Source organism: Neovison vison, chromosome 9 (assembly GCF_020171115.1).
Source record: "Neovison vison isolate M4711 chromosome 9, ASM_NN_V1, whole genome shotgun sequence".
In the NCBI taxonomy this organism is placed as follows: domain Eukaryota; kingdom Metazoa; phylum Chordata; class Mammalia; order Carnivora; family Mustelidae; genus Neogale; species Neogale vison.
In genome coordinates, this window is record NC_058099.1 from 12166885 (window position 1) to 12231508 (window position 64624).

The following is a 64624-nucleotide window of genomic DNA, read 5'->3' on the forward strand; positions in this document are numbered from 1 at the left end:
AACTAAACATAGAGGCTCTGGGATGTAGAGTTATCCAGTGCTACAGGCTAGTACTTGATTCTGTATACTGTTGTTTTCATTCTTTATTCTCCATTACTATCTCAGGGATTTTAGTCTTTACTGTATTTTCTATTTTAATATTTTTGCCACTTACTACTATGTATCATTTCCAAATATATTACTCAGCAGGTCTCACATGGGGCCTGTGAACCTGAATTTTAATAAGCATCTCCCCCTAAAGAAAACTAACATGGCCTTATGTGAGAAGCAGAATATTTGAAAATTTCTGAGCATTCCTTATCTCTGTTTTATTTCTAGGACTCATGTCCGAAAGTAATAGTACATCAGATTATAAAAATGCATGTACATAGACACTTTTTGATTACAACATTGTCTGTAATAGTGAAAAATTAAAAACAATCTAAATGTCCATCAATAGAATAGATAAATGATGGTTCAATTTTTCCATAGAAATAAATAATATGTGGTCATTTAAAATAATGATGCATATTTCTTTCACTGCCCTCAAAAGCAATTATGAATGAAGAGCAAGTTGCAAAATAAAATGCTTAAGAATAAGCCTGGGAAAAATAAAGGGGAGGGGGGGATCAGATGGGAAGATGAACTGTGAGAGACTATGGACTTCAGGAAATGAACTGAGGTTTTTAGAGGGGAGGGGAGTGGGGGGGGCGATGGGTTAGACCAGTAATGGGTATTAAGAAGGGCATGTATTGCATGGAGCACTTGGCGTTATACACAATCAGTGAATCATGAAACACTACATCAAAAACTAATGATATACTGTATGGTGACTAACATAACATAAAAAGAAAAGAATAAACCTGGGTGTTATATGCAATTAATGAATCATGGAATACTACATCAAAAACTAACGATGTATGTATGGTGCCTAACATCTCATAATAAATAAAAAAAGAAGAAACCTCTTTTGAAAAAGAATAAACCTATTAATAAATGATGATAAAATACTTAATAATAAATCTGCATTTTAAAAGTGTATGTATATATAATGATTAAGTAATAGTATATATTCAGTAAAGAAATCTCCTATTGAATATGGTTAATTCTAGGAGATGACATGGAATAGAAAAGGAGATGATGTTTGTTTTTAGCTTCTACATATCTGGAATATTTGAATTTATTAAAATGGGACATATATTTTTTGTAGACTAATCACTAACTAAAGTGTAATATAAGATATTGCTCTGTTGTTCATATCATTGACTTTCATTTCAACAGAAATATATCATGTTAGAGCTCCTGAGTGGTGCAGTCAGTTAATTGTCTGACTCTTCATTTTGGTTCAGGTCATGATCTCAGGGTCCTGAATCGAGCCCCATGTCTGGCTCCATGGTCAGCATGGGGTCTGCTAGGGATTCTCTCACCCTCTGCTCTTCCCCCTGCTCGCTCTCTCTCTCTCTCTCTGTCTCTCCCTTTCTCTCTTTCTAAAATCAATAAATTAAATCTTTTTTTTTTAAAGAATATCACCAGCTCTCCTTTTTTTTTTTAAAGATTTTATTTATTTATTTGACAGACAGAGATTACAAGTGGACAGAGAGAGGAAGGGAAGCAGGCTCTTCGCTGAGCAGAGAGCCTGAAGTGGGGCTTGATCCCAGGACCCTGGGACCAGAGCCGAAGGCAGAGGCTTTAACCCACGGAGCCACCCAGATGTCCCAAATTAAATCTTTTTTTTAAAGTAATAATATTTTGTCATGGTAAGAAAGGGTTGATATAAAGGAGGTCAGATCACCAAATAGACCCTCCATTCAGTGTCCTAACTCTTATTTTGGAGAAGCAGATAAAGAGGAAACACTCTATGTTTGAAGCACTCACCTCCAATCTATAGTTGCCTTTTATTACTATTAACCCTTTGGCCTTGGAAGAGAAAATTTGGTAATTTTTTTTCCAAAAATGGGTATAGCCATAGACCTATGACCGTGTCCCCTGAATATATCACTGGTGAGGTCCAGTGATTTGCATTTCTGACAAGTCCCCAGGTAATGCTTATATGCTGATTTAGAAACAGTATTTTGAGAATCACTAGCAACCAGTTATCAAGACCTCCTGTGGACCTATGGTAAATAAAACTATATGGATATTGCTGAAGCACTAGACAAAAAAGACAAATGCCATGGGTAGAAAGCCTGAAAACATACCCAAAGTCTGGTATACACTTGATTTATGAATGAGGCAATGGAGAGTATCTTTTCATAAATGGAGCTAAGATATTTGAGAAGTCACACAGAAAAATGATTTGGATCCCTACCAACACCATATGGAAAAACTAACCCCTGATGAATTCTAAACTTGCATATGAAAACCAAAAACTATACCTTTATATAAAAGAATTAGAAGAATATCTTTGTCTCCTTGAAATAGAAAATTAATTCTTAAATAAGAAATAGAGAGAACTCACCTTACACCAGTTAGAATGGCCAAAATTAACAAAACAGGAAACAACACGTGTTGGAGAGGATGTGGAGAAAGGGGAACCCTCTTCCACTGTTGGTGGGAATGCAAGTTGGTGCAGCCTCTTTGGAGAACAGTGTGGAGATTCCTCAAGAAATTAAAAATAGAGCTTCCCTATGACCCTGCAATTGCACTCCTGGGTATTTACCCCAAAGACACAGATGTCGTGAAAAGACGGGCCATCTGTACCTCAATGTTTATAGCGGCAATGGCTATAGTCACCAAACTGTGGAAAGAACCAAGATGCCCTTCAACAGATGAATGGATAAGGAAGATGTGGTCCATATACACTATGGAGTATTATGCCTCCATCAGAAAGGATGAATACCCAACTTTTGTAGCAACATGGATGGGACTGGAAGAGATTATGCTGAGTGAAATAAGTCAAGCACTGGGTGTGGTGAAAAAATAATGAATACTGTTTTTCTGAAAATAAATAAATTGGGAAAAAAAATAAGTCAAGCAGAGAGAGTCAATTATATTGTTTCACTTATTTGTGGAGCATAATAAATAGCATGGAGGACAAGGGACGTTAGAGAGGAGAAGGGAATTTGGGTAAATTGGAAGGGGAGGTGAACCATGAGAGACTATGGACTCTGAAAAACAATCTGGGGGGTTTGAAGTGGTGGGGGGGTGGGAGGTTGGGGTACCAGGTGGTGGGTATTACAGAGGGCACGGCTTGCATGGAGCACTGGGTGTGGTGAAAAAATAATGAATACTGTTTTTCTGAAAATAAATAAATTGGGGAAAAAAATGAATGAATGAATAAATAAATAAATATAAATAAAATTCATGGTTTAAAAATGTACATATGCTCCACTTATTTGTGGAGCATAACAAATAGCATGGAGGACAAGGGGCGTTAGAGAGGAGTAGGGAATTTGGGTAAATTAGAAGGGGAGGTGAACCATGAGAGACTATGGACTCTGAAAAACAATCTGAGGGGTTTGAAGTGGCGGGGGGGTGGGAGGTTGGGGTACCAGGTGGTGGGTATTATAGAGGGCACAGATTGCATGGAGCACTGGGTGTGGTGAAAAAATAATGAATAATGTTTTTCTGAAAATAAATAAATTGAAAAAAAATGTAAAAAAATAAATAAATAAATAAAAATAAAAAAAATGAAAATAAATAAATTGAAAAAAAAGAAATAGAACTGACATAAAATAAAAGAATAGAAAATTGACTGTGTTAAAATTAAATACTGGGGGGCACGTGGGTGGCTCAGTTTTTAAGCATCTGCTTTCAGCTTAGGTCATGATCCTGGGGTCCTGAGATCAAACCATGCATCAGGCTCCCTGCTCTGCAGGAAGCCTGATTCTCCCTCTCCCACTCCCTCTGCTTGTGTTCCCTCTCCCAGTGTGTGTGTGTGTCTCTCTCTCTGTCAAATAAATAAATAAATAATATCTTGGAAAAAAATTAAATACTGATGTCTGTTTATCAAAAGATATTATAGAGTAAAAAGACAAAAGATCATTGAAATTCATAAAACATACAAAATGCTCAAATTAAGAATATATAAAGACCCCTGAAAGTCAATAAGGAAAAAGAAATGAGGGGGTAAATTATGAAAAGGAAATAAATAAGCTTTTCACACACATACACATTTATACACACACACCCACAGAAATCCAGATGACCAAATGTGATTACATTAAAAGATACTGAGTTTCATTCATGTTAAATCATAATGAGAACCCATTGAGTACCCACCAGATAGACAAAAATTACAATTCAGAAGTTAAATAAGAGAGGAGGGCAAATGGCAGTAGAGTAGGTACCCTTGTTTCATCTGGTCCCTTGAATCCAGCTAGATATCTGTCAAATCATTCAGAACATCTGAGATCCAAGAAAAGAATTGCTGCAGTTCCAGCAAAGGAAATAGTCAAGAAAACAAAGAGGCAACCCACAGAATGGGGGAAGATATTTGCAAATGACAGTACATACAAAAGGTTGATGAACCTTTTGATGAACTCCTCAAACTCAACACACACAAAACAGACAATCATATCAAAAAATGGGCAGAAGATATGAACAGACACTTCTCCAATCAAGACATACAAATGGCTATCAGACACATGAAAAAATGTTCATCATCACTAGCCATCAGGGAGATTCAAATTAAAAGCACATTGAGATATCACCTTACACCAGTTAGAATGGCCAAAATTATGTCATCTGCGAAGAGAGAGAGTTTGACTTCTTCATTACCAATTTGGATACCTTTTATTTCTCTCTGTTGTCTGATTGCTGTTGCTAGGACTTCTAATACTATGTTGAACAAGAGTGGTGAAAGTGGGCATCCTTGTCTTGTTCCTGATCTCAATGGGAAGGCTGCAAGCTTTTTCCCATTGAGGATGATATTTGCTGTGGGTCTTTCATAGATAGATTTGATGAGGTTCAGGAATGTTCCCTCTATCCCTATACTTTGAAGCGTTTTAATCAGGAACGGAAGCTGGATTTTGTCAAATGCTTTTTCTGCATCAATTGAGAGGACCATGTGGTTCTTCTCTCTTCTCATATTAATTTGTTGTATCACATTGATTGATTTGCGAATGTTGAACCATCCTTATAGCCCAGGGATGAATCCCACCTGATCATGGTGGATAATCTTTTTAATGTGCTGTTGGATCCTGTTTGCTAGGATCTTGTTGAGAATCTTAGCATCCATATTCATCAGTGATATTGGTCTGAAATTCTCCTTTTTGGTAGGGTCCTTGCCTGGTTTGGGGATCAGGGTAATGCTGGCTTCATAGAAAGAGTCTGGAAGTTTTCCTTCTGCTTCAATTTTTTGAAACAGCTTCAGGAGAATAGGTGTTATTTCTTCTTGGAAGGTTTGGTAGAATTCCCCAGGGAATCCGTCAGGTCCTGGGCTCTTGTTTTTTGGGAGGTTTTTGATCACTGATTCAATCTCGTTATTAGATATCAGTCTATTCAGGTTGTCAATTTCTTCCTGGTTCAATTTTGGGAGTTTATATTTTTCCAGGAATGCATCCATTTCATCTAGGTTGCTAAGCTTATTGGCATATAACTGTTCGTAATAACTTCTGATGATTGTTTCTACTTCCTTGGTGTGAGTTGTGATCTCTCCCTTTTCATTCATAATTTTATGAATTTGGGCTTTCTCTCTTTTCTTTTGGATTAGTGTAGCCAGTGGCTTATCGATCTTATTGATTCTTTCAAAAAACCAGCTTCTAGTTTCATTGATACGTTCTACTGTATCTCTGGTTTCTCCCTCATTGATCTCAGCTCTAATCTTGATGATTTCCCTTCTTATGTGTGGAGTTGGTTTGATTTGTTGTTGATCCTCCAGTTCTTTAAGGTGTAGAGACAGCTGGTGTGTTCTGGATTTTTCAATTTTTTTGAGCAAGGCTTGGATGGCTATATATTTTCCCCTTAGGACCGCCTTTGCTGTATCCCATAGGTTTTGGACCGAAGTGTCTTCAAACCACATTGAGATATCACCTTACACCAGTTAGAATGGCCAAAATTAACAAAACGGGAAACATGTGTTGGAGAGGATGTGGAGAAAGGGGAACCCTCTTACACTGTTGGTGGGAATGCAAGTTGGTGCAGCCTCTTTGGAGAACAGTGTGGAGATTCCTCAAGAAATTAAAAATAGAGCTTCCCTATGACCCTGCAATTGCACTCCTGGGTATTTACCCCAAAGATACAGATGTCATGAAAAGAAGGGCCATCTGTACCCCAATGTTTATAGCAGCAATGGCCACAGTCGCCAAACTATGGAAAGAACCAAGATGCCCTTCAACGGATGAATGAATAAGGAAGATGTGGTCCATATACACTATGGACCATATGGTGTATATGGTCCATGTGTATATGGTCCATATACACTATTACTCTATAATACCCACCACCTGGTACCCCAACCTCCCACCCTTTCCGCCAATTCAAATCCCTCAGAATGTTTTTCAGAGTCCATAGTCTTTCATGGTTCACCTCCCCTTCCAATTTACCCCAACTCCCTTCTCCTCTCTATCTCCTCATGTCCTCCATGCTATTTGTTATGCTCCACAAATAAGTGAAACCATATGATAATTGACTCTCTCTGCTTGACTTATTTCACTCAGCATAATCTCTTCCAGTCCCGTTCATGCTGCTACAAAAGTTGGGTATCCGTCCTTTCTGATGGAGGCATAATACTCCATAGTGTATATGGACCACATCTTCCTTATCCATTCATCCATTGAAAGGCATCTTGGTTCTTTCCACAGTTTGGTGACCGTGGCCATTGCTGCTATAAACATTGGGGTACAGATGGCCCTTCTTTTCACGACATCTGTGTCTTTGGGGTAAATACCCAGGAGTGCAATTGCAGGGTCATAGGGAAGTTCTATTTTTAATTTCTTGAGGAATCTCCACACTGTTCTCCAAAGAGGCTGCACCAACTTGCATTCCCACCAACAGTGGAAGAGGGTTCCCCTTTCTCCACATCCCCTCCAACATATGTTGTTTCCTGTCTTGCTAATTTTGGCCATTCTAACTGGTGTAAGGTGATATCTCAATGTGCTTTTAATTTGAATCTCCCTGATGGCTAGTGATGATGAATATTTTTTCATGTGTCTGATAGCCATTTGTACGTCTTGATTGGAGAAGTGTCTGTCCATATCTTCTGCCCATTTTTTGATATGATTGTCTGTTTTGTGTGTGTTGAGTTTGAGGAGTTCATTATAGATTCTGGATATCAACCTTTTGTCTGTACTGTCATTTGCAAATATCTTCTCCCATTCCATGGGTTGCCTTTTTGTTTTGTTGACTGTTTCCTTTGCTGTGCAGAAGCTTTTGATTTTGATGAAGTCCCAAAAGTTTATTTTCACTTGTTTCCTTTGTCTTTGGAGACATATCTTGAAAGAAGTTGCTGTGGCTGATATCGAAGAGATTACTGCCTATGTTCTCCTCTAGGATTCTGATGGATTCCTGTCTCACATTGAGGTCTTTTATCCATTTTAGTTTATCTTTGTGTATGGTGTAAGAGAATGGTCAAGAGCGCAGATATGGATCCTCAACTCTATGGTCAATTAATTTTTGACAAAATAGGAAAAAATATACAGTGGGAAAAAGACAGTCTCTTCAATAAATGGTGCTGGGAAAACTGGACAGCTATATGTAGAAGAATGAGCATCCATTCTTTAGTAGGATGGGTCTACCAGGAAATACAGAATTAAATAATTAAAAAAAAAAAACTCATGGGAGCAAATGAAAATGGGAACATAACTATTCAAAACCTAAGAGTCCTAAGAGGGAACTACATAGCAATATAAGACTTCACCCACCCCCTCCCCCCCGCAAAATAAAACCTAGAAAGGTCTCAAATACACAAGCTAACCTTACACCTAAACATGGTTGCACTGAGGTTAAGAAGCTCTGGAATGAGTCCCAACACTGAAACAGGAAGCCTTGGGGCTCCTATATCACCTGGAGTCAGCCCTGCTAGGTGTGATTCCCAGTCTACTTACTCCACTTAGTGTAAGAGCCTGGTTGGCCAGAGGGAGTCATTTTGTGTTTATGTAGTGAACTTAGATTGACCCTACGCAGTAAACTTAGATTGACCCTGCCCCTCCCAGAGGAACTTACTTGCAAAGCCTAGATACAAGGGCAGGTCAGGCCAGGTGAAGAAATCCAATCAGTTGGGCATGCATATATCTACTAGGGTAAACTGAAATTCAATTGGCCACCCGTGTGTTACCTAGCAGTTTATTTTTCTGTGTGTGGCAGACTTAGCATGACTGTGCAGTTTTCTCTGTGTATTGCAATCTCATTGGCCACCTGTGTATAGACCGGCTAAACTACCTCTATAAAAGTTAGTCTGTGAGTCTGGGAGGGGTTGCCTCTTTGCAAGAGACAGCCCTGACCAATCAGTTTGATTCTCGATGCTTGTAAAGCTTTGCTTGACGTTTGCTTTGTATCAGTCTTGCTCCTTTGATTATGGACCATAACACTTAGAATGATTACAGGACCAGCTCCCTGGAGAGATCATCAAACCACAACTTCTTCAGCTTGACAAGGACCCCTGAGGCCAACAGAGCAGAGCGTGGACTCAGGAGATGCTGCCTAGGCTTTCACAATCAAGAGGGTCCTTGTCCCTTGAGTCAGGATTTCTCTGCTTTCTGAGATGGGGAGCTGGGAAAGCAGTAGCATGCTGGGGACCAGACATGATGTGTTGGAGGCCAGTGAAGGGAAACATGTTATCTTTCCCAAGTAACATATCCGTTTGCCTGCCTTTCCTATTCCTCTCCTTGTTCACCAGCTCAGAATGTCATGGGAGACACATGAGGTGGCTGTGCTTGGCTGAGAAGCAGACTGGCAGCTGACTAGCTGGTGTGGTGCAGACCAGCTTCTGGAAACACTGGGAAGGAAAGAACAGCATCTGGATATAGAGGTGAGCTTCAGTAAACTAACCACCTGCTTGGCTCCTCCAACCTCTGGCACCTACACTTTCCTCCCTGATAGCTCCAAATATTTCATGGATTAAGAAGTCATAGGGTCCAACTAAAACCTCCATCTTGCTTTTAGTTTTCAGTCCATCCAGTTTGACCTCTAGGCAGTATACACTGTGGCCTTTGGTGGAAGGAAAACACCATCAGGAAAGAAGGAAGGAAGGAAGGAAGGAAAAGAAAGAAAGAAAGATAGGGAGAGAGAGAGTAAGAGGGAGGGAGGGAGGGAGGAAGGAAGAGAGAGGGAGAGAAAGAAACAAAATAAGAAAAACAGAAAGGGAGAGAGGGAGGGAGGAAGGAAAAAAGGGAGTGAGAAAGAGGGAGGGAAGAAGGAAGGAAGAGAGAGAGGGAGAGAATGAAGGAGGAAGATATAAAGAAAGAAAGAAAGTAGGAAGGAAGGAAGGGAAGAAAGAGAGAGAGAGAAGGAAAGGGAAGGAAAGGAAGAAAGGAAAAAAGAAAGAAAAGAAAGGGAGAGAGGGAGGGAGGAAGGAAAGAGAGAAGAAAGAAAGAAAAGAAGAGAGAGAAAGAAAGATAGAAACGGAGGGAGGGAAGGAAGGAAAGAAAGAAAGAAGGGAGATGAGAGAGAAAGAGAGAAAGGAAGGGAGAAAGAAAGAGGGAAAGGGAAAGAAAAACAAACAAACAAACCCATTATATTCCCAGCCTCACCCACTCACCTTATGCTTTAAGAATTCTTATTCCTGATTCTTATATTCAAAAACCTTCCTTTTTCCTAGTCATCAGAATAGGTGATCACCTAATCTCATTAATTAACCCAAATTTCCACTAATTTCTGGTTTCCTCAAGCAACCCTTTCACAAATGGCTCCTTGTTTAATACTGATCTGTGTTTGACAAATTGTTTTGCAGACATGGTGTCTCACTTGCTATTCATAAAACACCAGGAATCAGCTTATGAACAAGTGACAGAGGACAAATCAAACCCCATCCAAGAACACTACCCAGCACTGACCACAACTCCACATGGACATGTCCCAGCCGTGCATGGCCAATTTTTTTCCACCTGGTTTGGGCCAGTTAGTCATGGATGTTCAAAACTTCAAGTCCTCCATCTGTGTAACTCAGAAAGATTGGCACCTCCCTAGCCACTGCAAGGATAGATTCTGAATATGGGAGAGGAAAACTTGTCAGGTAAGGGATAGAAGGGGTGGTCATGTTGGAAATGACCACTGTGAGGCAAACACGTGTATGATTGTGACCCAATATGTAGACACACAGACATGAGGAGGTGTAGGCTAAGGGTTAAGAGCATGTGCCTCAGAGTGATTCAGCTTGGAGTTCAAATCCTGATTGCTATTCACTTCTTTGGTGACCCTGAGCAAACCACTGCACCTCTAAGCCTCAGGCTCCTGTTAAGAACACATGCTTCATGGTCCCTCATCGTGGCATTTGTGAGGTCTTTAGCACAAACTTGACATGTAGAAAATTCTCAATGATACTGGTTATTGTTATTAACTTTAACTACTGGTTCACTCAAATCATGCAGTGAATCAACTAACATTTCTTCTGTAAGCTCTTGCAAAAACCATGAGATTAGTCTGATAACTTGGCAGTGAGAAGGATATTTTAAGCATGTGAGCTAATTGATTTTGAGGACAACCAGCCATAGCAGATAAGGGAAGGTAACACTGAGACTTACGATGATCAAGAGTTTCTCTTGAGTCAGGGCACCTGGGCAGCTCAGCTGTTTAAGCATCTGACTCTTGATTTTGTCTCTGGCCATGATCTCAAGGTCATGGGATTGAGCACTCTTCAGGCTCCACACTGGGCATAGAGCCTGCTTTAGATTCTCTCTCTCCCTCTGCTTCTGCCCCTTCCCTGCTCTCCTTCTCACTCTTGAATGCTCTTTCTCTCAAAAGAAAAATAAAATAAAATAAAATGTAAGCATTCTTTTGCAATTTGCTTTCTTAGCAACCTCCAAATATGCAATAAACTGTTATTAACCATAATCACTGTTATGCACATGAATCATTTAATTATTAACGTAATTACTGCATTTTAATTGTTAAATTAATCAATTATTAATATTTCAATGTTAAATGAATTAACATATTAGTTAAAATAACAGTATTTAACCCATGAAAGTTCCAATGTAAAAAGATCATTGAAAAGGTGTGAAAGAATATGGTGCTTTTAAAATTATTTCAAACACACTGGGGATTTAAGTATGTTCATTAGAGAGATTTTTATGGCAAGTAGGAATATATAAATAACCAATACCTCAAACCATTTGAAAATGTCTATGTAATATGTCCATTAATGAGGTATGGATGGATATGCTGACTCTAAAAAGTTGATTTACAACATTTTGCTTATATAAGATCTCTTTTCACAGAGTTATTTTTAGTAGCAAGAAAATGAGGTCACTCTGATGTCAATCACAAGGTAACTGCATAAGACTGATATGTATATCAACACTTAATATATAAAAAAATACTGTGTTCTCATAAGTATTTTTGCATACATATATGACTGGTGAATTATAAAGCATAAGTTGAATACTCAACAATGGATGCCCATCCTGTACAAATGTGATTTAGGACAAAATACTAAAGAAAGGAAAAAATAGTTTACCAGAAAAGGAAGATTGCACAGACTCCTCAGAGGAGAAAAAGCCTACTTTGTTGAAATGGGTTCACATTCCCCTTAAATTTTCCCTTTCGGTTATTTTGGCAAATGCATCCCTCAACCATCTCCATCCTTTATGTACTAGTTAATGCCCTTTGTTGATGATCTGTCTCCCCACCTAGAACATGAGCTACACAGTGGAACTGCCTGTTTTTAGTTGCTAACTCTCCAGCAAGGGAACAGTGCTTTCACAGAATAGAACTACTGAACTGGAATCAGTGAGGTCCATCTCTAATGGTTTCTAAAGGAAAATTCTTCTGTCCCTCCAGCCTCTCTATACGGCTTTGTGATGCCATGAATTTGGGAACAGAGGACCACATCAAGGGAGATGGACAAGGGCCCCTGCATAGCAGCTAATTGTGACCAGAGAAAACAAAGTCTTGCTGGGTTGTGGACTTGGAGTAAGGTAAATAACAAAACATCGTGTATAGAACTAGACCCAAGCCAGTGGCAAGAGTTAACCAAACCAGCAGTGTTTCTGAGTTCATTCTCCTGGGACTCTCCTCCCGGCCTGAAGACCAGACATCTCTCTTTATCCTCTTCCTCACCATGTTCCTGGTCACCATAATCAGGAGCCTACTCATCATCCTGGCCATCCACTCTGACCCCCAGCTCCAGACCCCCATGTATTTCTCCTTGAGTTTCCTGTCCTTCACTGACATTTGCTTTACAACAACCATTGTCCACAGGATGTTAGTAAACTTTCTGTCAGAGAAGACCATTTCCTATGCTGGGTGTCTTACACAGATGTATTTCATTTATGCTCTGGCCAACACTGACAGCTGCCTTCTGGCAGTCATGGCCTTTGACCGCTATGTGGCCATCTGTGACCCCTTCCACTATATCACCACCATGAACCACCACTGCTGTGTCCTGCTGGTGGCCTTTTCCTTCTCACTTCCTCACCTCCACTCACTCCTACACACACTGCTACTGAATCGCCTCATCTTCTGTCACTCCAATGTCATCCATCACTTCCTCTGTGACCTCAGTCCCCTGATGAAGTTGTCATGCTCCCCCACTTTTGTCAATGAAATTGTGATGTCAGAAGGTTCTGTTGTTTTGGTGACCCCCCTTTCTATGCATTATTTTCTCTTATCTACGAATCCGCATCGCAGTTCTCAAGATCCCCTCAGCCGCTGGGAAACGCAAAGCCTTCTCCACCTGTGGCTCTCACCTCACCGTGGTAGCTCTCTTTTATGGAAGCATCTTCTATGTCTATTTACAGCCCCTGTCCACCTACACTGCCAGGGACCACATAGCAACACTTGTCTACACAGTTCTGCCCTCCATGCTAAACCCTTTTATCTACAGTCTGAGAAACAGAGACCTGAAGGAGGGCCTGAAGAAGCTGGTGGGCAGGAGGAAGTCTCAGCAGCACCCTCTTGACAAACCCACACATGTAATCTGCTCCACGCAAATCTGGTCTCTACTAGATCTTCATGAAAACTGAACTGTTGCAAGTTAACTTGTGCTCACATGCATTGATGACAGCTGACCTATGGTCCCTGCCTCTGCTGAAATCATGATAATTTTCCTCACTATTCCTCCATTTTCCCACAAAGATTCATCATGTTCTCATCCTCCAAATGCTGCTTTAAACTAATCATTTTCCAACATATATATCCTGAACAAATTGCTCTCCTTTTATAAGACTTACCCCTCTGGGAGGGGCAGGGTCAATCTAAGTTCATTGCATAGGGTCAATCTAAGTTCACTGCAACAAAATGGCTCCCTCGGGCCAACCAGGCCCTTACAGTAAGAATATGCAGCAAGTAGGAAGAATCAAATGGATGTTTATCCCCTGAAAGCCATTAGGTGGAAAAATGAAGATATGTAACAAGTATAAAACTGAATTAATTGTTCTTAAAGATTGTATAAATATATATGTGAGCAAAGTCAGTGCAGTAGGTGAGAGAGAGGGAGAGAATTTCCAATTAACATATTTATAATCTCTGATTTGTTTAAAATATCACATGGAATATAAACCTCTTAATAAATCAGATGACTAATGTAACGGTGAGAGACTTTCTTTGTAAGGTCAAAAGAGGTGAAATTTTCTATATGTATGCCTATCTGAAACATGTCATTATTGGGTCTTTCACTTGAGTTATAATTTGATAGTATATAGCATTCTAGGTACCAAAACTTGTGAAAGTTTAAAGATATATCTGCATCATCCTACTGCATTAAGTGTTTTTGTTGAAAAACAGGAGGTCATTGTGATTTGTGTTCCTTTGTGACCTCCTCCCCTACCCACAGTCAACAGATACCCTACACCAAACCAGGTTGCCACTGTGGGCTGTGGGAGAGCAAATGCTGTTTCTACCCACTTTACTCCAAGCCTGAGCCCTGGAACCTGGTCATTTTCCTTGGAAATTGACAAGCCCATTTTAAAATTTAAATGAAAATGAAAACACCCTGGAATAACCAAGACAATCTTGAAGAAAAACCACACAGTTGGAGGAAACACATTACCAAATTTCAAGACTTCAACAAAGCTGAAATAATTAATATAATAAAATATTTTTATAAGAATAATAGGGGAGAAGATAAAACAAGAAAAAATCAGAGAGGGAGACAAACCACAAGAGACTCTCAACCATAGGAAACATACTGAGGGTTGCTGGAGGGGAAGGGGGTGGGGAATGGGGTAACTGGATGTTCCCATTAAGGAGGATTTGCATAAGGAGGATCATTAAGGATGTAATGATCACTGGGCATTAAATACAACTGATGAATCACTTAACTCTACCTTTGAAGCTAATAATACACTACATGTGAATTAATATAATTTAAATTTTAAAAAAGTGAACAAAAAATTTGAGCAGACACTTTACCAAAGAAGATATTCAAACGGCCAATACCACATATGAAAGACACTCAACATCATTACTTATCAGGGAAACATAAGTTCAAGTCACAACGTGATACCATTGAACACTCAACAGATTGACTACAATTGAGAAGACAATACAAAATTTTTGTAGGATTTGGAGCAACTGAAACTCTCATATATTGATGGTGGGAATGTGAAATTATGGAATCACTTTGGAAAACAGTTTGGCAATTCTTAATTACACATACAACAACCATTTGTCTATAAAAAAATCTTGTATAAAATATTCACAGCAGCTTTATTCGTAGTAGAACAAACTAAAAACAACTCCAGTGTTCATCAGCAGGAATTAGATAAACAAATCATCAGTAAAAGGCTGTACATTTACAATTTGCATTATTTTACTATATGTAAACTGTACTTCAATTTTAAAAGAAGTTGGATGACCTAGAGATAATGAACAAAGGCCTTGGGACTATTAGCACTGGTACACAGTATAGATTAATATCGTGCAAATATGTGCTTCATCTGAAATTAAGGGACAGTATAACATCTGCAGTCCAGACAGAAAGAAACATTGCTGCTCAGAATTCTACCTCATTCCTCTAAATTTTCCTGTGCATATTCCTAAAGGAAAAATGGACTGAATAGAAATTTCACTCAGTGATGCTAAGTTAAGACTGACCATAGGTGATGCCTCTCTCTTTCCTGGTAGAGACTGGCCCATCATCCTTTGCTATTTTACTCCTTCCTAAAAATGAAAAGCAGCAGCTCTGGAGAGCCTAATCCTGTCACATGCCTCTAGAGGGCAGTATAGCTGAACCAGTGAAGCCCAATCTGGGGTAAGACAGGTAGAAACTGGAAAAATCAGGAGACCTGTGGCTGTTGAAGAGGTCACATAATGGGAAATAATGGCAGGAAAGGGAGTTATCATTCTTTCCTTAAAAACCACCTCAGCACAACTAATAGTCTCAGTTGTTCCTCTCATATGTGGTGTTGGGTCATGGCCATATAAGAAGTTACTCTTGGACTAATTATCCCTTAAGAAGGAAAACTAGAAAGCAAAAAAAAAAAAAAAAAAAAAAGAACTGGTAGAGGGCGCCTGGGTGGCTCAGATGGTTAAGTAACTGCCTTCAGCTCACATCATGATTTCAGGTTACTGGGATTGATTCCCACATCGGGCTCCCCCTTCTGTGTGGGGAGCCTGCTTCTCCTTCTCCCTCTGCTTGTCACTCTGCCTGCTTGTGCTCTCTCTCTCTCTTCCTCTCCATCAAATAAGTAAGTAAATAAATAAATAAATATTTATTTATTTATTTTTTTAAAAGAACGACAACTGAACCAAAGCCACACCTCAACAGTTTTCTGAGACCTTATATACACTGTCTGAAGAGAAGACATCACTCAGAGTTCCTTGATGAACTGCCTAGATCATCATAGGTTGGAAATATCATTTTAGTTACATGTTACATTTATTATTTTGATTCCTACCTTTGAACCTCACTGGGCATATTGTGACTGTCAGCTAACAACCACTACATTATGTTTCTGTAAACCAGGATGACACCCTGGTTAAAGCAAGTACCTGGGTATGAGAGATACATGTTGTTGTCATCTGCTGATATGTTGGAATATAATTTACTCTTTTAACTACATCAGATATGAATGTGGATGGAAAACTATACCAACAGGCACTTAAGGAATTATAATGATGGCCAAGAGGAGGTTTTTAAAATGATTTTGTTTGTTTATTTATTTATTTATGTTCAATTTCCTTTTTTTTATTGGTTTAAGAGGTAGAATTTAGTGATTTACCAGTTGCATATAATACCCAGTTTACATAAAGTAATGTCCCTCCTTAATGCCCATCACTCAATTATCCCTTCCTCCCTCTTCTCCCCCAGCAATCCTCATTTCGTTTCCTAGAGTTTAGTGTCTCTTATGGTTTGCCTCCCTCTCAATTTTCATCTTATTTTTCCTTCCCTTCCCCTATGTTCAGCAGATATTTTTTATTCCACATATGAGTGAAATCATGTAGTATTTGTCTTTCTCTGACTGACTTATCTCACTTAGCATAATATTCCCTAGTTCCATCCACATTGTTGCAAATGGCAAGATTTCATTTTTTTTAAAGATTTTATTTATTTATTTGACAGGGAGAGATCACAGGCAGGCAGAGAGGCAGGCAGAGAGCGAGGAGGAAGCAGGCTCCCTTCTGAGCAGAGAGCCCGATGCGGGGCTCGATCCCAGGATCTGAGATCATGACCTGAGCCGAAGGCAGCGGCTTAACCCACTGAGCCACCCAGGTGCCCCGATTTCATTCTTTTTGATGACTAATATTCCATTATATATATATATACAGTATACACACACACACATATCACATCTTCTTTATCCATTCATCTGTTGATGGACATCTGGGCTCTTTTCGTATTTTGGCTATTGTGGACATTGCTGCTATAAACATTGGGGTGCATCTACCTGTTTGAATTACTGTGTATCTTTTGGATAAATACCTAGTAGTGCAATTGCTGGGTCATAGGGTAGGTCTATTTTTAACTTTTTGAGGAATCTCCATACTGTTTTCCAGATAGGCTGCACCAATTTGCATTCCCACCAACAGTCTAAGAGGGTTCCCCTTTCTCTGCACCCTTGACAACATCTGTTGTTTCCTGGGTTATTCATTTTAACCATTCTGACCAGAATGAGGTGGCATCTTACTGTGGTTTTGATTTGCATTTTCCTGATGCTGAGTGATGTTTTGAGCCTTTTCTCGTGTATCTGTTGGCCATTTATACATCTTCTTTGGAGAACTATCTGTTCATATCTTCTGCCTATTTCTTTTTAAAATTTTATTTATTAACTTGAAAGGAAGAAAGCACAAGTAGGGGAAGGGGCAGAGGGAGAGAGAGAAAGGAGCCCAACTTGGGGCTCAATCCCAGGACTCTGGGATCATGACCTCAGCTGAAGGCAGATGGTTAACAGACTGAGCCATCCAGGTGTCCCTCCTGCTCTTTTCTTTCTTTCTTTCTTTCTTTTTTTTTTTTTTTTAAGCTTTATTTCGAGCCAGTACAGAGAATCATACCTACCGGTCGGGCTGCCTCTTATAGAGAGAGCAACCCCTCCCAGCCTTACAGACTAATTTTTTTTTTAAGATTTTATTTATTTGTCAGAGAGAGAGAGGGAGAGAGAGCGAGCACAGACAGACAGAGTGGCAGGCAGAGGCAGTGGGAGAAGCAGGCTCCCTGCCGAGCAAGGAGCCCGATGCGGGACTCCATCCCAGGACGCTGGGATCATGACCTGAGCCGAAGGCAGCTGCTTAACCAACTAAGCCACCCAGGCGTCCCCCTCTTGCTCATTTCTTGACTGGATTTTTTGTTTTGGGGGTATTGAGTTTGATAAGTTCTTTATAGATTTTGGATACTAGCCCTTTATCTGATAAGACATTTGCAAATATCTTCTCCCATTCCATAGGTTACTTTTTAGTTTTGTTGGCTGTTTCTTTTGCTATGCAAAAGTTTTTTATCTTGATGAAGTCCCAATAGCTCATTTTTGCTTTTGTTTCTCTTGCCTCTGAGATGTGTCTAGCAAGAAGTTGCTGCAGCTGAGATCAAGGAGGTTGCTGCCTGTGTTCTCCACTAAAAATATTTTTTAAAATATTTTAATCCCATATTAAGGCTAAGTTTTAAGGGTATGAAAAGGAATGGAAAGAAAAACAAGAGAAGACCTAAGAACAAGAAGGGAATGTAGACATGACAGAGTTTGTCACATACCAATGATGACTTCACTCTGGAACTTCTAAAAAAATGAAAAAGGATTGTGAAAATGCTTTAGATATTTGAACTGAATTGTACCGGCTGCGTGAATACGATCACCTGGCAATCCCTTGAGGAACACAAAGGTTTTTGGTGAACATAGTATACTTGAATTAGTCTTGTGCCACAAATACACATGGCAACAACACTTGTGATCATGCAACATTGGCTCTGAGGACTAAAAAGGATTTAAAGGGTCAGGAGCTTGGCTAAGTGTGTGGACTCAAGGAAATTACTTTTTTGAAGACTCATTCTAGTCACTAGAGGGAAGTCTTCTTCTAGAAAACTGGATGAACTTGACATTTGATCCAGAAATATGATGGGGCAGTATTTTAATGGACTATGCATTTACTAAGCTGACTCAACATCTTGCTGATTGATAACTGGGAAAGAACACAAACCCTCCTCACCCAGGAAGGAGCAATTGCCATGTTGACAGCAATGCTATCTGATATAAACAGCAATGGCAAGGCTCAGACATGGGAGATTCACTTGTGGGAACAGTACAGCCAGCCTAAACCATGACAAGATTTAACTCCTAAGCATGGTGTTTACTGACACCCCTAAAAAGGAACTTTGGCTCTCTATGATACATTTGGTAATGTTAAACAAGTGAAGGATCAATCTTGGATCATCCCCATAGGAGATAAATGTGTGGTGCTCCACAAGGATACCTAAGTCCTAAATCAATATAAAACTTGTTCTTTGGTGAATGAAATATATTTATGCCCCAGAATTTACTTCTAGAAAAATGACTTATGTAACTGAATGTCTCTGATGAAGCCTGTAAAAAATACAACTTGTTGCGGGGGGAGGGGGAAGGGAAAGAAATAGTCCAGCTGGAAAAGGTATATCAGAAATTGTGTGAAGTAATGTACTCCTGGTTCAATGTGATTACTGGGAAGGAATACCACCTCTTCATTGGATAATACAGGTCCTAGTGTTGCAGAGTTTTAAAACATCTATTTTTATACATCAGATATATGGAAATTACTGGGGTTTTTTTGTTTTTTTTAAGATTTTATTTATTTATTTGACAGAGAGAGAGATCACAAGTAGGCAGAGGCAGGCAGAGAGGGATGTAGGCTCCCCGCTGAGCAGAGAGCCTGACGTGGGGCTCAATCCCAGGACCCTGAGATCATGACCCAAGCTGAAGGCAGAGGCTTGAACCCACTGAGCCACCCAGGTGCCCCGGAAATTACTGTTTTGAGAATATTTTAATACCTAAGAAATATATAGCAAGTAAGTATTGATAATTGCCAGCAGTTAATTGGAAGGAAAGAATTAATGGGTAGACTATAACGATTACTTCATCCTCCAGAAAACCTGAGGATTTAGCTCTTATATCCCCATCTTACAGCAGTAATTCAAAGAATGTGTATCTAAAATAAATTAGGATCCTGCTATGTAGTAAACCAGTGTGCTGTGACTCTTGTCAAGATCGCCTATTGGGTGACCAGTAATGGACAAGAACAGTTCCACAGAACAATAGGGGTTAGAAACACATCCCACCTTTTGCCTCGTTTTCTCTGAGAGAGAAAGATGGGTCACCAAGAACTCTCCAGGAGCCCTCTAAGGGAATTTGGCCAGGGTTCTTGTTCTTTCTGCATCTGCTCAAACCGACATGGACTGATCCACACATGTAGCCTCAATATGTGCCACCAATGTTTCCATCAGTACGTGATAGATATAGGCTTCATTATGTTGGATTAAGTGAACTTCCTTGAATGGGTCATCCAAGATAACCACCTTAACAGCAGATATCTAAGATACCTACCTTAATGCCAACTCATTGCACATAAAATAAAAATGCTCCCATTTAAAAATGACAGAAACATATCCCAGAGAGGACTATATGATCATCAAGATATAAGACCCCAAGAGACCCCAGATCTGATGCAATTCTTAATCTGAGATGGTCTGACTCATCTCTTTACATTGCCCATCTCTTTACATGACCATTCACATTCTAGTGTGAAATTACTGTGGATATAGAGAGATGCATAGAGGATAAACAAGACTTCTACAGTGCTTCTGAATGCCTGATGTACTTTCCAGCATTTATCCTATTGTGAAGCTATGTCAGTTTGAAGCTGGGTGTAGCTTGTTGTGGCTCACAGATTTTTTTTTCCAATTTATTTATTTTCAGAAAAACAGTATTCATTATTTTTTCACCACACCCAGTGCTCCATGCAAGCCATGCTCTCTATAATACCCACCACCTGGTACCCCAACCTCCCACCCCCCTGCCACTTCAAACCCCTCAGATTGTTTTTCAGAGTCCATAGTCTCTCATGGTTCACCTCCCCTTCGAATTTATCCAAAAGCACATACCCTCCCCAATGTCCATAACCCTACCACCCTTCTCCCAACCCCCTTCCCCCCAGCAACCCACAGTTTGTTTCGTGAGATTAAGAGTCACTTATGGTTTGTCTCCCTCCCTATCCCATCTTGTTTCATGGATTCTTCTCCTATCCACTTAAGCCCCCATGTGGCTCACAGATTTGATTGTCAGACCCTACCCAAGGCCCAGCCTTAGTGATCATGCAGAATAGGCACTGCAATACTTAAGAGGTTGTTACAAGAAAAGAAAAATTAGAGCCCAATATCACTCCTGAACATCTTAAACAAAGCATTTAGTAAAAGAAATTCAATATACTATATAAAATTAAAATGACATATCTGATAAAGGGTTAGTATCCAAAATCTATAAAGAACTTACCAAACTCAACACCCAAAAAACAAACAGTTAAGTAATGGGCAGAAGATAGGTATAGACATGAAGACATACAGATGGCTAACAGACACATGAACAGATGCTCAACATCACTCAGCATCAGGGAAATACAAATCAAAACCACAGTGAGATACCACCTCACACCTATCAGAATGGCTAAAATTAACAACACAGGAAACAACAGGTGTTGGCAAGGATATGGAGAAAGGGGAACCGTCTTACACTCCTAGTGGGAATGGAAGCTGATGCACTCACTCCAAAAAACAGTATGAAGTTTCCTCAAAAAGTTAAAAATAGAACTCCCCTATGGCCCAGTAGTTGCACTATGAGGTATTTACCCAAAGGATACAAAAATACATCAGCACTTCTATGTTTATAGCATCATTATCAACAATAGCCAAACTATGGAGAGAGCCCAAATGTCCAACAACTGATGAGTGGATAAAGAAGAGGTAGTATATATATACAATGGACTATTACTCAGCCACCAAAAAGAATGAAATCTTGCCATTTGCACAGTGTGGATGGAGCTAGAGGGTATTACACTAAGCAAAAGTCAGCCAGAGAAAGACAAACACCATATGATTTCACTTGTATGTAGAATTTAAGGAACAAAACAGATGAACTTATGGGAAGGGAAGAAAGAGAGAGGGAAGCAACTCATAAGAGACTCTTAACAATACAGAACAAACTGAGGGTTGATGAAGGGAGGTAGGCAGGGGGTGGGGTAAATGGACGTTGTATTAAGGGGGTCACTTGTTATGATGAGCATTAGGTGTTATATGTAAGTGATGAATCCCTAAATTCTATACCTGAAACCAATTATTAATTTTGCCATATACTTAACTAACTAGAATTTAAATAAATACATAAAATTTAAAAATGATTATATTTCCATAAAGTGACCAAAACGAATTTTTAAAAAGAGCTTATTTAAATAAACATTAAAGATCAAATACATAGAGATAAATCAAATGAAGATGTGGAGAACCTCTACACTGAAAATTATAAAGCATGATTGGGTAAAATTTAATAAGATGTAGGTGAATGGCAAGACATACACAAGTTCACAGATTAAAACATGGACTGTTTCAATTATGCCATTCTCTCCAAATTAAACTATAGATTCAGTAAAATTCCATTCAAAACCCAAGCAAGGGGCACCTGGGTGGCTCAGTCATATAAGTATCCAACTCCTGATTTTGGCACAGGTCATGATCTCAGGGTTATGGGCTCGAGTCCTATATGGGGCTCCACACTCAGGGGGAAGTCTGCTTTTCTCTCTCTCTCTCTCTCTCTCTCTCTCTCTCTCTCCCTCCCTCTGTCCCCTCCTCCTGTTTGTGTTCTCTTTCTCTCAAATAAAAAAAATAAAAATAAAAATTTTTTTAAAACCCAAGCAGGTATTTTTGATAGGCTGACTCAGAAACTTACATGAAAGGGCAAGAAGTCAAGATTAACCAAAAATGAACTTGAAAAAGAGTAACAAGGTAGAAAACATATTCCATGAGATATCAAGACTTATAAAATGACAATCATTAAGTTAGAGTAACATTGGCTTAAAGGTCATCAGGCAGACCAAAGGATGAAAGAGACACCCAAAAACAGACCCTCACATTTATGCCTGGTCATGACAGAGGAGGGGGTGCAAAGCAATGGTAAGAGGCTATCTTTCCAAGAAACAGTTCCGGGTTACTTGCAAACACATGCAGAAGGGGAAACCCCTATCTCACATCATATAAAATAATTAAGTCACACTTGTAAACCTAAGTGTGAAAGATAAAACAATACATTTTATAGAAAATATCACAAAAGAGTGTCGTTATGCCTTTGGAACAGGGAATTTTTCGGAAAATAGAAAATGAAAGAAACACAGAGGGAAAAAATAATAAATTACCTTAAAATCAAGAACTTCTATTCATCAAAAGAAACCACTGAGAAAAGGAAAAAGCAAGTCACCAGATGGAAGAAAATACTTGCATTACCTATAACCCCATGGTTATGGATATATCTTATCCATAATACATTTTTAAATGCCTTGAATTAGTAAAATAAAATAAAACAAAACAAAACTGAAGAGCCAGAGGTACTCCCAGGAGTGCAGACGACTCCACATCAGCCGGGCCACAACTCCAGCTGAAACCGGAACAAGGCTAAGAGGGTTTGCAATGGATAAACTGTGTCAAATGTTACTCTGACTCCAAATACAACACTTAGGAGCCCCTGGTATCTTCAACACTCCCCGAAACCAAAGAACCTGGTATTACCCTATAAACCAACAGCAGACTTTAATCTATCTTCATCACTTGTCCTTGGGTGAGCACCAGCACACACCCACACACGTGCTTATGTGCACACATGTACACACTTTTCCATTGTCTGAAAACTGCTGGCCCTCTATCTATACTTCGGCCCTCCAAAATAAAAATACCAAGTCACTTCCATTGACATCCCCATCTTCCAGAATACCCATCATTGCTACTCAACCCTTAGTCACCTACAAATGGGGAATTTGAGTCACATCTATGAGACCTGACCATGAATCTGAGCAGGCTCTGGGAATAGTCTCAACACCAAGTAGAAGGCCCCTGACATTCCGCATCCCCTTGGGCTGTGATTTGCTTTCTAAACCTGGAAAGGGCACAGAGAAGATGTCCCCAAGGGAACAGTAGGCAAAGAGAATACCCTATTCCCTCAGAGCACAAGGGGTCCCAAGGAGGCCTGGTGAAGGGAGTCCAAACCATTATAGGCTGGGAAAGGTCTCTGGGCACCTAAGTCCTCATCTTGGTAACTCTGGGTAACAGTCTTCTGAAGGGAGTAGTCAGGCTGGGGCTGGGGATGAGAGGTGGGGATGAGAAAGAAATTTGAAACCCTGTGGGGGAAACCTGCTGACCAAGCACGTGGCTCCTCCTTGCTCTCCTTGGTTTCCTGGAGCAGAAGTAAGGGAGAGGGTAAAGGGGCTGGGCGCTTGAACTGAAGTGTGGATCCTAAATAAATTTGCAGACATCACCCAGAGACATCTTCTGCATCTAGAGAGGTTGCAGTGGAGAGAAAACATCTGGTTGCAACAACCAACCAGGTTCACAGTCCACGCTTACCAGGCAGGCCTTCCCCGTCACCCACCATCTGAGAACCGTGAGTTCCAAAGGGTTTGTGTCAAAATCCTGCGAGGACTTTGATAAGATATCCATGAATCAGGAAAGGGTTATCCATGTGTTTTTGTCAAAAAGAAGCCAACCAAGTCGAGCGCTGTGCGTGCACAAAGAAACGAGTGGTCCCTATGACTAAAGCCTCTGGCTTTCACATGTTTGGTTAACCTAAGTGCGGAACACGCAACCTTCCAGAATTTGACCACGCCTGCTTATTTACTTTATCAAAACATTTTCCCCCCATCTTGGAGTCTAAATTACTCACTCTGGGGGCAGAGGTGCTGACCCTCTGCAGGGCCCTGTGCTTTCACGTGTTCACCGAGCCAGCAGGGCTGTGAGACAGGTTTTCTTATTAGTCCCACTCCACAGATGGAGAAACTGAGTCACAGAGAGGTTAAGGAACTTGCTCTAGACCGCTTACCTGGCAAGTATAAGACCCCATACCTAGAAAGTGGGCCCTAGCCCCCATGTGCAGTGTGACCCCTGCCACAGGGAGAAGCCAGGAGGCCTGCGTTCCACTCTTGGTTCTAGCAATTCAAACATCACGATGATGAAGGTTCTTCCTCCCAGCAGGCCTCAATCTTTCCCCTCCTTAAAGTGAGAGGGCTGGACTACATGATCTCTAAGTTTCTCTGGCGCAGATTCCCTACAAGTGTGTCTCAAAGCTGAAGGAGTAAGAAACCAAGGGGGCACCTTCCAGGAGAAAAGGCTCCTGTCCTTCCTGTCTTTCCTGTCTGGTCCCGGTCCCACCGGCCCTGAACTTCATGGAGTGCTGTTCCCTAGACAGTCACGTGAGGGCCGCTGCTTTTTTCCCTTCCATCTGTTCAGAATCCGAAATGAACATCCAGGCATTCTTTCATTCCACAAATATTTATCAAGGGACTACTATGTTCCAGGAACCACGCCAGAGGGGGTTGGTGTAACAAAGAATCAGACGTGGTCCTCATACTTGGGCAGCTCACAACCTAGTGGGGAAAGCAGTGTTGTAAATACTAAGATTCAGTCCTAGTCCATAGTGTGTGGGCCGGAGGGCCGCCGGGGTCTGAAAGAATGTACTGCTGAAGGTTGGAGGCTAGAGGCTGGAGGCTGAAGGGGGGGACCTCCTGCCAGGGTAACAGGGCTAATGGATGATTCGGGCGCATGGAGAAGTAAGTCCCTAAGGCAAGAAGAAGCAAAGACTGCCTTACAACTGGAGCATGAAATGTGAGAGGGCAGGGAGGGAGGCCGGAGACGAGCCACAGAGCCCGCAGGAGCCACTTCACGGGAAGCTCAGTAAAGCCACAGGAAGGAACTGGCCCTCAGTCTGTGGGTAATGGGGAGGCTCATACAGCAGGAAAGTGCCAGTGATGGGTTGGGTCCTCCAAAAAAGATACATTGGAGTCCTAATCTCCAGTACCTCAGAATGTGACCTTATTTGGAGATGGGGTCTTTGCAGAGGTAATCAGATTAAAAGTGAAGTCATTAGAATGGATCATAATCCAACATGATCAGTGTCCTCATGACAAGGGGAAATTTGGACACAGAAACACACAGGCATCAGAGAAGACAGTGTAAAGAGACAAGAGAGAAGACCAGCATCTACAAGACAAGGCGAGCGGCATGGGACAGACCCTGCACGGCACCAGGAAGGAACCAACCTGCCAACTGCTCTAGCATTGAGAGAAGACACATTTCTATTGTTTTAAGCTACCTGTTCTGTGGCCCTTTGTTATGGCGGCCCTGGGACACTAACCCAGACTTTAACATGAAGAATTAGGTGATCATGTTTTTATTGTTAAAAGAACGCTGTTTCTTCAGTGCAGGGAATGGTTGGTGGAGGGGGCATCCAGCGGGGCTGCGGGAACCCAATACATCACAGGGACGATACTGGAACATTGTAGGTGGGAATGATGGTTTTCACCAGAGTGCTGGTGGGGAAATGAGAAGGTCCACAAGATTCAAGGGATTTAGAAGGTCAAACCAGGGAGATCCCTAGAGAAGCAAAGTCCATGCTGATGAGTCCTAGACAGAAAAAATGGAAAAATGATGCTGATTCTGGCAACACCGGCCCCCTGCATGCTTCTAGTCCCAGCCCTCTCTGCTCTCACAGCCAGATGTCTGTCCCTTCCCCTCTGTGTTTGGTCCAGCCCTGCTTCTCCTTCAAGGCCACCAGCTTCTTCTTTATCAGACACTTCCCAGTTGCCCCCATGACGTATATTGTGTTTTGTGGCTTACAAGCTGCTCCCACATACACGTCCCTCACGTTTCTCCTGAGAGCAGGCTTTAGTCTGTCTTATGTATGAAGAAAGTAAAACAGCAGGGAAGGGATTTTGCCAAAGACATATTGTGAGTAGTGGAGCCAGGATTCAAGCCCACAGCTGCTCTTTCAGCATCCCGAGTGTTTTCCTGTGCCCTGCCACCACTCAGGTCAACACGGGGCTTGGGAGGGGTCCTGTCTCTAGCTGTTACAGTAGAGGACTCCATACAACATTGATTTTGAAAGCCTGTCAGTTGCGGGAATAAGGATATTAAGGTAGAAGATTTCCACGGTGAAAAATAACATCCCTGCATATTCGCTTCTGGCATAATCTTGTTGAAGGTTTGCTGAAGTGTGAGGACATACCGTTTTGTGTTTAAGACCATCCTAGTTGGGATCCAGGCTCTGGCCCATGTGGGCTGCATGATCTTGAGAAAAGTACTCGATATTTTTCACCTCAATTTTCTTTTTTCCTTTTTTTTTAATTTAAATTCAGTTAGCCAACATATAGTACATGATTAGTTTCTGATTCTTCTGTTGCGTAAAACACCCAGTGCTCATCACACGTGCCCTCCTTAAGGCCCATCACCCAGTTACCCCATCCCCCCCACCTCCCCTACAACAACCCTCAATTTGTTTCCTAATGTTAAGAACCTCTCGTGCTTTGCCTGCCTCTCTGATTTCTTCCCGTTCAGTTTTCCCTCCCTCTCCCTATGATCTTCTTTGCTATTTCTTATATTCTGCATACGAGTGAAACCTTATGATAATTGTCTTTCTCTGCTTGTTTCACTTAACATAACAGCATCCAGTTCCATCCACGTTGAAATAAATAGTAGGTTTTCATTGTTTCTTATGGCTGAGTAATATTCCGCTGTATATATGAACCATATCTTCTTTATCCATTCATCTGTTGAAGGATATCTTGGCTCCTTCCAGTTTGGACAGTGTGGACACTGCTGTTATAAATATTGGGGTGCAGGTGCCCCTTCTTTTCACTACATTTAGGGTAAATATCGGCAGTGCAGTTTCTGGGTCGTAGGGTAGCTCTATCTTCAACTTCTTTTTTTTTTTTTTTTAGATTTTATTTATTTATCAGAGAGAGAGAGAGAGGGAGAGAGAGCGAGCAAAGGCAGACAGAATGGCAGGCAGAGGCAGAGGGAGAAGCAGGCTCCCTGCCAAGCAAGGAGCCCGATGTGGGACTCGATCCCAGGACGCTGGGATCATGACCTGAGCCGAAGGCAGCTGCTTAACCAACTGAGCCACCCAGGCGTCCCTATCTTCAACTTCTTGAGGAACCTCCATACCGTTTTCCAGAGTGACTGCACCAACTTTCATTCCCACCGACAGTGTAGGAGGGTTCCCCTTTCTCTGCATCCTCTCCAACATTTGTTCTTTCCTGTCTTGTTAATTTTAGCCATTCTGACTGGTGTGAGTTGGTACCTTAATTTTCTTATCTTTTAAAAGGGAATGCTGTTCAGAGCCAGATCAGAGTTGTTTGGAGTGATATGCATGAAGTATTCAGCTCAGTGCCTGATACATAGTAAGGACTCGATATGTCTTGGGCACAACTGCTATTATCTGCCTTAATTTCATACTCATTTCCAAATCCTGAAAGCACACAAAAATACTTCTTTCTCAACATCTCAGAAATTTAGGTGAAGGGTGGCCAAACAGTGAAAAATCTAAAGGCTGTTAGATTTTGCAAAGAAATCAAGAACAATTGCTTTCAAGAGCATCCTGGAACACCTGACAGAGAAGAGTATTAAGGCAGGAAGTAAAGGAAGAAATAAAGCAAGTGGTGAAGGAGAAGTAGAGGTGGGGTGAGAAGGTATGTACGGCCCCCCAAAAATTATTGAGAAGAACACCACAATTCAACATATTAGATAATTGGTCCAAGACCACACAGACAGAAAATGAAGGAGCTGATTTCAAAATGTGTGCTTTTTAACAAGGACACCACACTATTTTCTTTCCAGGACGTCTCTCACTATACCTGCAGCATTTCATTGTGCTTATTTGTTTAAAAATTCCTTTCCCACTAGACTCTAGCTACCTTAAGAACAGGAATTGAAAATGACTTATTTTCATAATCTCAGTATTGGGTTCCCAGTGAGCATTTAATTTAACAGTGTTGAATTATTGTGAAGGCACAAATCCCTGATGGCTAAGAGTGTTTCAGTAAAGAGGTTCATATATAATAGAGGTTTTTCCCAGCTTTTAATGAAATGTTCACTCTGAAAGGGTGACTATGAACACCGTTTGCCTAGTTGGCATTTATCTTACTTACCTGATTCACTTAGCTATTTGGGGGTTTTTTGTTTGTTCATTTGTTTTCTTGCTTTGTTTTGTTTGCAAGGGTAGTAGAGAGACGAGCCTCAACCTGACATACATGAATAAGTATTTATGGGGAGGGACCCAGAAAAATAGACATCACTGAGGTCCACCTGGGATTCTTTCTGAAAGGAAATCCTCTCTGATGTCTCTGCATTTAACACAGGCTAAACTTTTGTATTGTTCAACTTCTTGTGGACTGTACAAGGGTAGACAGAATCATGGACAATTTATAGGAATCCTAGGAGAGAGAGGAATAAGTTGAAACTCGTTGAATTGAAAATTCTGTAATTTTCTGTATTCATTGGCACAGGCAGGATTATGGAGAGAGTCAACCAAACCAGAAGTGTCTCTGAGTTCATCCTCCTGGGACTGTCCAGAAGCCACTTTTTGCCCTGTTCTTCATCATGTATGTGGTCACACTGGTGGGAAACCTGCTCATCATTCTGGCCATCCACTCTGACACTCAGCTCCAGACACCTATGTATTTTTTCCTCAGCATCTTATCCTTCACTGATGTTTGCTACACAACAACCATTGTTCCCAAGATGCTAGTGAACTTCCTGTCAGAGAAGAAGTCCATCTCCTATGCTGAGTGTATGACCAGATGTATTTCTTCTCAGCTTTTGCCAACACAGAAAGTTACCTCCTGGCGGCCATGGCCATTGACCATTTTGTGGCCATATGTGATCCCTTCCACTATGTCACCATCATGAGCCACCACCGCTGTGTCCTGCTGCTGGTCTTCTCCTGCTCCATCTCTGACCTCCATTCCCTCTTACTAGTTCTCCTGATAAATCATCTCACCTTCTGCAACTCCAATGTTATCCCCCACTTCCTCTGTGACATCAACCCTCTGCTGAAATTGTCCTGTTCCTCCACATTCGTCACTGAAGTTGTAATTAACACAGAAGGATTAGTAATCCTGGTGACCCCCTTTATATGCATTATCATCTCTTACTTCCGGATCCTCATTGCTGTTCTTCAGATCCCCTCAGTTGCTGGGCAGCGTAAAGCTTTCTCTACCTGTGGCTCCCACCTCACCATGGTGACCCTCTTTTATGGAAGTATTATTTATGTTTATTTCCGACCCCTGTCCAGCTACACCTTCAAGGACAGGGTGGCTACGGTCATTTACATGGTTCTGTCCTCCATGCTGAAGCCTTTGATCTACAGCCTGAGGAACAAAGACATGAAGTGGGGCATGAGGAAGCTGATGGGCAGGAGGAGGTCCCAGGCAGCATCTTCCTGAGCACACTCAGGAGCAAGTCTTTGAGCCCTCATTTCTGCTGATTCCTGGTATACATATCCAGCTACTAGAGGCTAGCATACCTAAGTCGAGTATTTGTGGGAAATTGTATGAGTGACCAGACACGAATATTGTACCTGTTTTTTCAGATTCATAATTTCTTAAATTTATTTTACAGTATAATAAATCATATATATGATATGTATATACCCACCAATTAAAGCCACCTCATTAGGGCTCCCTTGCTAACCCAGGGTCTTTGTATCTATTTTTCACTCGCAACTCCCATTCCCTTTTCCTATTCACTCCTTCCAAGTGTAGCTGAAAACTTCTTATTAATTTTCCTTTACCAAATTTCTCCCTGTTCAATAACTCTGAGTTCCCAGTATCCTTGCGTAATTTAAGAAACATCTTCAATTAAATGTGGTACATATATGCAATGGAATATTACTCAGCCATCAAAAAGAATGAAATCTTGCCATTTGCAATGAGATGGATGGAGCCAGAGAGTATACTGCTAAGGAAAATAAGTCAGTCAGAGAAAGGCACACACCATATGATTTCACTCATATGTGGAATTTAGAAAACAAAATGAACAAGCAAAGAGAAAGAGAGGGGGCAAACCAAGAAACAGACTCTTAACTTTGGAGAACAAACTGATAGGCTACCAGAGGGGAAGGAGGCGGGAGTTGGGGGGATAGGTAACGGGAATTAAGGAGGGCACTTGTGTCATACCAGGTGTCATATGGAAGTGTTGAATCACCATGTTGTATACCTGAAACTAATATTACACTGTATGTTAACTGGAATTTAAATAAAAACTTTTTTGAAAGAAACATCTTCAATTAGTTATTTGAACTGCAGTAATTTCAATGCCTGTGAAATTACTTAAAGGGTTGTGTGTGTGTGTGTGCGCGCACGCAGCGCGCAGGTGCATGTACATGTTGTCTTCTGCATAAGATTAAGACCTCTCCAACAGCAGAGGCCATTTTTGCACACTAGACAGAGAATAGATGAGATCTCCCCCAGTTTTGGGCTCTCCCTCAGCACAATGTCCTAGGTCCTGAACACAGTGTAGAAACAAGGGTTGGCCCTAAGGAGCTGGTTGACTTAGCAGCTTCAGTCCAGCGCTCCAGGTGACCTGGTCTGCTTCTGTATGTCTTCCCTGGCATCCTTCCCTTTGTCTTCTGACAGCTTTTGGTCTATGCCCTCTTCCTGAGCATCTTTTTGATGTCATTCACCCTGGAAGTATCTGCATTTTTTACATCATCACTAGCAATTGGTCTATTTTCTAAGGTGAGAGGACAAATTTTTTGTAATGAGGTTTATTCTGAGTGGTGTTTGAAGATAGAACTAGACCCAATATTTGGGGGGTTTTTTAATTTATTTTTTCAGTGTTCCAAGATTCATAGTTTATGCATCGCATGCAGTGCTCCATGCAATACATGCCCTCCTTAATACCCACCACCAGGCTCACCCATCCTCCCACTCCCTTCCCCTCCAAAACCTTCAGTTTGTTTCTCAGAGTCCACAGTCTCTCATGGTTTGTCTCCCCCTCCGATTTCCCCCAATTCCCTTCTCTTTTTCATCTCCCAGTGTCCTCCATGTTATTCCTTATGCTCCACAAGTAAATGAAACTATATGATAATTGACTCTTTCTGCTTGACTTATTTCACTCAGTATAATCTCCAGTCCCATCCATGTTGATACAAAAGTTGGGTATTCATCCTTTCTGGTGGAGGCATAATATTCCATTGTATATATGGACCACATCTTCCTTATCCATTCGTCCGTTGAAGGGTATCTTGGTTCTTTCCACAGTTTGGCGACCGTGGCCATTGCTGCTATGAACATTGGGTTACAGATGGCCCTTCTTTTCACTACATCTGTATCTTTGGGGTAAATACCCAATAGTGCAATTGCAGGGTCATAGGGAAGCTCTATTTTTAATTTCCTAAGGAATCTCCACACTGTTTTCCAAAGTGGCTGCACCAACTTGCATTCCCACCAGCAGTGTAAGAGGTTCCCCTTTCTCCACATCCTCTCCAACACATGTTGTTTACTATCTTGTTAATTTTGGCCATTCTAACAGGTGTAAGGTGGTATCTTGATGTGGTTTTTTGGTTTTTTTTATTTTATTATTATTTTTAATATTTTTAAATTTATTTTCAGCATAACCGTATTCATTGTTTTTGTACCAAACCCAGTGCTCCATGCAATCCGTGCCCTCTCGAATACCCACCACCTGGTTCCCCCAACCTCCCACCCCCCCACCACTTCAAACCCTGATGGCTAATGATGGTGAACATTTTTTCATGTTAGACCTAATATTTGTAAGCATTGGGAAAGTAATTCCCGTCACAGTATAGGGAAGAAATTAAAAAGTCAGAGTTATCGAAAAGTGACATCCACCCTCACTGGAGAAGGGTCTTGCAAAGACAACTCATATACCAGACTGGAATTGAGCTAGATGACATTCAAGGTCACTTCCAACTCAGAGATATTACTTAATACTTAACAGTTTCAGGTTCCTCATTTTCAAAACTGACAACAGTAGTATTTTATAATAAGGTATATGTCCAAATAAGATTGACTCTAGAAAATGTCCTAGCTTTAGATATTTGGTTTTAATTTTATTGGGCCATAGGGCTTAAAAAAAAAAAAAGTCACACTCTCGATTATCTTGGGAAGATATTATTCCGGTGGCAAGAAATGAAAATTCGAATGGGTTAGAAAATTTCAATTTAAGTGACCATTCAAGAGTAGAAAGGTTAAATGTCATTGCCTGAGGCAATGCTTCTTTCCTAATCTCAACCTTTTCTTCCACCTGAAGAGTTGAGTTAACGTATTACCTTGTTTGTTTGTTTGTTTGTTTTCACCCTATTTCTGTTTCTACCCCAAGGAAGATGAGTGTCTTATCTAACTGGTAAATGTGAGAAGCTTATGTTTGGCATGTATCAAAGCAAAAGTGGCACCAGGCAAAGTGAAATGGGCAAGGAAGACTTTATTCAATACTCTCGCAATAGGGGGAGGGAGCAGAACTCAGTCTGAAAGGAAGGGTGGTAGATTTGTAAACTCTGGGCTGAACTAGAGGAAAAGTACTAGAGGACATTAGGAGAGTCATACACCATCTGTGTTTGCTAATTGGCTTTATCTAGAGGGAAAATAAACTTCCCGTTTCTCAGTGACAGAAGACAATTTTATAACTTGGCATGAGGCACCCAGAGACAATGGGAAATGGGACACGATCTTCTTTGATGATTACATATCAGAGGGATGGCTCTGGGTCCTTGAGAAAGGGGTTGCAGAACTGGCAAGAGGCTTTTTTTTTTTTTTTCAATTTATTTATTTTCAGAAAAACAGTATTCATTATTTTTTCACCACACCCAGTGCTCCATGCAAGCCGTGCCCTCTGTAATACCCACCACCTGGTACCCCAACCTCCCACCCCCCACCCCCCCACCCCCGCCACTTCAAACCCCTCAGATTGCATAACAAATAGCATGGAGGAAAAGGGGCGTTAGAGAGGAGAAGGGAATTGGGGTAAACTGGAAGGGGAGGTGAACCATGAGAGACTATGGACTCTGAAAGGCAAGAGGCTTTTAAAAAGATTTATGCCTCAAAGAGTCAGAGAAAGAACTTGCAAATTTTCTGTGAAATAGAAGGTGAGGGCCCCAGAGTCAGGAAGAAGATGACCATTGAGTCAAGCTGAGGGGAACAGTGAGGCCATCTTTGTCACCCGCTTGACTCAGTCCTCACCTGAGGGGAAGGAATTCTCCGCTTCTCTGAGCCTGCGGATGAGACAGCCTCATTTTCCCTCCATTCTCTCCTGACCTTTGTTAGTATAAAGGTGTCTCCACCTTCCACCTCCTCGTCCTATTTCTCAGGCCTCCTCAGAGAACCCCCACAATCCTCAGAGAACCCCATAATCACATCCGGGTTCTGAGAGCTTCTTGCAAATTGTTCCTAGAGACAGAAACACATTTGCCCAAGCCTGTCTGTTTGGTGCTGGTGTCAGTGAATCAATAGTAATGTTCTCAGCTAGAAATAATCTGTGACACTCCCCTGTAGCTTCCCAGAGACATCCCCCCTTTCCAAACCAATGTTATGACTGGAACAACACTTCTGGTACTTATTATGATTGCAAGACACGCTTCAGCAGCAACCATCAGGAAACACTAAAAAAGCAAAGGCTTATCACTTATTTCTTCGGAAATCACACAACACACCTGGGGCCCACAGGAAGGCACCAGGCAGAGAGTGAAAGGGGAGGAGAGAAGCACAGGCCCCCAGTTCTGTTTTTACTGAGGTGGAGGGAGGGGGCCTAGGGCTTCAGTGGGCTCACTCTTGGTTGGTGAATTTAATACATAGGAGCAGGAGTTTAAAGCAAGAGAAGAGAAAAGGCAAGTGACCTAAACGGCCCATTTGATCAAAATCAACCAAGACATCTAAAACAAAGGAGCCTCGCTGAGAGAGTGGCCTTGTCTCTTTATCTGGTCCTGCGGCTGGCAGTGTGCTTATCTGAAGTGGATGTTGTTGTTTTTTTCCATTTATTTATTTTCAGCATAACAGTATCATTATTTTTTCACCACACCCAGTGCTCTATGCAATCCGTGCCCTCTATAATACCCACCACCTGGTACCCGGACCTCCCACCCCCGCCCCCGCCACTTCAAACCCCTCAGATTGTTTTTCAGAGTCCATAGTCTCTCATGATTCACCTCCCCTTCCAATTTACCCCAACCTCCTTCTCTCTAACTCCCCATGTCCTCCATGCTTTTCGTTATGCTTGAAGTGGATGTTTTTTTGGCATGGATGCCAAAGCGATCATTAAGTCAGGCACTTGCACCAAAAAATGGGAAAAAGAAAAAAAAAAAAAAACCATCAAGGCTTACACCACACTCCCTCAATGGATTTCTCAAAGCCCAGCTACCCAGGCTGCAAACTTTCTCGGTTGTTTACTAGAATCCATTTCAATCTTAGAATATGCATTTTTTTCCTAAGGAATACTTTTTTTTAATTAAATTTATTTATTTTCAGAAAAACAGTATCATTTTTTCACCACACCCAGTGCTCCATGCAATCCGTGCCCTCTATAATACCCACCACCTGGTACCCCAACCTCCCACCCACCCCCCCACCACTTCAAACCCCTCAGATTGTTTTTCAGAGTCCATAGTCTCATGGTTCACCTCCCCTTCCAATTTCCCTCAACTCCCTTCTCCTCTCTAACTCCCCATGTCCTCCATGCTATTTGTTATGCTCCTCAAATAAGTGAAACCATATGATAATTAACTCTCTCTGCTTGACTTATTTCACTCAGCATAATCTCTTCGTGAGTCCTGTCCATGTTGCTACAAAAGTTGGGTATTCATCCTTTCTGATGGAGGCATAATACTCCAAAGGCAAAAGAAACAAAAGCGAAAATAAACTTTTGGGACTTCATCAAAATCAAAAGCTTCTGCACAGCAAAGGAAAGAGTCAGCAAAACAAAGAGGCAACCCACGGAACAGGAGAAGATATTTGCAAATGACAGTACAGACAAAAGGTTGATATCCAGGATCTATAATGAACTCCTCAAACTCAACACACATGAAACAGGCAATCATATTAAAAAAATGGGCAGAAGATATGAACAGACACTTCTCCAATGAAGACATACAAATGGCTATCAGACACATGAAAACATCTTCATCATGACTGGCCATCAGGGAGATTCAAATTAAAACCACATTGAGATATCACCTTACACCACTTAGAACGGCCAAAATTAGCAAGACAGGAAACAACATGTGTAGGAGGGGATGTGGAGAAAGGGGAACCCTCTTACACGGTTGGTGGGAATGCAGGTTGGTGCAGCCTCTTTGGAGAACAGTGTGGAGATTTCCTCAAGAAATTAAAAATAGAGCTTCCCTATGACCCTGCCATTGCACTCCTGGGTATTTACCCCAAAGATACAGATGTAGTGAAAAGAAGGGCCATCTGTACCCCAATGTTTATAGCAGCAATGGCCACGGTCGCCAAACTATGGAAAGAACAAAGATGCCCTTCAACGGACAAATGGATAAGGAAAATATGGTCCATAGAATATGCATTTTGGCGTATTCGAGTTGCCAGAACCTGAGGTTCTGATAAATTATTAAATTTCTGGTCGTATGTTCAGATATGTTTTTAAAATTCTAATGATGTCTTTTGAAAGTCCTGGTTGTTCACCATCTGTGAGCTGGGGAGTTGGGAAGATGTCTATATTAGCCACTCATGCTTTCTTCTGAACCGTAAACACCGATTCTACGTGGCTAAGCACACAGGGGCTGTGGGACTAGACACAGGTGAGGGGAACACCTTCTCCTTCTAGGGGTCTTCACAGACACTTCAGCTCTGACCCCAGGGCATGACAAGGCCTCTGTCTCAGTGATATGGGGGCGTGAGATGTTTTTGTCTGAGTTGAGACAGGAAGCCCCTATCCTGGCAAGGGTTCTTAGGGGGAACTTGGAGCCTGTGCCATCCTTGTAAGGTGGTCTCTGTGGTGTCATTCTCTTTCAGCTTTCCTGAACCTTCAGAAAAATGTCAGTCACAGGTGTAGCCTTTTCTTGACTCTGCTCTGGCCACCTAGGAAAGCTTCTGTACCCAGGGAGATGGAGTAGGATTCAGCCGAGTTTCCTTCCTTCTGACCAGACTGGAGGCAGCAAAAGCCTCTGGTCAGAAGCATCCACGCAGCAAACCCACAAGGGGCAGCCTCGTGACTTGGAGGCCAGAGCAGTCCCTATTGGACGAGGTAGTTCCTGGGGAAACTCTCAGAAAGATCTGGAAAACAGAGAAATGCAGCCCTCCGGGTCCCATCCCAAACTAGCTGACCCAGACTACAATCTCCAGAAAGGGGCCCAGGGATTTTAACGGGCTTCTCAGATGATCTGAGGCAATAGACTCCGTCCTATGTTGTGCAACAGCATTTAGGAATGACCGCTCATTCAGGAATGACCACTCCATGCCAGGACATGTCCAGCTACATGTGCCAGGAGAAAGACTCTGTCAGAGACAGAAAATAGAACATGTCAGAGTTGAGCAACTTTAACTCCCCACTGATGGCCCCAGTAGGCCCCTGATTGCTGTTCTAATATATCATCAGTAGACTTGGGTACACCTATCAGCACCCTAGTGACGTCACCAGCTCCTTCTCCCACTTCCCTTCCCAAGCCTACTGGCTCCATCTTGATCCTTTCTTCCTGGATCTGCTCTTTATCTCCGCCCACCTCCCATTGGGCCCATACGTTTGCAGAGCACAGTGCCCAAAGACCACACTCTTATTGTACCCCGAAGAAAGATGGGCCTTTAGGAAGGTCATGACCCATCATTCAAGTCAAATTATATCTAACATCTGCTCTTTTAGAAGGAAGAACAATGTATAAATCATTTTAGAAAGATCATTTACGAAAAGATGGTTTATGCTCACCCTCAGGGGTAATTAGCAAAAGATGCATCGAAACCACAGTGAGACATTTCACACACAACAGATTGGCAAGGCAAAAAAAAAAGACGTCTGGCAATCCTGAGTGTGGGTGAGTAAAGGGAACAACGAGTGACCTTGACAATGCCCCCAGGAAGATAATTTAGCTTGGTTACTTTGGGAGAACAATTTGGCATGTTTTCTCCATACCAAAACTGAATGTGTGCACACCAGGGAAACCCTGGTTTGAGCTCAGGGTATGACAGAATAGTTTCACTGCCCTAAAAACTCTCTGGATTTCCCCTATTCATCTCCTCCCTTCACCATACAAACCAACTAACAAAATCTGCAACCACTGATCTTTGTAACTGGCTCTATAGTTTTGCTTTTTCCAGAAAGTCAAAGAATCATAATCATAGAGTATGTAAGGTTTTCAGACTGGCTTCTTTCCCTGAGCAAATATGACCTAAGCTTCCTTTCTCTTCTCATGACTTGATAGTTCATTTCTATCGGTTACTCGATGATAGTCCATTGCATGGATGGATCACGGTTTGCTTATTCATTCAACTCCTGGTAGTTTCCATTTGGGGCAATTATGAATAAAGCTGCTGTGGACTCTCACGTGAGAGAAGTTTTTGTTTTAAATTGTCAAAAACCGGAAGCAGCTCAAAATTCCATCATCAGACAGACATAAAAATTGTGGTGTACCTATTTATAGGAAATATTCAGCATCTTATCTTACTATGATTGTGAAATGGGGTCATTTCTTCCACTTAAATCCATACCCGTTGTATAACAGGAGGCACTGTTGGAAGCCCACACAGAGCGAGTAGCCTGAAACTTATGGAAACCAAGTTGGCCTTGCTTTAGAAAGCCAGAGGTGAGCCATGTAGGCATTAGCTGAGATATGGCCTCGTAGAATTCATTCACCAAGTTCATGCCTCAGGTAACGTAGTGACTGAATGCTTACATCCTCCCAAAATTCATATGTTGAAATGCTATTCCCCAGGGTGCTGGTATTCGGACGTGGAACCTTAGGTGGCGATTAGGTCATGAGGGTGAAACCCTCTTGGATGAGATTAGTGCCTTTATGAAGGAGCCCAGAGAGCTCCCTTGCCCCTTGTACCATGTGGGGACACAACAAAGAGACAGCCATCTGTGCAGGAAACCAGTCTTTGATCTTGGACTTTCCAGCCTCCAGAACGATGAGAAATAAATGTTTGTTGTCTAAGCCATCCAGTCTATGGTATTTTTGTTAGAGCAGCCCAGATGGACTAAGACAGGAAATTATCTCTACAGTCTATTCATGTACAATATTTCTGTTGAGGCTGAAAAGAGACTGAAAAGCTGAGAGAGACCCCCCTCTCCCCACCCCCCACACACATACTAGAGATACTTGAAAGCTTCATCATGGACCAACATTGGTCTGCAGGCTAACATCTCTAACATGAGAGTCACTGATGTGGAATACACTGGAACCTGGGAGGTAGTTCAAAATTTTGGTCCAGGTTGAGATTTTGCTTGGATCCTAAAGTGAATCTGGTGGGTGCTACCTCAGCTCCCCTAAAAACAGATGTCTGGTAGCATTCTTTTGTAAGCACTAGTCCTTATTCTGTCCCTCAGCAAAAAAAAAGGGGGGGATGATAATGATAATAATAATAACTATCCTTTATTGAATATGACTCTGTACTAGTTATTGTGTTAAATACTTTACATGTGTTATCTTTAGTTTCCACAAGAACCCAAAAATGTAGATACTAATATTGTTCCCTGAACCTTGGCGAAATTTCATGACATGTTTATGGCCACGTGGTCATTATAGTTGGGAGTTGGGCTTTGGAACATCTGTCTGACCCCAAGCCCGGGTCAGGGTACCATGATGCATTACCCGATTGCCAACTCTGGATAGGACTCACATGTACTCAGTTATTATTAAACTCCAACCATAGCTCAGGCATCTGCCAGGGGATACTACTGAGAGTTCACTGATACGTAGTATTAAAATTTTAAAGGAAAAATCATTCAGGGAAGATTGCTCAGAGGATGTGCCACCCATCCAGATGTCCTCCAAATCTAAAATCTGACATCTTGCCCGCCCGGATCACTGGAGACCTGAACATCTAGACAGTATTATTTTTACCTCCAAATTATTGCCTATGTGAATTTTTATGCCCCAGTGTAACTGCCAAAAGCCTATTTTGAGGCTTATTGAAAGAAAGCCCATGCAATTTATCTGTTCTTAGAATACAGATGTTAGTACTTCACGTAAGCAACTGGTTTCTTTTTATCTTTGGTCACTGTGAACTCGGTGACTGGCCAGAAAGCTTGGAGCCAAATCTGAGGCCCTCCCCCGACAAGAGCTATTGCAATCTGTGTTTTCAGAGTCATCTCTGGCCCAATTTTATGTCCACACCCTTGTTTATTCCTTCTTTGATTGCATCTCACATCATTTTTAATTTATCCTGTCTTGTATTTTATATATTCTTCAAACTTGCCTTACACTTTTCAGAAAGAAGATCTGGGGGGCGTCTGGGTGGCTCAGTGGGTTGAGCCCTCTGCGTTCAGCTCAGGTCATGATCTCAGGGTCCTGGGATCGAGCCCTGCGTCGGGCTCTCTGCTCAGCAGGGAGCCTGCCTCCCCGTCTCTCTCTGCCTACCTCTCTGCCTACTTGTGATTTCTGTCAAATAAATAAAATCTTAAAAAAAAAAAAGAAAGAAGACTTGGTATAAATAATAAAAAAGTTTAAATCAGAGAAGGAAATCCACCAAAATGTAGAAACAATGGTTATCTCTGGGTAGTGGAAGTATAGACTTTTTAAAATTTGCTTCTTCATAAAAGGTCCCAATTTTGACCATAAACATTATTTCTTTTATAAATACAAATATATATTTTTACAGATTCAATATAAATTACACATAAATTATAGATTATCTGTATATAAATCACAGACAAAATGGAAAATTCTATTTATTTTTAGTTTTTGCTTTTGATATTGGTAACAGTATTGTCCATTCATGGAGGTTGAAGGTGAAGATGGGGCATTTGAGAGGAAGGGAACTTAATGATAGATAATTTTCTGTGTTAATTTGGCTGAGACCAGTACCCAGATAGTTGGTCAAACATTGTTCTGGATGTTTCTGTGAAGACTTTTTTTTAGATGAGGTTAACATTTAAATCAGTGGACTTCGAGTAAAGCAGATTATCCTCCATAATGGGGGTGGGTCTCATCCGATCAGTTGAAGATATTAATAAAACACAGACTGACCCCCCCAAAGCAAGAAGTGTTAGCACACTGCCTTTGGACTTGAATTGCTACTCTTCCTTCAGTCTCCAGCCTTAGCCAGTTCCTTTAAACAAACAAATAAATCATACAGATGGCAAATAAGCACACAAAAAGATGTTCAGCATTATTAGTCATTCAAGAAATACAAATTAAAACCACAAGTAGATATCACTACACATCCATTAAAGCGGATAAAATTGAAAAGTCTATCAGTACCAGGTCCTGGTAAGGGGATCATCTGGAAATCCTATCCATTGCAAAATGGATATAGCCACCTTCTATTTTGACAATTACTTAAGATGGTTTCACAGTTTGTTAAAATATTTAATATACACCTACTATACAACAAGGTAATACCATTCCTACGCATTTACCCAGGAGAAATGAAAACATATGTTTACACAGGGAACTATCGCCACCTAATTCTCAGTAGCCAAAGATTGGAGACATTCTAGCAACTGATGAATAGGTAAACAAGCATTGCCTCTGTTCACTGGAATGTTACTCAGCAGTATAAAGGAATGACCTACAGATGTGCAACAACTTAGATGAATCTCAAAACAGCAGACAAAGTGAAAGAAGCTAAACAAACAAAAAGGCTACATATTGTATAATTTTGTTTATCTGACATACAGGAAGAGCAGATCAGTGTTTGCCTAGAACCAGGAGTGGGAGAAGGGTAATCACTACAGAAGGGCAGGAGAGAAACTCACAGGGTGATGGAAATGTTCTGTCTTGATTGTAATTATCGCATAACTAGAATACATTTGGCAAAACTCATCCAGGAGAATACTTAACATGGATACCTTTTATTTTACATAAATTGCATTTTATGTATCATAAAACCTGACTTTAAAAAATACTACACTTTGTAGAAAATAAAGGTAGTTTATTTTGGACCTTGGGTTAGGGAGGTGTCTCTTAAATAAGATCAAAATGCGTTGACAACAAAATATTGATAAAACTGGCTCAGCATTAAAACCCAAACCTTGGAGTGGCTCAATTGTTAAGCTCAGGTCATGATCCCCCAGTCCTGGGATCAAGCCCCTCATTGGGCTCACTGCTCAGTGGGAAGCCTGCTTCTCCCTCTCCCTCTGCCCCTGCTTGTGTTCCCTCTCTCACTGTCTCTCTCTGTGTGTCAAATAAATAAATAAAATCTTTTTTAAAAATAAAAGAAAATAAAACCAAAAACTTTGTAATGATCTACAAGGTGCTATGTGAACCTGTCCGGCCTCATTTCCTGCCTTTCTATGCTCATTCAGTCCAGTCCACTTGCCCTTTTATTATTCATCAAGCACATCAGGCACTTTTCTGCCTCAGGGCTTTTGCCAATTCCATCTGGCAATTATACACCTCCTTTAATGCAAAGGAAATTACAAGCAATGACTGTGGCCATGCAAGGCCCACCCTCCAACCTGATGTCTCAATTCCAAGTGTAATTCCAGATCAGACTCAGTCATGCCCTGCTTGTCTGGCTGGGAGGGGGACAGATGAGGCAGAGAAAGAACCCCTGCTCCTGCCACTTTTAATCAGTAATAGCCAAAGGCTATGTTTTCAGTAAAAAGACTGATCCACTGAGAGACCATGCTTAATTCCTAATCACAGCTCACTTAAAAGCCAAACTTTTAACCACAGATGTCACTTAATTAAACCACAAAAAACTTCTGTAAGTGGCTAATTAGTGCCAAACCCAGGTAGCCAGCAGATTCTCAAATAGAGTTCCTCTGGGGTTTAGTTTACAAGGTTATAGAATAGACCAGGTCCCACAGAGGCAGCTCCAAGAACACTGAAATGTTTCTGATATTTCATATCCAAAGACTTACTGGCTCCCTAAGGGGTTACAGTCACTGATGCCATCATTAAAACATGGTCCCAGCCTGGGTCCTACCTAACTCCCCAGCCTCTTTTCTCTTCATGTCCTATCGTTACCCCATTCCCAGAAGAATAAGGAGGCTTCATCTCTATGTCACCACTATTTCATTAAAAGTAGCCGCATAGAGTGCTAATTTGAGAATGATTCAGAGCCTCTGCTCAATCTCAGGGAGAAACAATGCTCTGTGATAGATTGGTAATGTCTGCCATGGGAATGGAATGGGAAGATTGTAGTATGTAAACTGTGTATTCACCATGCAGGCCCTATACCAAACTCTGAATCATGCTGCACTCCCCAAACACTTAACGCTTTTTCACATCTCCCTGTTTTGGGGATTGTAATATCGTTACCTCTATTCCCCACTTAGTTAATGCCAAGTTGTCATCCTTCAAGACCTGAGTTGTCCCCAGTAGATTGCCCCAAGCACCCTTCCTTCTCCTTGGGTCCAAATGGGATTAATAATTCTCTCTGCTGTGTTCTCAACACCAACTTATTATCGCAAGTATTGCAAGGATGTCGTTCATTGGGGTGTTGTGCAAGGATAACTCGCAGAGAGAAGTTCTTGGTCAATACGCTGAGAAGACTGGCCACCAAGGAAAGTGGTAGTGACTTTCTGGTGGGAAGAGGAAAACAAAAAGAATAGAGATATTTGTAGGGAGGAAGGAAGACAAAAAAAATAGAACCTATAAGAGTAGCCAAAATAAGCTAGTAAGAGACCCTGCCAGTTAAAGACACTCATGAGGGGTTAGTCACAGAATAGCCAAGATATTGAAAGGAGAGTGAGTAATCAAGGAAGAGAAGAGCATGAATATATGCTCCCGGAAGTCCCGCAATAAAAAAAGAGGAAAACAATCCCAGATGGAAGTACAAAATTCAAGAAGAAGTGAAATGAAGTGGAAAGGGTAGAATACACATAAATGAATTTCACCTGTTTAAATCAACAGGAAAAATGTTGTAGGTTTAAAATACATGTAGAATTAAATACTATATGGTAACTAACTGAACATAATATAATAACAAAATAAGTAAATAAACAAAAATAAAATACAATTATAACATAAAAGTCAAGAAGAAGGAGCACCTGGATGGTTCAGTGTCCAGCTCTTGGTTTCCACTCAGGTCATGATCTCAGGGTCATGAGATCAAGCCCAGCATAGGACTCCATGCTCAGTATGGAGTCTGCCTGGGAGTCTCTCTCTCCCACTCCCTCTGCCCCTCACCTCTGCTTTCTCTCTCCTTCCCTCACCTCCTTCTGTCTCTCAAATAAAATGAAGGGAGGGGGAAATCAGAGGAGGAGATGAGCCATGAGAGACTATGGACTCAGAAAAACAAATTGAGGGTTTTAGAGGGGCGGGGGATAGAGGGTTGGGTGAGCCCAGTGATGGTTATTAAGGAGGGCATGTATTGCATGGGGCCCTGGATGCTATACACAAACAATGAACCATGGAACAGTACATCAAAAACTAATGATGTACTGTATGGTGACTAACATAACATAATAAAAAATAAAAATAATAAATAAATAGATAATCTAAAAAAAAGGTCAAGAAGGAAGGACATAGAGTTCAAGTGTTCTAGGGTTCTTGCATATATATAAAAAATGTTAATACATATTGGTCTTTAAGGGATGTGTTTTGTGATGTTTAAGGTAAATACCAAGAGAATAGTTTAAAAATCTATAACTAACAAATGGAGTACCTGGCTGCCTCAGTTGGGAGAACTTGAGACTCTTGATGTCAGAGTTGTGAGTTTGAGGCCCACATGGGTCATAGAAATACTTAAAAAAATAAAATAAAATCTTGTAACTAACAAGCTTATCGAAGGACAAAAATTAAATAATAAAAAATAATTAATCCAAAGAAGATAAGGAGGGAGGGGAGAAAGGAAGAAAAAATATGCAGAACAAATAGAAAATAAACAGTGAAATGGTAGAATTCTGATTTGTCAATAATGGCAAATCACTTGTCTCAGACTGACCCTCCCATATTAATAATTATAAATTACTGGGAAGGAAACTCCAGGGGAAAATATTTGTGTGAGACTTTAGAGTGTTAGCAAAAGCAGGTAGAAAATGGAGAGAAAGTAACCTTGTAATAAAGCACCACACTGGTCAAGATTCATGTCACATTAGCTTTTCTCCTGAGAGTACTCTCCCAATTGCACAAGGCAGGGTGGCTAAAATTCAAACAAAAAGCCAATATGTCAATATCCAGAAAGTTAGAAGGGACATCACTACATGTGCTACAGACATTAGAAGAATAATGAAAGAATATTATGAACAAATTTATACTAGTAAATTCTACAACTCGTGGACAAATTCCTTGAAAGACACAAATTAAGAAAACAAACTCAAGGGAAAAAAAGAAAATCTAAATAATTTAAGATCTCTCTTAAAAATTGAATTCATAATTTCAAACCTCTCCTAAAACAAAGCCTCCAAGGTCAGATGGCTTCCTTGATAAATTCCATCAAACATTTAAAGAATAAATAATACCAACCTTATGAAAACTTAGAAAATAGAGGTATAACCACTTCCTAATCTACTTTATGAGGCCAGCATTACCCAGAATCAGAAACCAAAGATATTAATAAGAAGAGAAATCTGCAGACCATGAACATAGACACAAAATCCATTTTAAATATTATCAGATTGAATCCAATACTATATAAAAAGGATAAGGCTTCATGACCAAGAGTGGGTTCTTCCAGGAATGCAAAGTTGGTTCAGCATTTAAAAATTAACCAATGTTGGGAATGCAAACTGATGTAGCCACTCTGGAAAGTAGGGTAGAAGTTCCTCAAAAAGTTAAAAATGGAATTACCATATGATCCAGCAATTGCATTACTAGGTATTTATCTGAAGGATACAAAAATACAAATTCAAAGGGGTACATGCACCCGTGTTTATAGCAGCGTTATCAACAATGGCCAAATTATGGAGAGAGCCCAAATGCCCAACAACTGATGAATGGATAAATATGTGGTATAGGGGCGCCTGGGTAGCTCAGTTGGTTAAGCCTCCAGTTCTTGGTTTTGGCTCAGGTTGTGATCTCAGAGTCATGAGATTGAGTCTCACATTAGGCTCTCATATAGGCACTCAGTGAGGAATCTACCTGAGACTCTCTGCCTCTCTTTCTGTTCCTCCCCACTGCGCTCGCTCTCTCTCTCTCTCTCTCTCACACACACACAGTAAATAAAACTTTTAAAAAGAGAGATGTGGTACACACACACACATACATACACAAAGGAATATTACTCAGCCATCAAAAACAATGAAATTTTGCCATTTGCAATGACCTGGATGGAGCTAGAGTGTATTATGCTAAGTGAAATAAGTTAGTCAGAGAACTACAATTGCCATATGATCTCACTTATATGTGGAATTTAAGAAAGAAAACAGATGAACATACAGGTAGGGAGAAAAGAAAAAAAAGGAGGAGAGTGGGAAACAAGTCATAAGAGCCCCTTAACAGTAGAGAACAAACTGAGGGCTGATGGAGGGAGATGGGTCGGAGATGACCATTAAAAAGGGCATTTGTTCCAGTCCCGTCCATGTTGCTACAAAAGTTGGGTATTCATCCTTTCTGATGGAGGCATAATACTCCATAGTGTATATGGACCACATCTTCCTTATCCATTCATCCGTTGAAGGGCATCTTGGTTCTTTCCATAGTTTGGCGACTGTGGCCATTGCTGGAAGAGATTATGCTGAGTGAAATAAGTCAAGCAGAGAGAGTCAATTATCATATGGTTTCACTTATTTGTGGAGCATAACAAATAGCATGGAGGACAAGGGGCGTTAGAGAGGAGTAGGGAATTTGGGTAAATTGGAAGGGGAGGTGAACCATGAGAGACTATGGACTCTGAAAAACAATCTGAGGGGTTTGAAGTGGTGGGGGGGTGGGAGGTTGGGGTACCAGGTGGTGGGTATTATAGAGGGCACGGCTTGCATGGAGCACTGGGTATGGTGAAAAAATAATGAATACTGTTTTTCTGAAAATAAATAAATTGAAAAAAATAAAATGGGCTTTGTCCATAAAAAAAAAAATAAAATAATAAAATAAAATAAAGGGCATTTGTGGTGAGCATGGGGTGTTGTAAGTAAGTAATGAATCATTGACTTCTACTCCAGAAAACAATATTACACTGTATGTTAACTAAAATTTAAATTAAAACACAACAACGGGGGCACCTGGGTGGTTCAGTTGGTTAATCGCCCAACCCTTGATTTAGGCTCAGGTCATAAACTTAGGGTTGTGAGATTGAGTCCTATGTGGGACTCTGCACTGGGCATGGAGCCTGCTTAAGAGTCTCTGTCTCTCTCTCCCTTTGCTCCTCCCTCAAGCTCTCTCTATATATAAAAAAAAATAAGAAGAAGAAGAAGAAGAATTAAATTAAAATATATATAACAACAACAACAAAACATGAACTTGGGGTTCCTGACTGGCTCAGTTGTTAGAGTATGTGACTGTTGATCTTGGGGTTGTGAATTTGAGTCCCTTGTTGGTTGTAGAGATTACTTAAAAATAAAATCTTAGGGGTTCTAGGTGGCTCAGTAGGTTAAAGCCTCTGCCTTCAGCTCAGGTCATGATTCCCAGGGTCCTGGAATCGAGCCCCACATCAGACTCTCTGCTCAGTGGGGAGCCTGCTTCCCTCTCTGTTTCTGCCTGCCTCTCTGCCTACTTGTGATCTCTTTCTCTCTCTCTCTCTCTCTCTGTCAAATAAATAAATAAAATCTTTTTAAAAATAAAATAAAATTTAAAAAAACCAAAGGAAAAAAAAATCAACCAATGTAATCCCCCATATCAACAGAGTAAAAAAAAGTGATCCTCTTAATAGATGCATAAAAAGCATTGACCAAAAAAATCAACAATAGAAAAAAAAATTCCCAGCTCACAATAAAAAGAAAATTCCTCTGATGAAAGTCATTCCACAAAAACACTTAGAGTGAACATCACACTTAATAGTAAAAAACAAAATGCAATCACCCTAAATTGGGGACAAGAGAAGAATGTCATCTTTCACTGATTCTATTAATTTTTGCACTAGAGGTGCTAGCCATACAGCATGACAAGAAAAAGAAGTAAAAGGCAAATATATGAAAATGAAGAAGTAAAATTGTTTTTAGTCCAAGAACACGATTAAGTACATAGAAAGGCCTAAGGAATCTGCAAAAATATCTACCAAAACCAACATGCGAGTTTAGCAAGATTAAAGAAGATGTGTATGTATATACAATGGAATATTACTTGGCCATCAAAAAGAATGAAATCTTGCCATTTGCAATGACTTGGATGGAATTAGACTATTATTATGCTAAGCAAAATAAGTCAGTCAGAGAAAGACAAATACCATATGATTTCATGGATATGTGGAATTTAAGAAACAAAACAGCTGAACATAGGGGAAGGGAAGAAAAAATAAAATAAGATGAAAATAGAAAAGGAGGCAAACCATAAGAGCCTCTTAACTATAGGGAACAAACTGAGGGTTGCTGGAGGGGAGGTGTGTTGGGGGAATGGGGTAATTGTGTGATGGGCATTAAGGTGGGCACTTGAAGTAATGAGCACTGGGTGTTGTATGCAACTGATGAATCACTAAATTCTACCTCTGAGGGGCCCCTGAGTTGTTCAGTCGATGAAGCAGCTGCCTCCGGCTCAGGTCATGATCACAAGCTCCTGGGATCAAGCCCCACCTGGATCTCCCTGCTCAGTGGGAAGCCTGCTTCTCCTTCTCCCTCTCCCTCTGCCCCTCCCCCTTTCTTGTGCACTCTCTCTCTCTCAAATAAATAAATAAAATATTTTTTAAAATTCTACCTCTGAAACTAATAATGCAGCATATGTTAATTAAATTGAATTTGAATTTAAAAATTTAATAAAAATAAAGAAGTGCCCAGGCGAGCTAATGTGTGAGACACAGCTGCCATTTCAGCTATATTTGTCAGCTACCAACTCAGCTATATATTTTTTTAATTTTATTTATTTATTTATTTGTCAGAGACAGAGTGAGAGAGAGAACAAGCAGGCAGAGTGACAGGCAGAGAGAGAAGCAAGCTCCCCACTGAGAAAGAAGCCTCACTTGTGGGACTTGATCCCAGGACTCTGGGATCATGACCTGAGCTGAAGGCCATGGCTTAAACAACTGAGCCACCCAGGTGCCCCAATTCAGCTATATTTCTAAAGCAAGATCTGTAAAGATATCTCATTGGAAACACTTAGCTGGGTAAATGTGTGTTTATATTCTCCCAAATCAGTAGAGAAATCACCTCTGATTTTTGTCGGGCTGCATGATAAAGAGGCTCAGATTCAGACCATGAGGAGAATGCCACCCAATAATGGTGACCGACTCAGGCTTCCAGAGGGACAGGTAGAGCCAAACCCTTCAATAAACCCATGGGTGCATTGCCTGATGGTCACTGAGCTTCTCAAAGGCTTATGTAATTATTTAAGATTTGGAAGAATGTACTGTCCAAAATGTTAGAATAAAATTATAAAATTATAAATGTATAAGTAAATGTTTACACAAGATAATATGTTAACTAGTCAAGTAAAACCCACTTCAACATGTATGCAAATTACATGAAATGTGGTATATGCATGCACTTTAATATGTTTGGTATGATGTAGATGAATTATCTCAAATAGATTTGCATTAACAGCTCAAAGGCCAGGAAAATATTGCCTTGATTATGGGACATACTGTAACTTTCCTGTTAAGTCTGATAACACCCACTTTATTTTTGTGCACAAACAGAAGACTGTGCTTGCTTCTTTCATTTCTGGAATCACAAAGGAAGTCAGTCTACATGGTCCCGGGGATCAGGAGCCCAAGTTCTTGAAGACAGACCCCAAAATGACCAATGGACAAGAATCAAGCATCTGGCACTTGTTAAAACCCCCTCATGAGCTCCCCCAGCCTCATAGCCTGCGGCTCCTCATGCCATCTCAAAGCTCTGTGAGGGTGGTGTACCTTGGTGGCTCAGTCCATTAAGCATCTGCTTTCAGCTCAGATCATGATCTCAGGGTCCTGGGATTGAGGATCCCTGCTTAGCAGGGAGTTTGCTCCTCTCTCTGTCCCTCTCCTCTGCTTGTGCTCCCTCTCTGGCTCTCTCTCTCTCTCACTCTCTCTCAAATAAATAAATAAAAATTAAAAAGAAAAAGAGATCTTGAAGACGAATGACATGGTGCCTTGGGTCACATTTTCTGGGATAAAAGCAGCTGTCCTCCATCTGCTTCCCTCAAGCCAGCATCCCGGATCCTGGAAAATCCCTACAACCTAAGCCATTTGAATGTGTGCTAACCATATATTTTTTTGTTACTGCTGACCTTCAAAATGGAAAGAATACAGGCTTAGGAGTCACCCAGACCTAAGCCTCGTTCGTCATAGGAAAAGCTTTGAGGTCTTAGTCATCAATTACCAGGTTGGACACAGCCCTTGGTGCGACGGTCTGGTCTAGACCCTGCCATTTACAGGCTCTATGACTTCACTGTAATCGCCTCTCTGAACCCCAACATCTCATCTGGAAATGCAAGAAAGAACCCCAGTTTGCAGAGCCGCTTGGTGATGGTTCATAAGACATTGTGTGTGAAGAGATGAGCCCAATCAGCACAATGCCTGGCCTGGAGCGAGCACTCAAAACGCTGTCAGACAGAAAGCAGATTAGTGGTGGAGAGGGAGAAGCAGGCTCGCAGAGCGTGGAACCCAATGTGGGGCTCGATCATGACCTGAGCCGAAGGCAACTACTGAGCCTCCCAGGCACCCCCAGCACCTGACTCTTGATCTCAGCTCAGATCTTGATCTCCAGGTCATGAGTTCAAGCCCCATCTTGGGCACCACAGTGAGAGTGAAGCCTAATTAAAAAAAAAAATAATAAGATAAAACTTCTAAAGTGGTCAGCCTTATGTTATATGTATTTTTTACCATAATTTTTAAAAAGAAGAAGAAGAAGAAAGAAAGAAAAGAAAACTGCCAGAGCCCCTTCCCCACCCCACAGGATGAGGGAGGAGGAGGAAGAAACTGGGATCTGTCTTGAGTCCCTCCCACAGAGGCAAGAACCGAGAACAAGACCAGATACTCAAGAGCAGGCACTTGGGTGTCCTGTGGTGGGGGAGGAGCAGAGCTCAGGGTTGGGGCTTCACAGCTGCGGCTAGAAGGGAGGGGCAGGGGGCAGGCAGCAGCAACGGGAAGATAAATGCACGCAGCTCTTCAGATTGCAGAAAACGGGTTTTCCGTGATCATCATCATGTTGTACGAAATGCAAATCAAAGATCCAAGAAGAGATAGCAAGCCTGGAAAAAGTGAGTCATGCGGGAAAGGAAAGAAAACGTTGCCCATCTAAAGAGGAGAAGAATGACCAAGAGCTACATGATGTGCCGCAGAGGTCTCTCCGTCTGAGGCTTATTAACAGAATCATCTGTAAGTGTATTAACATCACTGCACCTGCACCCTCTGTGCCCTCCTCTCATCTGCAGTGTCTGGCTCTGGAGGTCTTGATGGGTCACATGGTGGAAATCGGGCCACGCATCAGAATTTCACTGCTGCCTCCCACCGTTTGCAGCTGTAGGAGTATGGACAAGTCCTTATTTGTCTGCATCTCGGTGTCCTCCTTGGTGAAACAGGAAAACTCGTGGCTAAGTAATAGTTAATGAAATGGACAGGGAGAGTACATGCCATGGAGCAGGCTCTTAATTAATTTCTATTTCCTTCCCCTTCTCTAATGGGCATATCACACTTGGGAATCTCTTTTCTCTTTCCATCAAGCTGTAAAGCAGAAGAGGCAGCAGGGGATTTTGAATAGAGAACAAGAACCACTTCCCGTAATAAATGTGATAAAAGATGACATTTTAAATAGACACTTCATTATAAGTTAAAATCTGCCACTGAGGCAGCTTTATTCATAAAAGTCAAAAAATGCAAATAAGCCCCAGTGTCCATCAACAGAAGACTAGATAAATCTGTGGTGGTATACATTCCTTAGAAACAATGAAAAATTATCAAACTGCTTATATAGCAACACGGATATCAACAGATATTTTGAGCAAAAGAAGCCAGACACACACAAAAATACATACTGTATGACTCTATTCAAATGAAATTTATAAGCAGACAAAACTGACCAGTGGGATTGGAAGTCAGAAGAGTGGTGACATTTTGTAGGGTTTTGACTAGGAAAGGGCGCAAAAGAGCCTACAGTACTGGAAATGTTCTATATCTTGAATTCTTGGTGGTTGCTTGAGTTTATATAAAAAGCCATTGAGGTATGCACGCTCGGTTGTATGTATGCTACACTCCAAGGGGGCAGTGGGGGGGGTGAGTGGGGGGACCTGCCATAGAAGTCTGCAAGAATGTACCACCACGCTGTCCTAAAACCCAAAATCTCAAGCCTGAAGCTGTGCCAATGGAATCAAAAGTCCTTTTGACCAAATGTAGAAAGATTGAGAGAGAAAAAAAAAATTTCTTTTGGACCCAATCTGGAAGGAAACCAACTTATTGAATAAAGGAAGCACAAATAACAACCAAAATCAAGATCATGAGGAAAGGTTTTATTGTAGTTCCCTTGAGAGTGCTCTGTAAAAGTATCGTTGAAACTTTAATATTCTTTACTGTCGTTCACACAAAGCTATTTTAAAGTCCATTTTTATAGGAAAAGCACAATTACACAGGAAAGTCAGTTGTAAGCGTGTCTGGCATTTTTTTACACTTTTTACTCAAACAGCATTAGAAAAAGTGGACTGTGCGTACTCTACCGTCTTTGCACCTCTACTGCCCTGGACTTCTGGAATTTCGCTTCTTCTGTTCTTTGCTTGCAATTCCATTGAGCTGCTGCCGGGTCAACAATGGTACCATTGCGATGCTCTTCTCAGTCAGTGTTCTGAGGCTAGATAGAGCCCACAAAGGCAAAACAGACCCAAGAATGCTCAGATCCACTGAGGTAGACCTTCCCTGTCCCCGGGCCCTTTTGAACATCCTTCCTATGCACGAATTTCCCACATTAGGGGTCCCTCCCCGGCAGGGTGCAAGCCAGAAACAACACTCCCTCCCCTGTTTGGAGCTAGAGCACAGGTATGGGAGCTAGGCTCCACTAATCAGACATGAAATAAAAATAACTTTAATTTCAAGTAGAGAAAAGCAGGGGGGCAGGCACCATGCAAAATGAATCCACTTTCTTGTAGGGGGGCAGTGGTTGAAGCTGCCACCAGGTCTCAGGGGCAGCAAGAGGGGCGTTTTGGCAATGGGGGTGCCATGTGAGACGCCTGTGTCCAGTGGCAAGAACAGAGGCATCTTTACTGGACCAGTGGCTGCTGTTCCTGGGCACAAAGCCTCCGAGCCTAATTCTCCAGTCCTGCCAACGTTTCCATGAGCTGCTCAGTGTCCCTAATAAGTTTCTTCCTGTTTAAACAGGCTGGAGGGAGTTCTGTTGTTTGCACTGGGAACCCTGAGTGTCACCCACCGTGCTGCTCAGGGTTCTCTAAAGAAACAGAACCAATAGGGGGCGATAGAGAGACAGATGATGATGACAGATGACAGATAATAGATAGGTAGATAGTTGATAGATACATAGATAGATAGATAGATAGATGACTTCATTTTTAGGAATTGCTCACCCTTCATCAGGGATGACAAATCTGAAACTCAAAGGACAGGCTGGAAACTGAAGCAGGAGTTGATGCTATAGTCTCCAGGCAGAATTTCCTCTTCTCTTGGAGAATCTCAGTTTTTACTCAAGGCTCTCCGCTAATTAGATGAGGCCCAGCCATGTTATCAGGATGATCTTTGCCTAAAGTCAACAGATTACAGATGTTCACCGTGTCTGCCAAGTACCTTCACAGCCACACCTAGACTGGTGTTTGATTAAACTACCGAGTACTGTCGCCCAGCCAAGTGGACACATAAAACTAACCATCACACCTGCCAGATCAAGATTCCAGGAGTGAGCAATCACTTTATGAGCAGTCAGAGCCTTCACTCCGAAGATGCTTTCTTGGTGCCCTGGACTAAGTTTCTATGTGAAAAAGAAATCTTCACACACAGTTGTCGGTACAGAACAAAATCCACCTCAGCTAGGCACCTGCGTTCAAGAGAAGACGATCCCTAGAATCCATCCCGTCGTCCCATCCCTTCAGCCCTCCACCTGGCTCCAACTGCTGTCGCCTGTCGGCTGGTCCACCGCCACGGCCTCCTCACCATTCTGCCAACCTTCAGTCCTTCCTGCTCTATCTTGCTGTCCACCCGGTCTCCCGGGCTCTTTCTTAAACACTGGCCCAATTGTGTCTCCCTTGATTAAAATTCCTTTCAGACCATCTAGTGCTCTTGTCATCTCGGGCCAACAGCCATTAAGGCACCAACTCTGACCAACTTAAGTGAATTCACAGAGCAGCCTCCAGGATGGAAGGAAAAGCTAAGGTCTTGAGAAGGGCAGGAACCCAGGCTTCCCAAGTGACCTCAGAAGCAGGAACTAAAGAGCAATCTTTTCCGAGCCCAGCTGTGAGGATGAATCAGTCGGCCATTTCAGTCTCCACGCACCTCAACTCAGTGGCCAGTTATGAGGACAGGGTGTCTGATTGGACTGATTCACAGACCTGGCCCCTGGCCATGAGAGGGCCCCTAATGGAATCACCAAGACTGGCATTAATGAGAGGGAGAGGATTCTCAGGCCAAGTAGGGGTAATAGCCAAGAGGGGAAATCGATACCAGGCAAGCAAGGATGAGACAGCCACTCCATACCCACCCCCAGCAGCCAAAGCATCCATGATCAGCAGAGCAACTGGCAGAGCTGAGAAGGATTGCATTCTGTGCATTCAACAGGGCCAGGAAGAAATGGCAGAAGGAGTCCCCAGCCAACCAAGGAGAAACAAGGTTTTTCTGGTCTTTAAGACAGGAACCCCAGCCCCAGGGACCCTCAGCCTAGATCCCATTTTCCTCATTGCTTCTGGGCCATTATTCTACCTAAGGAAATATAAGTGCCAAGTAGGAAGCATGAAGGAACTTTCCCAAACTCTTACCTTTCCCCTCTGACCTGTCTTCTCCTGGCTGCTATGGGGGCGGGGGGGGAGCAAGGGTTGGGCCAGGGGGGCGGTCTGTGTGGCTGGAGTAGGGTCTCGGGTCTCAGGGGCCAAGCAGGAGGAGGGCAGACTAGTATGGGTTAGAAGGCAAAGCACACTCACCCTTTGTCTTATTTCATTGTTGTGTTGCTTCTCGTCTGCTCTACCCACACTGGAATGTGAGCTCCACACAGACGAAAGTCTTGTCTGTCTCACTCCCTCACTGCTATAGCCCCAAGCTTGTAACAATGACTGATGTAGAGAAAGCACTTGGCAAAATAAATATTTGTGAATGAAAGAATAGCATGTAAGAGCTATATCCCATCTCTCTCTCTGACCCTGAGTCAGAGAGGCAAGATCAGGCCTGGAACTGAGTCAAATCAGGAAGCAAGAGGAAGCCAGATGGGGGAAGAGCAGAGCCCCAGATCCAGCCAGACCCAGGTCCTGGCCTGGCTCTGGCACCTGTGGGGCATGTTGCTGGACCATCCTGAGTCTCAGCTCCCTCATTTTTGAAACAGGGATCATACCACATACTCCATGCTCTTGGGGGAGGATAAATGAGAATTAAATGTGGAAAACTGACACACTGTAAGTGCCCTCCTCCCTAGAGACCCCTCCTCTCTGCCCTTGTATGCTTTGTAAGGGAGGAAATTGCTTTAACCAGATGGTGGGGATCGAAGGGTCTGTCCCCTGGTGAATATTTTAGGAGAGTGTATATTTTAGGAGAGCAGCCTGTGAAGGACAATGCCTGACCCACGTCAGGAAGTGGAGCACCAGTGATAGAAAGGCTAGGCGATGACGTGTTCCGGGGCAGGGGAAGGTCTCATGCTGCAACCCCCAGCATGTCAAGCTTGCAGCTAGGAGTGGGGCCACTCCGGTGTCGCCTCTGCTTCTGGCAAAGGGATGAAAAGCAATACAGAGCAGGCAATTTGGAAAAAGAATTTTATTAGCTTCATGAGAAACAGCTGCCATGGGTCAAGACAAAGATGGCGACAGTTCTGGTGGCTTTCAACCAATGGCCTGGGAAAAACCCACCTGTGCTCTTTATCTCCTTAGTCCAGGGTCTAAGTCAGGGTCCCAAGAAGAACACCCAGCCCTCTTGCCCCCTTGGTGCAGGTACAGATGTGGGCAATTGGATTCTCGTTAGATCATAGGTTCTCCTGCTTTGTGGATATCTCACTGAACAGGAAAATGAATCAAATTACCATTCTAGGCATTCAGATCAAGACTGAGCTGGCCTACCAGCCTCTGTTCTGGAACAGCAAGGAGCAGCACAACATTCTGAACTGCCAGTCAGAAAATCAACATTCTGGAGGGCCACCCAGAATTCCAGAATGCAAAATAAGAATCCCCTACCTTTCTTGATGATTTCATCAGGAGCTCCACATTTTAGAATGCCTATGTCCCAAGTCAACCAGAAATGTGATATTCTAGGTTGTTAGCCAGGAACCCCAAGTTCTGGCAAGCCAAAGAAGAATCCCTCCCAACACTCTAAATGGTCCACCAGGAATTCAGCATTCTAGAATAACAACAAGACCACGATATTCCAGGTAATGGGTGAGAGACACAAAGTTCTAAAGGTCCACCTTGATACTCTCAATGACAAACCAAAGACCCAACATTTTAGACTATCAACCCCGGTCTCAGCATTCTGGGATGATGAACACAAAATCCACCCTCCAGCTGCTGCTCTGCCCCTTCAGAGCTCTGTGGATGGCCGCTCCACGCCAGGCCCATCATCCTGGTGGGGGTCAGGCACGTGGAAGGAAACATAAGGACAAGTCTTGGTGTTGAGGCAGACCAACTTCTTCAGTGTAGCTGTCTTGACCATATTGAAGCCCATCTCACCACCAAAGGTGCTCGGCTTCCAGTACTCTGGAGAGCAGATGGGATTCCCTAGGAGGCCCTTGAGGGAAAAGGGAGCCCCAATTTCTATCATACTCTCCCCAAAGATGGAGTTGGGATGGCACTTCTCCAGAAGCAGCCCTGGGTAGAACTCCAAGGCATCGATGTCTCCATACAGCTCCTCCAACTCCGCTGCAATCTCCGTCTCCCCTGAAAGGAGGGGAAGCTAGAGTCAGAGACATGGCACTGTTAAGGTCAATGTGGAGAGGGAAGCTTCTAGGCCTACCTTTTTCTGGGGAGAATATAGGACTTAAGGAGAGCACATGCCCTAACATCCGGCCTGGCTGAATGACCCTTCTCCAGGGCTGATCTAGGGAAGAAATGTGCTGCTAAAGAAGACACGGAGGGCCTGGATCAGCCACCAGACAGCATGTGACCTGAAGCAACTCATCTCTCTTCTCGGTGACCTGACTGCCTGGTGGTGACAACAGGGAGACACTATTCATCTTGCTTCACAGGCAGGTTTCAAGAAGGAAAGCTTGTTCAAGTCCCTTCCTTCTGCTGGGACTCAGAGATGTCATGTAACCTGTCCAAGCTCACAGAGAGATTTAGTTACAGCATCCTTTTCCCCCTCTGGACTGTCACGGGAGATTAAAGAGTTACCAAATTATGGGAAACTCACTTCCCGCTCAGTGAGACTCACATGTTGACAGACAGTGACCAAAGGGGACAGACACAGAGCTTCCCTACCCATTTCCTCCAACCCACCCTCTATAAGGCACTAGGACTCAGGTCACATCACACCCTGCTCAAACCCTTCCATGGTTTGCAACAAGGATTCCCAAACTCTTGGCTGCCCAACAGCTGGAATCTTCTTTGAAAAGAAAAGAAGATAGTATATATATTATACACAGACACCTACATGACTCTTGGGCACCATGCAGGCCTACAGAATCAGAACCTCAGGGGCAGAGATCTGGGATTTGCTATTTCTAATCAGTTTTTGAATGATTCTTAGGCAGCTGGTCCATAAGTATGGACCACTAGGTACCTAGTGGTCCATAAGGAACCACTAGGTAGAATAAAACCCAAATCCTTTCACATAGAATCCACAGTTGGGCCCCAAGTGCCTATCCCCACCCCTGCCCTCCCCACACAGAAGCACCTTGCTCCAGCCATACCCATCACTGTTCTCCCCAATAGGCTCATTCCTTATGACCTCTGTACCTTTGTACTTTCTGTTCTTCGTAGAATCCTTTCCCCGCTATTCTCCACCCAGAAAATCCCTATTTATCTCCTTCAGACCCAGCTGAGAAGCCACTTTCTTTCCCTAACTGGGTCATTTTCTCCCCTCACTGCCCTCATGCCACCCCCCCCAAGCATGGTGCTTACACACCTCTCATGACCCCCGTGGTCACAGCGCTGAGGGGTATCACCATGCCACCTCTGGGAACAGCAGCTCACCTGTGAGCTCCTGGAAGGACGTGTAGGGCCTCATGCCAAACCTCTTGCGGTACTCATTGAAGGGCTGCAGCCGCAGCTCGCGGGATTCCTTGATGGCCTCCACGGCCACGTGCAGGACGTGGTGGTCTATGTTTCTGCCCCCGCCAATCTGCCAAGACATAAACATAGCTGCAGTCTGAGAGCAAGGCCACGCTGTGCTGGGGGAGGAGATCGGGTCTGTCCAGGCACAGACAGAACATGGCTGTGCCCAGCAGCCACCATGTTGGGGACCCAGCCCCAGCTCTGCTGCTGTCATGCCTTCTCAGGGACACCCCTGAGTCTTCACATTCTCATCATTAAAGTGGCAGTGGGCCAGGAAGACTTCTCCAGTGGCTCACCGGCCACACGGTTCCCCAACCCTTTGCATCTAGGTGAGAATCCCAACATCCCGATACAGAAGGTTCTGCAACTATTGGGTTCAGCAACTTGGATTCCATAAAAAAAGATCGCCAGCATGGCACCAGCCAGGAGCTCAAGCAGAGGGGAAGGGCATTCTGGCTCTGGAAGTGAAATTTGGAGGGATAGAAGGGCTTCTGAGGCAGCAAAGGAGCAAAAAAAGGATGGACGGATATTAGTTTTGGGGTCTGAAATTTTATGGCATTCTCCAAATCCATTCTTACCAAAGAATACAGATGCTTTATCTTTTAAGGGGGTCCTGCTAAAGAGTGTTTTGGTATTGGTTTTCATTCCCTATATCACAGCATCCAGCGTCAACAAAAATTTAGTAATTAAAAAGTGAACCACTATTCCTTATGTTCCACAAGTAAGTGAAACCATATGGTAATTGACTTTCTCTGCTTGACTTATTTCACTCAGCATAATCTCTTCCAGTCCCATCCATGTTGAGGCAAAAGTTGGGTATCCATTGTTTCTGATGGCTGAGTAATAATATTCTATTGTATATATGGGGTGAGCCTAGTGGTGGATATCAAGGAGGGCACGTATTGCATGGAGCACTGGGTGTTGTACATTAACAATGAATCTTGGAACACTACATCAAAAACTAATGATGTATTTTATGGTGACTAACATAACACAATAAAGATTAAAAAAGAAACGTGAACCACTATTAACCAACAACCATTAGGAAAGAGAACTTCAGAGCCAGATGGTAGGAACACACAATATCACAACACTCCATTCATTCCAGATAAAACCACTCCTGCGGACATAGGTGACTAAGACTCTTGGTTTTCCTTCCTTCTGCCAAGACTCCAGGGTGGGGAGCAGTCATAAACTAGCAGGGAGGGAGCTGAAATCTTGCCATGAAAACCATAGTGTATACGCACATAGCTTAAATAAACAGCTCTGCCATTTACAAGATGTGGGACCATTGTGGTTTGATTTGTGGGCCCCCCCCCAGAGATATGGTGAAGTCTTAACCCCCAGCACCTGTGAATGTGACCTCATTTAGCAAGAGATGTCATCAAGTGAAGATGAGATCATAGTTCCTTACGTGGATCCTGATCCAATAACTCGTGTCCTCATAGAGAAAATGAGACTCAGGGAGACTCCATAGTGGAGTGATGTGTCTAAGAGGATTGCCAGTAGCCAGCAGGAGCTAAGACAATGGCATGGAACAGCTGCTCACCAGGAGCCTTCGGAGAGAGCACAGCCCTGCCCACCTATTCTAACCTCCAGGAAAGTGAAATAATAAAATAACTTCAGCTTTGTTATGGCAGCCCTGGGAAACTAAGGCAGGGACCTTGGGCAAATTACTTGTTTCAGTTGCATCATATGCAAAAATGGGGAAGGTAAGAGCACCCACCTGATATCGTTGTGGGGAATGAGCAAGATAGAGTACGCAAAGCAGTTAGCACAGTGTTGGTCCCACGGCAACCCCCAAGATGGCAGCCATGTGTGGCGATCATCAGGCGAGGCCCTGTGTTGTCACTTCTCATGCTCTCTTGAACGTCCTGAGAGCCGACACACTTCTGTCGCCCTTCGGCCTTGGGCCAAGTACGACACCGGGGCTTTTCACACAGCGTAATGGCTGTTCCTTGAAAATGCCCATACGGTCCAACACAAATCTACCATCTCTGTTCATGTCTGTGTCCCCACGGAGAACAGAGGCCATAAACCAGCCAGCAGCTGCCCACTGGTAGCAGCACATGCTAATTCCAGTCAAATTACCAGTGGCAAACCTAAATCCATGTGGTGCCACAGTGTCATGATAGTAGGGCTTGGGAACAAGGATCAGAATGAAGCAGGGGTGAGGGGAGCTGAGACAGAGGAGACAGTGGCTTCCAAGCATGGGGGAGGGGAGATTTAGGAAGAAGCTGTTTAGAAATTCCAGGGAAAGGGCTCTTTTCATTTGCTAGGGTGGCCATAACAAAATATCACAGCCTGGGTGGCTTAAACAATGGAAATTTATTTCATCACAGTCTGGAAGCCAGAAGTCCAAGATCAAGGTGTCAGCAAGGAGGGGTTTCATTCTGAGATCTCTATCCTTGGCTCATTAGTGGCCCTCTTTTCCCTAAGTCTTCCCACTCTGCACGTCTATACCCTAATCTCCTCTTGTAAGGACACCAGTCATTGTAGGCACCCACCCTTGAACCTCATTTAACTGTAATCACCTCTACAAAGGCCCTGTCTCCAAATATGTCATATTCTGAGGCATTGGTTGTTAAGACTTCAACATAGAGTAGGGGGTGGGTACAATTCAGTCCATAACAGAGGCCTGTAATTCAATAAAGACCTACTGTGTGAAGACACTTTCACATGTATTACCAAACCCTGAATGTCTTCATGGTCCTCAAATTGCCATGCCCTCTGACCTCCAGGCCCTCGCCACGCTATCCCCTCCCTCAGAGCACGATCATCCCCAGTCATCAACACTACCGCTTTCCCTGGGAGAGCTCTATCCACACTTTGGATCTCTGCTCAGACCTCATTTCCTTATCTACAGCTCTCAACTCTGGGACCCAAGCCTCCTCCCCAAGTACCCAGAGCCCCGATGGCTCTCTGGACTGTGGCTCTCCATGTGCCCTCATAATTCTGATAACATCAGAAAAGCACCTGGCCCAGCGCCTGACACAGAGCAAGTGCTCCCATGATGTTAGCTGTTGTGGGACTACAGTTCCTCCCCAGGGTGTCAGTGCCAAAGGGACAAGGACCCAAGAACCACGTCGGATCTTGCTCGACACCCTATCCCCAGCACCTGGTACAGTGGAATGGAGATAAGAACAAGAGGAGTAAAGGAACAGAGGAAGGAACGTCAGAGGATACCAGCCCCACGGAACGGAGAAGAACACTGGGATTGGGTCCAGGTCTGTCCCCTCCCCACGCCCACCTGACCTCCCCACACTCTCCGCAGAGGCTCACCCGGCCAGCGCTCTGGCGAGAGAAGGCGTCCACCAGGGCCTCGACCCCATAGTCCACGAGCATGGAGGTGTTGAACAGGAACTGCTCGTAGCTGTACTCCTGGGGGCCCACCTGGAAGGAGTCGGGCATGAGCGGGTGCCAGTGGTAGAGCTGGTTGAACTCCATGGCGATGCGGTTGCGGTACTGGAACTGGGAGCTGAACAGCAGTTCCGGGTCAAACTTCAGCCGCAGGAAGTAGCCGCTCAACTGTTGCACGTACTCCTCAATCACAATCTTGATGGTCTCCCCTGGGAGGGAGGATTGGGACATGTGTCAGGGAAGCACAGGGACCAGGCCACCGTATGTTCTTACATATCAGAATTCTCAGGAATAGCTTCCCCCCTGCCCTCTCGGTAACCAGCTACAGCACAAAGAGCCAGGGAAGAAACAGATCCAACATTCCGTAACAGAATGAAAACGGGTTATCTAGTTAGGAAAAGAAACTGGTGATTTCAGCCAATTAGCTCTGAGACGAACTGACTTCTGGCAAATTGATCTGGAGCCATGAGACTTGCCATCAGCAAGGTCCAGAGCCTGGCATCACCATTTCCAGCCACCCCTCCCGCCCCCGCCAAGGCTGGGCTGTGTCACCTCATCTGTCTGAACCTCACCTTCCTGCTCTGTACAATGTGTGTGACGACACTACGGTTGGGGCCGTTGGGAAGAGTGGACAGCAGCTGCTTGGCCCAGGGCCCCGCATAATTGGGAGTATGACCACATGCAAGCGGAAAGGAGGAGTGCTAAGTGTAGGCGTGTGGACCCCTCTCCAGCTCAGGAAGGAGCCCCCAGCGCAGCTAGGGCCTGTCTCAAATCTCCCTCTGCTGAGCAGCCTTGGAGAGTTCACTGAACCTCTCTGAATCTTAATTTTCACAACAAGGGCAATGGTATCTGATTAGTAAGGTTGTTGGGGAGGATTAACCAAAGCCCTGGATAAACAGGTTCCGCTTTGGCCACAGTTTCCACTCCAGGCTATATGCCGGACAGTCTCCAGCCACAGCCTTGCCCTCTCTGGTCAAAGTCTCCGAAATGCTGGGGCTTCGGAACCAGCCCCTTCTCCTTCCTCAGGCTGTTCCTATCTCTGATGCCTGGCTCGTCCAGGCTCTAGTGAATCAGGCAATATAATTGGGACCAGCCATGCCCAGTGATGCCCAGGGGCAGGGGAAAGGGATCACTGGTGACTCAGAATGAACACGGTCTGGCCAGGAGTGTCAGAGACCAAGCTCCCAGGCAGGAAACCATCTGACATTTTAGGCTGCAGACTCGCCCCCGTAGGGGACACAAAAATATCCTATCCCTGAGTCACCCAGAAGCTCTAAATTTTGAGAAGGCAGACACAGGCAGGGCAGAAACATAAGGCTTCCTGAAGGTGGACCGGCTGGAGTCTGACATGCACAAGCTGGGGATGTCGCTGTGTGCCCCTGGGGCAGGAGACAGGGAAACAGAGTGGGGTGCCTGATCAACTCTGCGGCAAGTCACTCCGCTAATGATCAACCATCACGGCCACCCATTCTCCGAAGGCCTCCTACATGCTCAGTGCTTGTCAGATCCCAACAAATCCTTACAACCTTCATTATCCCTAATATCCAGATTTGGAAACTGAGGCTCACACAGCAGAAGGGACCTGGTCAAGATCTAATAGCTAGAAAAGCAGAGGAGCCTAGGTCCTAATCCCAGCTCTCTCTTCTCCCCAGCCCCCCAGCACCTGCTCTTCGGGACAGAGGGCATGACCTTCCAGGACAGGCCTGGGCTCGAGTCCTCACCGATGAGGATGAGGCGGGCCGTCTGGAAGAGTTGCTCATCAGGCCAGGTGGGGTGTTCGGCCTTCAGCAGGTCACACACGCGGTTGTGTTCACGCAGCCAGATCGTGGCATAGAGCATGAGCCCGGGAAGCAGCCCAAACACCTCCTGGCCCACGGCCATCTGGCTCTGGGGCGGAATGCCCCGTGGGTAGTGCATCAGCACAGGCGCCTCCTCCACCGATGGCGGGTACATCTCTCCGTCCAGCACCTGCAGGATGGGGCCACCTGACAACCTGCAGACAGGTGCACGTGCAGGCCACCTGCACCTGCCGCGGGCACCCTCCCTACTTACAGCTCTCGGAACGCCCAGAGCAACTGCCCAGCCTCCCTAACCAAGATGGTCTGATTCTGATTCTAGTTGCTAAGTCTTTCTTAGGACGTTAGGACGGGTTCCTTTCCCTCGATCCCACTGCCCCCACCCACGTCTCACCCACCCTCCCCTCCATGCTGACCCCTCTCGGCAGTGGCTCCCTCTGTCGACCCTTGCCCCCAGGCAGTCCAGTCCCAGGACCAAAGCCAGAGGAATCCTTTCAAAAACCCAAAGTCTGGGGGCGCCTGGGTGGCTCAGTGGCTTAAAGCCTCTGCTTTCGGCTCGGGTCATGGTCCCGGGGTCCTGGGATCGAGCCCCACATCGGGCTCTCTGCTCAGCAGGGAGCCTGCTTCCCTCTCTCTATGCCTGCCTCTCTGCCTGCTTGTGATCTCTGTCAAATAAATAAAATCTTTAAAAAAAAAAAAACAAAAACCCAAAGTCTGAAATACAATCCAAGGGGTTTGAAGTGGCGGGGGGTGGTGGGAGGTTGGGGTACCAGGTGGTGGGTATTATAGAGGGCACGGATTGCATGGAGCACTGGGTGTGGTGAAAAAATAATGAATACTGTTTTTCTGAAAATAAATAAATTAATTTAAAAAATAAATTAATTAAAAACTAAAAATTTAAAAAAAAAAACTTCAAACTTAAAAAAAAAAAAGAGAGAAACCAAAGTTAGTCTCATGCCCTGGATTTAAACCCTTCTAAGTTCTCTCTCTGCTCTTGGCTGAAATCCTAAACACGCCCTACAGGTGTTCTCCACCCTCACCAGCATTCATTCAGGGGTCACGCTCCTGAATGGGAAGAGCTCCTGCTCTTCTCCAAGTCGAGGCACTGCCTGCCTGGAAAGCCCGCTCCCCTCTCCTGGCCTCCTGAACTCTGCCCCATCCTTCCTTCCCGCTGCTCTTGCTTTATCTGACCTTCCGACTGCCCCAATCTCTGATCACTCTCGTGGCTTCTCCCTAGCGGGTGAGAAGTCTCCAAATATGGCAGCTTTTTCATTTGGGAGGGGGGGGAACAACATGCCAAGAACCATTCTTTGCCTTAAAGGTTCAGTTGTGCCCTTTTTGCTCGGGCTTTGCATTGTTTAGATTTGTGTGGCCCAATATGGTCTCCGCTAGTCACGCAGAGCTGCTGAGCCCTAGAAAGGTGTTGGTGTGAGTGAAGACCTTAATCTGCAACTTTACTTAATGTAGATTTCAGTCTTTAAAACTGAGCCTTCAGCAGCT

The 64624-nt window shown here is 42.9% G+C and overlaps 4 protein-coding genes across 4 annotated transcripts in view; 3 read left to right on the top strand and 1 right to left on the bottom strand.

Moving 5' to 3' along the window:
- The first annotated feature begins 11218 nt into the window (after nucleotides 1–11218).
- LOC122917043 (olfactory receptor 1L8-like) lies at nucleotides 11219–13040 on the top strand. Its single transcript, XM_044264391.1, is given in 3 exon segments — nucleotides 11219–11223; nucleotides 12019–12658; nucleotides 12660–13040. Coding segments are annotated over 3 exon segments (1026 nt in total).
- Nucleotides 13041–19780: 6740 nt separating this feature from the next.
- LOC122916848 (40S ribosomal protein S29-like) lies at nucleotides 19781–19951 on the top strand. The gene has a single exon (XM_044264236.1). The coding sequence runs from the start codon at nucleotides 19781–19783 to the stop codon at nucleotides 19949–19951; it is 171 nt and encodes a 56-aa protein (XP_044120171.1).
- A 9058-nt stretch (nucleotides 19952–29009) lies between these two features.
- On the top strand, nucleotides 29010–29940 carry LOC122916849 (olfactory receptor 1L3-like). Its single transcript, XM_044264237.1, is given in 3 exon segments — nucleotides 29010–29061; nucleotides 29064–29288; nucleotides 29291–29940. Coding segments are annotated over 3 exon segments (927 nt in total).
- A 25566-nt stretch (nucleotides 29941–55506) lies between these two features.
- Nucleotides 55507–64624, bottom strand: part of PTGS1 (prostaglandin-endoperoxide synthase 1) — a 20689-nt gene continuing 11571 nt past the window's right edge. The window contains exons 8-11 of the mRNA XM_044264971.1: nucleotides 63050–63296; nucleotides 61251–61537; nucleotides 57888–58035; nucleotides 55507–56633 (exon numbers count right to left, since the gene is read on the bottom strand). Coding sequence (XP_044120906.1) covers nucleotides 56278–56633; nucleotides 57888–58035; nucleotides 61251–61537; nucleotides 63050–63296 — 1038 coding nt within the window. The 3' untranslated portion in view covers nucleotides 55507–56277. The remainder of the gene's footprint in view (nucleotides 56634–57887; nucleotides 58036–61250; nucleotides 61538–63049; nucleotides 63297–64624) is intronic.

Excerpts from the sequence above, each read along its gene's own strand:
- LOC122916848 (XM_044264236.1), top strand. The coding sequence starts at position 19,781 with ATGGGTCACCAAGAACTCTCCAGGAGCCCTCTAAGGGAATTTGGCCAG.